This window comes from Pantherophis guttatus, chromosome 1 (genome assembly GCF_059756535.1).
Source record: "Pantherophis guttatus breed Tessera chromosome 1, ASM5975653v1, whole genome shotgun sequence".
Taxonomy (NCBI): Eukaryota; Metazoa; Chordata; class Lepidosauria; order Squamata; family Colubridae; genus Pantherophis; species Pantherophis guttatus.
Genome location: NC_142063.1, coordinates 32,872,329 through 32,944,417, shown reverse-complemented (window position 1 = coordinate 32,944,417; position 72,089 = coordinate 32,872,329). Strand labels below are relative to the sequence as shown.

Here is a 72,089-nt window from a genome sequence, read left to right as displayed (position 1 = left end):
TATTAAAATGTAATATTTTAATTCCCATTCAAACTACAATCCCATACAATGTCATGGTCATCAAAAATTACTTGGAAGAAGTGTTTCACAGCTCACATGAGAATAGTGGATCTCGGCTATTCATTAAAGCAGTCTTCTTTTCCAACCTTCCAAGTAAGGCTGAATAAAAGATGACACTTTTTAAGGAGTGAAAACTTACTGGGACACCTAAATAGTCACAACATTTTGTCAGGCTTGTATTGACAGCAAAAATAGTTGAGTTACTTTATTATGTAATTTATTTTCTGTGTTATATTTTGCCCAAATGAAAAAGAAAAATTGAAAAATTTTAGAATTCTGCAACAATAGAGTTAGAAGGAGCCATTTGGGTCATCAATTCCAATCCTATGTTTAGTACAGAGACCTAGATTAAAATATCCCTAATGTCTATTCAACTTCTGCTTTAACTAATCCTTCCTTGATAATGGGAATCAACATTTTTCCTACTATGAAAACGGAATGCAAGTTTAATATGTTCAGTAAATTGCTCCTTCCCTGATCTTCCTTAGTGCCTTTCTCTAAATCTGTTCCAGTTTATCTAAATCCTTTATAAAGTGTGGTGCCCAGAACTGGAGAACATTATTCAAGATGTAGCTTGACCAATGCAAAATAAAGAAAAACTGTCAGTTCTTAATTTGGAAACTTTCTTCTTTTGATTCAGCCTACAAGGGCCTTTTGTCTTCTTTGCAGTAATATCAGACAATTGTCTCATAGTGTTTCTTATTAATTGTAATTCCATGGTTTTTTCCCCACAAATAATATTGCCAATACTAGACATTTGAATTCTGCTTTGTCTTTGCTTCTGTTACATTTCATTCTTTGTTTTCAGCCCATTTCTCTAACTTCTTCAGATTATTTTGAAATTTAGGGGTTTTTTTGGAGGATGTTAGCTTTTTTCTACAACCTACTGTTGTGTCATCTACAAATTTAACAAGCACCACCATCTCATCATCCAAGTCATTCATAAAAGTATTGAACAGTTGTGGGCCCAGTGTGAAGCCTATGGAATCCTACACAGCTCCCTTCAGTTTAGTGTGGTTTGCTAGTGAAGAATGTTAAGTTATCCTTTGATCATTACGTATATCTCATAGTAACCAGCCTTCAGTAAATGGCTATTGTCCAACTAAATACAAGTAAGCAAGAATCTGTTCGTGGGAGGAATAAAACAGTCTTTCTTTCCTGTTATCAGGGGAATGCATGTTACTAGAGGTAGTGAAGGTTTTGAACTATGCCTAAGCTGCTTCTGCAGTTCATCACTCAGCAGTCATATCTTAAAAGGATAGATTGACATGTTTTCTAAATTTCTTGTAATATTTTAATAACTTAATTTTATACTTCTCAACTTAATGAAGAAAGAAAAGCATGTGAATATTTCAATCAGCTTGGACCGTGTCCATTTGTTGCCCACAATTTTACACCTGGAACAAAACTTATTTTGGTAAATCAATATGGTTTTGATTGTGCCTTATGACAAAAGAAGAAAATTACATGGAATGTAGATGTTAGGAGGCAAACATGTTGCTGCACTGTTAAAGAAGGATGCATTGCATTTCTGGAGAGATTGTTGTGCTTTGCTCCCAAACCAAAGAGATTGGAAAATATGTATGTATGTTGTACTGAATAGAGCAGTGTGTCTCAACCTTTGCAACTTTTAAGATGTGGCTAAGCATTGAAGAACACATATCTTCAAGTTGTCACAGTTGAGAAACATTGATGTAGAGGTTTGTGCCTGGAAAATTGTGTTTTTGTTTGTTTGTATTCTGAAATGTGAACTTATTTTTCTAAACAATATATACTGAATAAACTTTATATTTATAAAGGGCTTGTGTTACTATTTTCCATGGTAAACCAGAACATCTACTTTCTCAAACAAGCTCTTTGCGAAATCAACTCTTATACAGCAGTTTCTTCTGAGAAAAATGAGCAAGAGAAATTGTTCACCAAAACTGTTTTTATTTGTCCACTGCAGAAGAACAATAGTATAATCTGGTGGGTATCAAATTATTAGATTATTTATTGCAGCATTTTTAACTGTTCTTATAGAAACATTTCTCACAGCAGTTATCTACTACAAAACTCTGACATATTCTCCTGAGTTCCAATCTATACATATCTAAAACCAGGCAACTTCAACAAAGAAATCAAAGATCTTGTAAGTTTGAAAAACAATTCATTTTCTCTGAGAAATATACAAAGTACTAATGTAATACAAAGCAATCTGACAGGAAAAATTTCCAGCATTTTTTAAAAATTAAAAAATCTCTTTTTAAGAAATCATGGAGCACTCTAGTCTGGATCACAGATTGAAAGCTGCCATTATCATTTAAGTTGAGTGACAAGTAAAATCTCATACAAATCTCCCATAACTACCCGTATTTCTTCTCTGTTTATCAAACATGAAGGGGTTTGGGGTTTTTTTACAGAATGGAACGGTTGTGCAGAACCTCGTGGGTGATTTAGTCCAGTCTCTTCATTGGCTGGGATTGACTAAATCATTCCTGACAAAAGGCTATCAGACTTCTCTTTGAAAGCCTCCAGATACCTAGTGGATATATCATTGTTCTAGCCAATCTGTTTAATTACTTTACAGTTTATGCCTCTTTAAACTCAGGTTGATCTTTTAAATTTTAACTTGATCTCAGCTGTCCCATTTCATCTAAGGTGGGGTAATATATATTCCGTCTTTCCGAGGTGGGTAAAATGAGGACCCAGATTGTTGGGGGCAATAGGCTGACTCTGTAAACCACTTAGAGAGGGCTGTAAAGCACTGTAAAGCGATATAGAAGTGCTATTGCTATCTTAGGTAGGATAATAATATATATACATGTATACATTATGGTTATAACTCCCCTTAGTCTTCATCTGCAAGCAAAATGTGTCCAGCTTTAACTGTTTCTCAATGGAAAGTAACTTCCAGTCCTCTTACTCATGATAGTTCTCTGAATCTGTTCCAATTTCTCCATTTCTCTTTTAAATTGCAATTCCCCAAACTGGGTAGAGTATTCCTACTGTCTAATCAGTGAAATACGTAATGGAATTAATACCTCCTGCAATCTGGAAGTAATGCTTTTGTGAATATAGTGCCTAGACTGGATTTTCCTTTTTAGTTGCTGCTGGATTGCATTCAGTAGTACGCTGGAGCCTGCTCATATCCACTCACAGGAGGAGCTAATTGTTAAATTTTCAGGAATTGAGACCAGAGCTGCAATTGGTTGTTGGTAGTTTGCAGTGCTGCAGCAGTGAAGCTGGAGGAGCTGTTGTTACAAATTCATTATTTTACTCTACATTTATTTTACAGCACTGATTACAATGCCCATATTCATCTGATTGGTCAATACTATTCCATGATCTTTGTTACCTAAAAACATAAAATTGCTTTGCTGGATTAAGTCCCTAGCCCAGTAGCCCCCAACCTTTTGGGCACCAGGGACTGGTTCAAAGTAACTACTTCCTCTCACTTGCTGAAGTCTGAAATGCAGAGGTGCTTTGCTTATACAAAAACTTCTTCCAAATCATTTGCAAAGTGGGCATGTCTTACACAAAAGAAATCCTCTATGAACTCTTCTATCACATGTAAACCAAGGAGAACTACAGAATGGCTTGAGAAGATTGCTCTAAAGCATAGTTCTTTAAATCAGGCCTAATGCTTCAGTATCAGTATTCTTAGTTGGGTCAGAAATGGACAGGAAGCAAGTATCGTGCAGCGGTCAAAACACTGTAAAAATGTGCTCATATTTGTTACACCCATTTAAGTCAAGTATTCTTGCCCAGGCTTGTGAATAATCTCTTAACCTCTCACTTATGGTATCAATTCAGCTGTAGGCAACGAAGAGAGGAAGAAAACTTTTGAAACTGGCAGATTTTTTTTTTCAAAAAATCAATGCACCAAAATAAAAGATGGAGATTTGTGAGGGCAGGCGGATTTAGAACAATCTGTAGTCTTATTTGCACGTGTGTTGTAGATTTTTGTCCTATTCCTTCTAGTTTACAGGTACAGTACCTGATTCCTGCCTTCAATATGGTCTACCAAAACAAACACCTCTGAGAAACTAGAACAACATTTGATTTAGTGTTCAGGGCGTAGCAGGAAGAATTGAGCAAACCATTAATCAATAAAAAGCCTTTAAAAGCAACCACAGTAGCAAGCCAGCATTTGTGCCTCTTCTTTAGTGACTATAAATAATCTATAGTTTTCCAAAGGAGTAAACTCCATTTAACTGCAAGTTACAAGAAAATGAAAGCAAAAGGTTGGCTCTGTAATAGCACTTAGCTTACTGATGCTGATGGGGAGAAATCTATTAAAGTACATAAAGTGGATCACAATGGAATAGGTTTTAAACCACAAAGTTTGACCTATATTGAGCTTTCTAAAAGCATTCAAGGCCTTCCTTTAAGAGAAAGCGATGCAAAAATTAGATCAGCCTATGAATTTAAGTATACTCCAGATTCTACCAAAGAAGATACTGTACCACATGAGGAAGGTTCCCGGAAAGTGGGCCTATGATTATAAATTGAGGATTTTGATACTCAATCTCTTGACGATTGGGAAACTCCGGGGGAAAATTCATTTTTTTATAGAAGGGTTTACAGTAACAATAAAAATAATAGTACAGTAATAATATAACATTTTTTCCTGAAGACATGAAGTAGTAGGACCATATCCAAATTCACATGATACAGATCTTTGTTTTAAAGCCTCATTTTAATATGGCTATTACCAAATCCTTGTTATCAGTAATTGATTGATTAATTGGTTCTCCCCAATCCAGTGGATTAGCAAGAATTCTATGTCAGCCTTGACAGCTGGATGTTCTCCACATGTGTTGAACTGAAAAATCCAGAATTCCTAGACATGTAGGAATATTGGAAACTGCAGGTGAAAGGCACCAGTTGGGGAAAATTATTACATTAATTTTTTGGCAAAAGGGATAATGGTGCTATGAGGTTGCAAGGGGAATCAACTGAGGCTAATTGGTGGTAAGGAAATGCCTGTTTTCTAGTAGCCATGAAGAGTAGATACTTTGCCCTGGAAGCAAATGAAGCCAACCAAACAAATTCTACTTCGGAGTCTTCTAATACTGGTAAGTTCAGGGAACTAAGAGAAAACTATTTTATGTATATTCTGCTTGGGCAATCCTCAATCTGATCTTCCTCCAGCAAGTGCGGCTATTAATTGCTGAAGCTGTGCATCTGTGCATGTCTGAAGCTGTGTCATAAATACTCTGATAGCAGAAAGTACTCTAAGCTACAATCTTGAAACCTGACAAGTGCGTGCCAACCTTTTAGCTTAGCAAGCATCAAAAAAACCTCTTGGTTTGATTGGGCAATCTTACTATAAATATTAGCCTTTTGGTATTCTGTACCCAACAGAGAAGTATATGTCCTCTATATATACAGCTGTGACCTCTAGCTCAATATTCATGTCCCACTTCCATGAATAGAGAATATATTGGAAACCTAAATTCAGAAATACTAATTCCATGTGTCTACATTAAATTCCTGACAAAGTTCAATCAAATACTTTTTGATTAGTTGGTAGGATACACATGTTTCAAATAAGTTCAAACAATTCTCAATAGAAATTCCATGGAGCTTTGGCATCCACATAATTTTGACATGTTCTGAAGAAAAATGATGGACTTTTTATAAGTAAAAAGTTATTGTCATCTCATTTGGAGTAACTCCAAATTGGTTCTATCTGATCTTATGAGTTGCACCCTGGTTTTGTTTTTTTTCCCCAACATCACATGTTATAGACTGAGAATAGTCCTGTGGGCAATTGTAGCATTTAATGTATCCCTTACAGCATCAGACTGGCTTTGTAAGAAGGGGTGGAATGTACTTACAAACAGGTGCCAATAATGCCATTCTGGTCTGCAAGAGGGGAAGAAGTAAAGGTCAGGAGGGATTACATCAAAAGAGAGTTCTAAACCAGGATTTGCTGAAGGCTGTAACTTGGCAAGCTGAAGGCCTGATAGGAAGCCAGAACAAAAATAAAGTCTGTCTCAATCAAAATGGTATTGACAATTTTACTGCTATGAGCCATCAGTATTATTCACTGCTTGAAAAAAGAACCCTTCCTCTATATTTGACAAACAAACATTTGTTTTATTTTTCTAAATCATTAAGGCTATAAAGAACATGCAATTTTCCCCCGTTTGATCACCCCCATACTCACTGGGACAACAACATTCAGGTTTTATGAAAGTATAATCCAGTAGTGAAATCCAATTTTTTTTACAACAGGTTCTGTGGGCGTGGCTTGGTGGGTGTGGTGTGGCTTGGTGGGCGTGGCTTGATGGGCATGGCAGGGAAAGGATACTGCAAAATCTCCATTCCCACCCTACTCCAGGGGAAGGATACTGCAAAATCTCCATTCCCTCCCCACTCCTGGGGGAAGGATACTGCAAAATCTCCATTCCCACCCCACTCCAGGGGAAGGATACTGCAAAATCCCCATTCCCTCCCCACTCCTGGGGGAAGGATATTGCTACCAGTTCTCCGAACTACTCAAAATTTATGCTACCGGTTCTCCAGAACCTGCTGGATTTCACCGCTGGTGCTCATGGATGTCATTCTGGGGACCCCTGAAATATGATATTGAAAAGTTGCAAACACTGAAAAAAATTGCAAACAATGTGTAGAAAGTATTAAAATTTGTCTTCTGTTACTGGAAAATAATACATACTGGAGGAGAGTTGACTTTTCCCAAGAATATTCCAAGAGTCTTATTTGTTTTCTAGCTTTTATTCATTTTTAAATGCACATTTATTTATTTTTTAATTTTACTACTTACTTACTTACTTGACTTGTTTGTTGCCTATCTCATCTAGAGGCAACTTTGGGTGGCTCACAAACAAGTTATAAATAATAATAGTAATAATTTGCAATTAAAAGGTGGGGAGAAGGATGCATATGGGGGGGATCTTGTTTTAATTCATCAACCACCTCCACTGTGATGCATCCCCCTTGGGCCCCAGGCCAACAGGCAGAGCCAGGTCATCAGGTTCTTATGGAAGGTCAGAAGGGGTGTGTGGATCTCTCCTTAGAGGCACAATGTTCTAAAGGACAGAAGTCATGGCGGAAAAGACTCTTTTTGGGGATAAACCCCACCCCCCAGCCAAAATTCCTTGACTGACAGCATTCACACATGCCCCTTCTGCCAGCACAGGAGGGGTGAGCCAATCCCAATGGGGTGAGATGACTCCTCGGATAACCTGGGCCCAAACCATGAAGGGGTTAAAGATGATAACAAACATCTTGAACTGTACTCAGAAGTAAGCCAGCAGCCAATGCAACTTGTGGGACAGCAGTGTAACATGAGCCACTCTAGAGACCCTAAGAACTGCCCTCATCACCACATTCTGCACCAGTTGTAGCTTCTGAATACTGTTAAAAGATAACTCCATGTACAGCGCATTGCAATAGTCCAAGCATGAGATGATCAGGGCTTGAGTGACTGAGTGCTGGAGCTCCAGAACCAGGAAAGACACAGCTGGTGCACAACACGTCCATCACCTGTTCTTTGTGCAAGAGTTGCACACGTTGGAGACCCCTCCAAGTTGCTCACTGAGTCTGGAGTAGTGCAAACCTACCCAGAATTACAGATGTTTTGGATTTTGAAGCACAATGCAACCAAAGCCATTCCCTCTTACAAGAAGCCTGTTGTCCCCCTCATTCAGATCCCCCCCCCACAACCAACTCGCTATGGGACAATTCTCCATGGCCAACTCACCATGGGACCACTCACTGCAGGACAAGAGCTACACTAATATCAAAGAAATAGCAGAATAGAATAATTAAAGAAAGGATGCCAAAGGAGGGACAAAATGAAATTATTTTTTAGCTATTTTAAATAATTAAATTGAATTGTTGAATTGTCCTGTGGCTAGTTGACCATGGTGAGTTGTCCTGTAGTGAGTTGGCCGTGGTGTGTTGACCTCAGCAAGTTGGCTGTGGCAAGTTGGCTGCAGTGAGTTATTTCATTCCGCTGTGAGAAGGTTACAACAGCATCACTTGGACCACCAGGGCTGGAGATGTAAAGTTGAATATCATCAGCATACTGAAGATACCTCATCCCATGGGGGCACATGATCTCACCCTGCAGTTTCATGTAACTATTAAAAAGTAATGGAGGAAACACTGAGCCTGGATGCATGACCTAAAGGGAGTGATGGATCTCTCACTCTCTATCAGCACCAATTGGGACAGACTTTGGAGAAAGAAGCCAAACCAGTACAAGACTCTGCCACCCAGCCCCAAACTCCATAGCCAACACAAAAACATACCATAGTTCTGTGATGGCAAACCTATGGCACGCATGCCAGAGGTGGCGTGCAGCGCCCTCTCTGATGGCACGCAAGCCGTTGCCCCAGTTCAGCTCCGCTGTGCATGCACGTGCGCCTCCTGCCAGCCAGCTGGTCTTTGGGTCTCTGCCACGAATGCATGGGGGGCGGAGTGTATGCGGGGGAGGCCATGCGTACATGCACGGAGGGTGGGGCACATGCGGGGGGCTGTGCATGCATGCGTTGGGGTGGGGCGCATGCAGCGGGCCGCTCATGCATTGCATTTGGGGGGTTCGCGCACTTTGGGCACTCAGTCCAGAAAAGGTTAGCCATCACTGCCATAGTTGATGGTATCAAAAGCCATTGAGAGGTCAAGGAGAACACGGATGATTGCTCTACCCCCATCCCACTCTCACCAGAAATCATCCACAAGTCTGACCAATGCTCTTTCTATCCCATACCTGGGCCTGAATTCTGAATGGAAGGGATCAAAATAATCCGTTTCATCCAAAACCCTCTGAAGCTGCCAAGTAACCTCCTGGAAATTGGACAAAAATGTCTAGACATTTGAGATCAAGCAATGGCTTTCTAAAGAGGGGGTGAATCAGGGCCTCCTTAAAACGTCCCGGGAATGTTCCCTCCTGCAGTGAAGAATTTATCATTGCCTGAGTCCACCTGGCAGTCACCATCCTGACTGCTTTCACCAGCCAGTGGGGGGACAAAGATCTAATTCAGGGGTGAAATCCAGCAGGTTCTGACAGGTTCTGGAGAACCGGTAGAGGAAATTTTGAGCAGTTTGAAGAACCAGCAAATACCACCTCTGGCTGGCCCCCAGTGGGGTGGAAATGGAGATTTTGCAGTATTCTTCCTCTGGAGTGGGGTGGGAATGGAGATTTTGCAGTATCCTTCCCTTGCCACGCCCACCAAGACACCACGCCTACCAAGCCACAGAACTGGTAGTAAAAGAAATTGGATTTCACCACTGACCTAATTGACAGGTGGTTGCACTGACAGCACCATGAACCCTGCCCAATTCATCAGGTCCAACAGGATCAAACTGTTCCCAGATAACCGGGCAAGACCTTTCTCCACCCATCTCACATGGACCTGCATCACACAGAGAATTTACTTTCCTATCTGACTCCCTAAAAAGTGGAGGTCAAAATCTGCAGTAAGCATCTTATGGTCATCCAAGAATATTCAAGAGCAGAATGTTCAAAACAATCTGAGATTCCCTTCAGTGTAAACAATCCTGAATTAGTGTCTGAAACAATCTGGAATATTTCTGATCATGTCAAGCTATAAACACTGGTAGAAATCACACATGCAATAGGAACCTAAGTATAAAGTACATTTTTTGAGGTATTTGTGCAGAGGTTTTTTTTAAAAAAACTCTGCTATAAGTGTGTCTGCTTTTCATTTCCCTGCTGCTCTTTCAGTGTCTGGGGGCAGAATAGGAGGCTGCAGGAGTTTGCTAGAGGAAAAATAAATATTGTCATTTCAAACAAAGGGGGCTGTTTGTTAAACACCATCAGCGGTTGCATGCTACCATTGCTCCCTTCCTTGAGACTACATTAAGCTCCCAGGAGACAGCAGCCAAGCAGTTGCCTACAAGTCCATGTATCCAGACTGGAATGGGATTTGAACCCAAATTAGATCTTTCACATTGGGGTTCAAGAGGACAGAGAAGCTATTCTGAACAAGGAGGTTATGAACTGAATGTGTCTTTTGCATCCATAAATAGTTCTCTGCTTAAGCGATGGCTTATATTTCTGCATCCTGGCACAAAGCCCATTTCTAGCCTTAGTTGAGGGTTGCCCCAACAATATTGGTGTCTGGGTGGAAAATTCAACTTGTATGTCAACTTTCTCTCCACTAATTCCTCTGGAACGTGTGCCCTTACTCTGTTTTTACCAAATGGAGTTTGCACAGAAATAGGATCTTTTTTTTCTCTGCTGTATATGGTGATAAAAGGTTGGTATCCACCAATATACATAGGAACTACATTCACTACCAAATGTATGAGATGCCCCCTCCCCATGCGAGCTTCAGCGTATTTTCAACCATTGGATAAAAGGCCTTCATTTTTTACCTATATCATTATTTACAGCTCTATTTGCTGTAATTTTCATTAAAAATATACATTCAAGTTGCCTGAAAAATCAGTCCAAGAGCTGAGTTCACAAATTGGTCTAACGCAATTGGCTTTAATTATGGTTTCTTGAGTCTCAACTACAATCGGCTGGATGCAAACAACATACAAAGCCATAAACTAAGAGATTCCCAGATGTCAGCTGAAATTTTGAAAGAATGCTCAGATGGTTCAAAGTAAAGAGTTGCCTCAAGGGCGTGTCTATGCGATATGGTTCAAAAAAGTCAAGGTGACAGTGCAATCAAAGCTTTGACTGCTCTTTTTTGGCTGTGATCTTGACTTCGTTTTGCCATATCTGATAGATAACCTAAGCTTGTCCATTCAGAAATTGGCTACCATGGTGACTGTAGCCAGGCATAGCCAAACAATGTACCAACAAGCAAATTTGTGATGCTTATCCTTGTCCCCTCCCCCATTTACCCACATAATGAACTCCTAGCTTTTTTTTTTTTTTCCTTAGCAGGCAGCTACCTTTACAACAAAAGCATTGGCTGCAGCTGAAACCACTTGTTAGTTTTATTTTCTAAATACACAGAGAGAGCTTAACTATTCTGACGTCATTCTTGACAATAATGATAATTCTGGAGACTAATACTTGCATTGTTGCATGCCAGCTACCTTTTTGTTTTAGTTCTTTATTCCTCAAAGAGGGGCAAGGAGTCTAATGGGCACCAAGGGATCTGAATATATTGGGGATTCTACCAATATTCCGTGTAATTTCTTGGGTCCACTCAACATGCTACTGAGGGTTTGCAGATCTTTAAGAGCAGTGGTTTCAAAGTTGTTTCCCAGGCAGCCTTGGAATTTGCCTGGCCTTTTTTCAGGAAGATTTCAATAAAAGTATCCAGGGGTAAAATTAATTTGTTATTGCCATACACAGACATCCTCCTCTGGCATCTTCCAGATGTGTTAGGAATGCAACACCCACTCCAAATATATATGGAAGGCTCTGCTTAGAGAAACTGAATCCTAACTGTGAAGCACCAGTATGTGTCAAGAGATGCTCAGGAGCAAGGATTGGGACAGTGTTGGCAGAGACTAGTCTACAGGTTTCCTTCTTCAACAACCCTGCCAGAATCATTTTTGATGTGCTATGAGTAGTCTCTATTTAAATATTCATTTCATTGTTTTGGATTGGATCTACTAAATTTGTTTTATTTTGGAACTCAGTAAGTTAGCCAAGTTCTTAATGTGCTGCATTCCATCTGCTTCTTCAGACACTCTACTAATGCAAACTATTGATTATTTTGGAGCTTCACCAGTCTGTTTTGTAAAGGCATCAAGGAGCTTTCCCACTTGGATGGCAACCTGGATAAAGTAAGAAGAATCTGGACCTTGGTGCCAAACCGCAATCCCAATCTAGATTGGAGCTCAGAGCTATTTGTGGCAACAGGGAAAACTAATTTCTACAACAGCAAAAATGTTATCCCATGGCTAATTCCAACTCCGTTGTGGAAATCCAGACTATCTAGAGCTCATTAGGGATAATTAAACCACAGCACCGTAACATGAATTAAAATTGCACAATTCTTAAAATGCATTTTGCAAAATACTATAGCAGCAACAGCCCATATAACTTCTGTATCTGGGATTGGTTAACAGGGGTGCAGTGATGAATTCTCATATAGGCCACATACAGTATATTGTCAATATGAGCAACTGATAAAGCCATGAAAACATCCCAGAATACTGCAGAAGTCAGTAAAGAGACACCACATGATACTCACAAGACAGAAAAGTTTGCAAACTTCACTCTCCTTCAGATAAAACCAGATATAACAGATAATAATTCTCCAGAGGAGTGGAGAAGAGGGAAGGACGACTCAGAAGGACTGAATTTGCCAAATACAATACATGCTGAACGAACAAAAAAATACTTTGGCTGTCATACAACCCTAATAGGCTTCAGTCATGCTGCCCCACCCAAACAAATTTCCCACTCAGAAGAATGCTGAATAGGAATGCTTTGTGGATATAAGAGCCAAAGAGGGAGGGGGACAGAAAGTACATTGGCAACTGGCCAGCCAAAGAAACTTGCAAAGGGTTGAAATGTGTTCAGAATCAAGAATTGGGCATTCCTGTCCTTTATCTCTCCATAAACAAATTTACCTCCAACAGGGGGAGCTGCAGTGAATATCTGAAACAGCTTTCTACAATGTAATCCAGTTTTGTATATGTTGGACTTTATATCGCATAAAGTCATGGTAGCCCCTGATGAAAATACAACACATGTTGGAAGATGCCACGAGGCAGATTTGCACAGTATCTACATAAAGTCTACTCTTACAATCAATCTACACCCATTCCTACCCTGCCTTTCTAACCAACCTTTCCTATTTAAAAAGAAGCTAAACGAGATTGCATACTAATTTGAATAGTTTACATTTTTAAAATTGCTTTTCTATTTATTTTTTAGGATCTGTAAGTCGCCCTGAGTCACCCTATCGGGAAGATTTGCGCCATATAAATTTAATAAATAAAAAATAAATAACATTGGGTTAGTACCCAAGTTACTTAAATGGGAGACGCCAATAAATTCCAGGGCTGTAGACAGATTGGAAAATAGGGAGGGGGCAAACCCAAAGAGGAAAATTGCAAACCACTTTCATAATACTGCCAAGAAAACTACATGGACGTGTTCATGAGGTTACCAGGAGCTGAGCTTCATTTGAATACTTTATCTTTGCCACTCTTCTCTATTCCAAAACATATGGGACAGTATTCCTTCTTCTTCTTCTTTGGGTAGTAGACTACAGCTCCTCGCTTATCCCACTGCTTGGCCTCCCCTTTAAAATTTATTTTTCTCTCCAGGTCAATTACGGTACTGCTTTTAGTTTCTCTTCCATTTTATGATTTTTATTCATAACATTATTTTGTAGGATCCCTCCACTATCTGGAAATTATACCCTCTCAAGGTTTCAGCCATGCTTTTAAAAAGCATTAAAAACTATAAAGACCAGAGTCTTCAGAAGCAGGGGATTGTGGACTATTTATTTATTTATTATTTAAATTTTTATACCGCCCTTCTCCCGAGGGACTCAGGGCGGTGCACAGCCACAATAAAACAACATATATCCATAAAATTTAAAAACAGTTTAAAACATATTAAATAATTTGGCCCTTACATTAAAATTAAAAAACTAAAACACCCATTAAAATTTGTTATTTAAGCCAGCCCAGCCTGTTGGAACAGTAAAGTCTTAAAGGCACGGCGAAAGGTACGTAGGTCGGGGATCATACGTATCTCTCCCTGGGGGTCGCCAGTCAACATTTTTTGACCGACGGCACCCTGAGGAGTCCCTCTCTGTGGGAGCGTATTGGCCAGTGGGAGGCTATCAGTGGCAGAAGGCGATCTCGTAAGTACCCAGATCCTAAGCCATGGAGCACTTTAAAGATGGTAATCAGCACCTTGAATCACACCTGGAAGACCACCGGGAGCCAGTGCAGCTCGCCCAGGAGAGGTGTTACATGAGTGCGCCGTGTCATTCCCATAATCACCCACGTGGCCGCATTCTGGACCAGTTGGAGCCTCCAAGTGCTCTTCAAGGGGAGCCCCATGTAGAGAGCATTACAGTAGTCCAGACAGGAAGTGACGAGGGCATGAGTGACCGTGCGCAAGGCGTCCCAGTCCAGAAAGGGACGCAACTGGTAAATCAGGCGAACCTGATAAAAAGCCCCCCTGGCCACAGCCGTCATATGATCTTCTAAAGACAGCCGTGCATCCAGGAGGACACCCAAGTTGCGAACCCTCTCTGAGGGGGCCAAGATCTCATCCCCAATAGTCAGCGATGGAGCCAGCTGGCTATACCGGGACACCGGAAACCACAGCCACTCGGTCTTGGAGGGGTTGTGTCTGAGCTTGTTTCTCCCCATCCAGATCCGCACGGCCTCCGGGACATCACATCAAGGGCATCATTGGGGTGGTCCGGGGTGGAGATGTACAGCTGAGTATTATCAGTGTACTGATGGAACTTCACCCGAAAACCGCAGATGATCTCACCCAGTGGCTTCACATAAATGTTGAACAGGAGGGGCGAGAGGACCGACCCTTGCAGCACCCCACAAACAAGGCGCCTCGAGGTCGACCTCTGTCCCCCTGCCAACACAGACTGCGTGCGGTCACAGAGGAAGGAGAACCACCGCAACACAGTGCCCCCCATGCCTAACCCCTCCAACCGGCGCAGCATGATACCATGGTCGATGGTATCAAAAGCCACTGAGAGGTCTAATAGGACCAGGACAGAGGAACAACCCCTGTCCCGAGCCCTCCAGAGATCATCAACCAATGCAACCAATGCCGTTTCCGTGCTATACCCCAGCCTGAAACCCGACTGGAATGGATCCAGATAGACAGCTTCATCCAGGTACTGGGGAAGTTGTCGCACCATCACACTCTAAAAAGCTAACAAAACAATGTTTCAGTTATTTCAATAGCAATTGATAAGGGCTTTGTTTCTGGATCCAATTCAAGGTGCTGGTGTTGTTTTAAAACCTTACATGACATAGGTTCAGGTTATTTGAAAGACTGCCTTTCCCCATTTTCATGTGCCCCTCCCATTAGATTCAACAGAATGGGCATTTTATGGATCCCATTGTCTAGGGCCGTGATGGTGAACCTATGGCACGTGTGCCACTGTGGGCACGCAAGCGTTGTCCTAGCTCAGCTCCAGCATGCATGCGTGCGCTGGCCAGCTGATTTTCAGGCCTTCTGGGCCCACCGGAAGTTGTGAAAGGGCTATTTCCGGCCTCCAGAGGGCCTCTGGGAGAGTGGGGGAGGCAGTTTTCGCCCTCCCCAGGCTCCAAGAAAGCCTCTGGAGCTTGGGGAGGGCAAAAAACAGGCCTACCGGGCCAACTGCTAACCTTTTTGCCATTGCGTGCCAAAAGCAGAGGGAGCGCGGGGGGGTCGCACGCACATGCGTGGGGGGGCATTGAATTATGGGTGTGGGCACATGTATATGCGACCCTCCCCGGCTCCCCCTGCTTTTGGCACGTGACAGCAAAAAGGTTAGCCATCACTGGTCTAGGGAGCTACATTTGGCAGGCAGGACCTAAATAGCTGGCTTTTTCTGCTATGGTTCCTGCATTGTAGCATCTTCTCCCCCTGGACGGCAACCTCACCACTAGGCTTCTTAAGGTCTGTTAAGACCTATTTATGGCAGCAGGCCTGTGGGAACGGTGAACTGGTAGGTGGCTCCATTGCTGTTAACATTTCTTCTATTAATTTTGTTTTAGCTATTTTATAATGTTTCATGTTTTACTTTTTGTTATTGGATATTTATTGTTTTAGTCTAATTGTATGCTGCCCAGTGTCACTTGCTTTTGAGATGGGGGCTATATAAATTAAGTAAATAAATAAATAAATAAAATTGACAGTCTTTATTCAAACTAGTAAGAAAGTGACAGCAACTCAAAGACGTAATTCAGTAGACCCCAAAGCGGGCAAGTTTAGGCCTGGCTTACTTGAACCCAGTGCCCTCCAGATGTGTTTATTATAATTCCTATAATTCTGCAGCCAAATTCAAGAAAAGTAGCTGATGCTGTATATCCTGGGACTCTGCTAACTTTATTGCAAGTTCAAGAAAGGAATAGAAGGATTTTGCTTCCTTGCAGACGGTTCAGTCCAATGCACTGTTGGTGGCAATTGTGGCAGATGGGACACCCACCATGTTTGTGTGGAAAGAACTGATAACCTCCCCCCTTCCTTGATGCTTGCTTATTAAAGATGACCTTTCCCCTCTCTAAAATTTCAAAGCTGATGTTCTGAGCACTGAACAGACTGTGTGCCATATGTAACATGACCTCCGCTCTGTTCTGCTGGAGCGCTGATGGCACCACTAAGGGGGGTGGGTGAAAGGTCTCCTCTCTCTCTCTCTCTCTTCTCTCTCTCAGCTTTCTTAGACTTACCAGTCCTGCATTAGGGTATCCCCCAGCGTTCCCCATGCGTTCCTTACACAGAAACATCATTTAATAATGGAAAAGTCTATCTCAAAAAGCTTAAAAATAAAATACAACATGCTGGTAACTTTGCTTACAAGGGACAGAACATGTTTCTTTGCAGAATGCAAAAACAGAGTAGAGAAACAGGATCATGATGCAAATCTCAAATGCCATTCAATCACATAGCCCTAGGAGTAGTTTGTCCTTAAGAGAATACACCAATTGCAAAACGCAGGTGTATTGCTATATTATTTTGCTGTCTTTTACTCACTTCCCCCTCCCCTTTAAAGCAGGGATTTAGAAGTCTGAGTATATGCAAACTGACTCACTGTCCTTCAGTTTAAATACCTCAAAATGTTGGAAAGAACCAAGAAATGAGAGCACAGAAAGAATTCAACTTGGCCAGTTCATCTGGCACATTAAAATGTAGATTTTAAAATTACTTTAATTTGTGAATTCCTTGATGCTCTCCAAGCTTGGTTGCTTGATTTCATTCTCCTTTATTGAGACTTTTCATTATCCAACTAGGTAACATCATCATATTTTTAAATTATTAAATTAAATTAGTAAATTGTTAGATTTGAATTATAACAGCAAAATAGACTTTATATTGCAGACTTCAAACATTATCTCAAGGATTTCTAAAGCTGTCCTATCAGGTAAATCACTATTACTTCTTTAACACATGAACATATTGAAGACAGTTCTAAATCTGTTTATTTGGAAGAACCAGACTTTTCTGAGGGTGAGACTGGAGGCATATAATTTATTTGTTTGTTTATCACATTTCTGAACTGCCCATTTCCCTCAAAGAGGGACAATAAAACACCAGAATATAAGATCAGTATGTAAAAATTAAAATATTAGAATTAAAATTTCAAAAGTATTTTTTTAGAAGCAAGAATAATTAAGCCCTGTTAAAAATTAATTTAAAAAGCAAAGGAAGGGCGCTCAGGACACCAACCAGCCTCGTGGCTACATTCTCCTTTGGGCTCCCCAAAGATGCTAAACATGCCACAGAGTCATGTTTAATATAAATGAAATAAATAAGAATTCTTGAGTTCATAGAATCATAAGGCTGGAAGGGACTTCAGAGGTCTTCTGGTCCAACTCCCAGCTCAAGGCAAGAGCTTTATACCATCCCAGTCAAATGGCTATCCAGTCTATTTTTGAAAATGTCCAGTGATGGAGCACTCACAACTCTGGGAGGCAAGCTATTCCATTGATTAACTGTTCTCACTGTCAGAAGATTTCCCCTTACTTCTAGATTGGATCTGTGTTTTATAAGCTTCCACCCATTACTTCTTGTCCCACCCTCTGGCGCCTTAGATAATAAGTCAATCCTCACTACTTTGTGACAGATCAATTTACCTGTTATATACAGAGCCCTGATTGCAACCTAATAGTGCTCTCCCAATAATGGAGTGCCACTGTTTTAATTAACAGTCAGTGCAAGTAAGAGAGATTTTGGGAGGTTTGCTCCCAGGACATTGGTGCCAATGGTGAAGAATGGGCTACCTTGTATATTTATTGGCAATACAGGATTTGAAGAATCAGAAATCTGAGACTTGCAGTTCATAATTGAGAACATATAACAATTTTACAAGCCAAAATATAGATGAAATTTTCTGGTTTTGCAACTCAGACCCCTCATTCTTGCCATGATGTCAGTCTGAATAAGTCATGAAGCCTTCCACTAACCAGCGATTCCAATTTTATCTAAATGGAGAAATTATGTTTAGCATCTTTGGATACAGAGCCAGTTTCAAAATGTGCTATAAAATACCTATTTTATCCATATAGTAAGCAATATAAATGATGTCAAATGGGAACCATTCCGTGTATCATTTAACACCCAAACTTGTCCAAATAGGAAGACAAATTTTGCATTTATGAAGGAATATCTCTATAGCCTTGTAGAAGATCTGCAAAATGAGCAAGAAGGAAAGCTTAAGGCTTCCTTATGTAAAAATAATCTTTCCTTCCATATACTGGTATTGGAAAAAGGTATGTTTATTGTGCAATAGGGATTACATCCTTGATTTATGATCATGATGGTGCTGAGAATTTCTGTTGTAAATCATGATGGCTGTAGGTTAAGATACCCACATGATAAGACCTGGTTTTACAACCTTTGTGGTGGCTATTAAGTCCAGGCCACCCCAGTTTTTGGGGTGTGTCCATCATAAGTCACTGAGCAACAAGTCATTAAGTGAGGACTACCTGTATAGCAGCTTTCCCTAATCTGAAATGTTTAATATCTTGGATCTTAACTGCTAGCTAGAATGTCTGGCAACAGATCAGCAGTGGGTTTCACATGTTCTTACCATCAGTTTGCCCCACACGCGCACGCTTTGCTCGTGTGCACCTTCCACGCATGCACTCAACCTTTTGCTCATGCACTTTGCTCGCACGCATGCCTTCCGCACATGTGTCCAGCCACGAAAATGAGGCTAAGTAGGACGGCATTATGCCCAGGGCAGGTGGGCTGGCCTAGACACAGTCGCCGCTACTGGTTCGCCCGAACTGGTACGAACTGCAACAGATGCCACGTGGAAAGGTTACATTAGGTGAGACAGGTGTGTGACAAGAGGCAATCTGTTTTCCTAACTCAAAGCTATACAGTAACCAATCTGAGGCTTAACTTCCCTTGGAAAGAGGACGAGACAAAGAAACCGAGACAATAGAAAAGATCATCCTGACATCAAATATGTAATAAACCAGTGTTTCTCAGTGTTGGGCATTTTAAGATACGTGGACTTCAACTCCCAAAATTCCTCAGCCACCATGCTGGCTGTGGAATTCTGGGAGTTGGCTCACACATCTTAAAGTTGTCAAAGTTTGAAAACACTATATAAAGATGATGATGCTCATTCACCATCTGAAAACATTAAAAAGGTCAGGAGTTAAGGTTTCATTAGTAAGATCTAGGAAAGCCAGTGTTTCTCAACCTCAACAACCTTAAGACATGAGAACTTCAACTCCCAGGATTCCCCAGACGGCATACTGGCTGAAGAATTCTACACATCTTCAAGTTGTGGAGTGGAAAAACACTGACCTAACCTTTAGAGCAGCACCGCGCATGAGTGGGCCTCCAGAAATCTAGATCAGCAGCCTCAGTTGCCCCTCTCAGGCAATTCTCAAGCTTTGAAGAACTCTGGTGGGTTGAGGCCAAAAGCTTTTACAGCAGGGGTCTCCAACCTTGGCAACTTTAAGCCTGGCGGACTTCAACACCCAGAATTCCCCAGCCAGCTTTACTTTGCTGGCTGGGGAATTCTGGGAGTTGAAGTCCGCCAGGCTTAAAGTTGCCAAGGTTGGAGACCCCTGTTTTACAGCATTACCGGATGGCTTTCCCCATGGATTGTGCATCTGAATTCTCCACTTCAGTTCCCACTTCTCTTGCGGACATGTCGTTTTCCATCCCTTCCTTCAGTGTCTGCCCACGAACCAAACCGTCTTATATTTTTTTGAACCCTGAAATAAGCCCTTGGCCTTATTGCCATGCATTCAAAATCCCAATTGGGCTTATTATCAAGGGGTGTCTTATTTTGGGGGAAACAGGGTATATATATCAAAAACTCGGGCGCACAAGTTCCTTGAGGAAATGAAAGGAGTCGAATGAATGCAAACGCGCAAAGCAGGAGCCCTCAGGCTGGTTTCCTTTGTTCGGCCTGAAAGTGCGAAATCTTTCTTTCGGCAAAAGGGAACGGCGCTCGTACCCTTTTCGTGGCAAGCGTGCTTTTGTCTCTCTCCCCACCCTCAAACTCTTAAAAAAGGGTCTTCGTATCTTTTCCTGGGTGGGTGTGGACTCCTCCCCAAACGATCAATTGGCCAGGCCCTCGTTGCCCAATTTGTCTGCAGCACTTGCTCAAACCTAATTCGAAATGCATTATCTTGTTTTGAAAAGTAGAAGGGGGAAGGGGGAGCTCGTAAGGAAGTCGCAATTATCCCGGGCTCGGATTACTGCAAATTCCATTATGCTGAGAAATCGGAGGGGAGAAAATGCCCCGTGAAAATGCGGATTGCTTTGCTAATAACTATGCGCAGTTTAAAAAAAAAAAAGGCTGCTCTGTCTGCGGGCTCCGGCCTCTAATTTTTCCTTGCCGAGAGCTCGAGACAGTTTCCCCCTCTTCCCGTTTGTAATTCGTGGGGGAGAGGGGGGGACGCAATGCTGGAAGCGGCAGATGCCTCGTTTTACCTTAAGGAATCGTTCGATGCTGAAGCCCGAGTTGAGCCCGAGCCGTCGGTCCGATCCGGAGTTCTTTTCTATGGTTGAATAGATCTATGGCGTCTGCTCAAGGGGACCGTACAAGAAATGTAGAAATAATTCATATTTTTTTGTACTCCCCTGCCTTGTTCAGCTTTATTCCGAAAAGAATAAAAGAAACGCTGTATTTAAACCGAGAATAAGTTTTGTTGAACTTTTGGGGGGGCGGGGTACGATTGCTTCTTCTAGGTGCCCCTGGAAAGGTTGACACTCGAGAAGATTTTTTTTTTTCTTGAACTCGACAGTGGTCACCAGAGCAGGACCTGGGGCAAAAGTCAAGGCTTTCACCCCGGAGAGGAGGCGGTGAAAGCAACATAACTGCCTCCTCTCGTTTTAAAGTAAGCGAAATCAAACGCATTCCTGTCTAAAGGGGGGAGGGGGCGCAAAAGGGTTGCCCTAACAGCTGTAGGCAGCTTGACAAAACATCCCTTGTTGGGGGCAAAAAAAAAAAGAGGCCCCTTTTTGTAGGAGGGGGCTGTTCTGAGGGGGCAGAGCAGCTCTTGAAACCTTCTCCCAACTAGGGTCTTGCCCACTTAGGGCGTGTGTGGCTCTTGACTAGGTGAATGGAAGTCCTTTTGTTTCTAAGCGGAATCTTTGGAGTTGAGCCTTTGGAAAGGAGCTCAACTGCCCCCAGCCCAGGGTGAATTAAAAAGGTAAAATGAGGTGATCCAAGATATCCTGGTGTTTTGATTTCTGAACACTTTGGTATTTCTCACAATGGTCAGACCAGTGTTTCCCAACCATGACAGCTTGAAGATGGGTGGACTTCAACTTTGTGAATTGGCTGGGAATTCTGGGAGTTGAAGTTCACACTTCTTAAAGTTGCCAAGCCTAAACCCTGGTTTAGGCTTTCAGAGCAAAAACATGCAAATATTACATTATACTATGACCCAATCCACCTTTACCAATTAAAAATATTTCCATTTATTTCAACAAATACAACATGCAAACCACTTTAGTTTTGTTGGAAGAAAACAATAGAATATTCAATACAGAAGCTGTATGCTATTATTTAAATAATTTATAGTAACCTTGTTTGCATCCTGCATTAAACCATAGTTTGGTTAATTGCGGTTTGACTAACAATTGGCAGATTTTTTGCAATTTGTTAAGCCATAAACTAGGTTTGCAGACTACAGTGTCTGGGTAGGCACAATAGGCTAAGGCCAAACAAAGTTATGCATTGTTTACAATTTTTAAAGACCTATATAGACTGTTTGGGAAATGAATGACCTGAAAGGCTGCCTTCAGTTCCTATTCCTTGCTCATTATATGAAATTAGTTTCATAGACCATTTTATCATACTTGAAAGTAACTAGGCTGAAGGACAGAAAAAATGTATTTTTGTTATATCCTTTGGAGCCAATCTGAAATTTTGGAAGATGACTGATGTTTCTCTGTATGTTTGTTATTTTAAGGTTTTATATTGTGTTGTCCTTTGCACATATTTATTTAAACTTAGTTAATAAAACCTTTTTTGAGTTGTTTAATAACTTCATTTACAGCACATCCTAGGCTGAAAAAGGCTGTATTCTAGTCATGCACAATGAAAATATTCTTCTGTCCCAAAAGAGTCTAAATTTACATCTCCTGTGGCACAGAATGTGTCTAATCAACCACCATTCTTCCATTTCGAGTTTCTAAAACACAGGGGGAAAACCAAGGCCCAAAAAGTTGCTCAACAACTCTCAATCTGTATGTTTACTTTCTTTCCCCTTCACTTGAGCTGAATCATTCTGGTGTGGAGGAAAAGGAAGCAAAAGGAAGAAAATACAATGAAACTTATTCCCAAGAAACTGTACTTAGAATGGTAACCTACCAAACCTAATCAGCTCATATCAGATCTTCTGTCGTAATGTTAAAATTGCAGCCCTGTGTAATAACATGCTTGTATAGAAGAGAAGCAGAGGCCAAAAAAAGACTTTTATGCCCAAGGCAACCAGCGAGTGAATGGATTAGGTTCAAACAGCCTGACAGAACTTGAAATGAAGTTCCTTAGGCTTTGTGTATGCAGGGTCAAAATATATGGATGTGGCTAAGACAAGCAGATAGCATAAAATAGCTCCACCAAATTGGAACCAAATTGTGTTAACAATAGATTAGTCTTTGAGAATACAAAAATCAGTCCTCCTTGCCCTAGAATCAAGCTTCCTGTTACTCCTGAACTCCATAATCAAGGGATTATACAACCTTAACCTATTAGTTGGAAAATCTGCTGTTTCCTGCTTAGAATTTCTCTCTAGCCTAAATTCAACTTGCATCATGTTGTTAATATACTGTATAGAGATATTTATCTTTTCTTAGTGTATTTTAGAAGCAAACCTCCCACTATTCACCATTCATTTAGACAGGTATGGGGAATTCATACCTTTCTCTACATATGCATTCCATAATTAGGGTTTTACTGTGTCTGCAGATACAATTATTTCAAATTATAATTAGGATTGTTACCTAGTGTAAATAAATATTAGTTACCTAATGAACCATTGCAGGTCTATTGGCAGCTATAGAAAACAGTATTCATGGGTCTTTGGTCTGATTCAAAATACCTGTTCCCATGATTGCCTAAATGTCTAGACATATAGAAACAATTGTTAAGGAAAAAGAGTCTGATTTTTGTTTTTAGAAACTTTATGTATGTTTTATAAAAATGCACCATCTTATAGGAAGCATCCCTTTTAAGAAAAGGAGCTTGACTCTTACAAGATGGTGCATGCCATCTGCAGTTTTGTATGAAAATCAGTGTTTTTAGCACAAAAAATATGCTTAATCAAGATATTTTTAAATAGTAAAATTATTTCAGCCAATTAAACAGATTAAACTAGATTGCTATCTTGGTTATGCCTTATTTCTTAAACTGTTGTCCTATTTGTTTTGGAATTCCTCAATATTTTTTACGCTACATCCTAGTTTTGGATACAATCCTATGCATTCTGGGGATGGATGTGTATTGAATTTAATGGATTTTGCTTCCAAACATATTTGCATAGCAGTATTGCATAGATGTTACATTGTGTATTTTGTTTGATACAAACAAAGGATGCAATTTAATACCCATTTACTTATGAATAAATCCTACTAAATTCAAGAGCATTTAATTCTGAGCTTATGTGTATAAAATTGCACCATCAGTACTGAAATTCCAAAACCAATTCTGAGCTAAACAAGATCCTGACTAGCTTAAATCAATACCAAAGGTTTTTACTTAATTGATCACAGTCTTAAACAGTTTGAAAAGAGATATCCACCTCTCAATGGCTGGAATCAGTGTGATTTTCCTGGACTGATATATTCATTCATATAGGTACATTCATATTCATTCATATATTCATTCATACGGGTTCATTCTATCTAGAAATGCTGTCATTTGAGGCTTTGGTAGTTTAGAGAATTTTGTTTCCTTGATCTGAGAGGCAAATAAGAGGAACAAAGAACTGGCTGAAATGTAATGTGGGTGCTAAGGGCAGCATATTCCACAGAGGGCACTGTTTTACTGCCTACCAATATCAATTTAAAGAGTGTGTTTATGTAAATAAATCAATGCTTGAACCCTAAAATAGGTGTACAATTTTGCTCTCTTGATCATTATTCCCAGGTACAATATAAACAACTTTTGGTTCCCCTTGTTCAGTGCGGTACTACCCAGTAGTGTCAATTTCAGCTAAATTCACATAAATATTCTAAAACAAAATTGCTTGGCAGAACGTGTCAACCTTTGTGATTTGTAACTTGTGTTTATGGTTTAGAATTTTTTATGAGTTCAGCCATACAGTATGCCAAAACAAAATCATAGTCGTGGATTATATTAAAACCCAGATGATCTTTTAGGCCCTACCCAAGAATAAAAATTGAGTCCTATATGTTCCAACTGAGTATAAGGTCACAGAGTATATATGGGGTTTTTCAGTATTGGTGTGTTGTCATTGTGAAATTTTCTCTCTAATTTATTCTCTTCCTGTTTATCCAGATACTGAAATTCTTTTTGTACTGGCTAGCATTTTTTTTTCCTTCAGCTCTCTTCTTGAATGTTGATATCAGTATATATTTGATTTAGGGAGGAGGGAAAACCTCTAAAAAACAGGATACTTATAATTACAATGAGCAAATGGTAAAAATGTGGGCAATGAAAAGGTATTGCAGTGAACTGCTAGATAATTTGGGTGAAGGGTGGGACAGAAATCAAAATAAATACATGCTTAGTTGTAAACTCCCAATGTTGGTGGTTGTAAAAGAAAAAAAAAAGGTGTCAGGATACTACTTGAGTGCTTTTCTGGCAGCAGAGGGGAGAGGCATTCGTGTAGAGGGCTGAAAAACTGCCCTGAAACAGGATCTGGTTCACAAGTTGCACTAAACTATAATGTGATCTGTTTGGTTTGTGTTTAGTTATCTTATATTAACTCAAGCATTTGCTTTATGAATAGTGCTGTCCTGTATTTATTCTGCAAACTACAATTAAGCAACATCAGGGTTTATCAGTGTGAACTCAGTGTCTTATGGCAGAGTCTGAAAGGTTTGCACTCATCATGTCTGTGGACTTGGTGCTCATGCCTCCACCCCCAAATTAAGAATGAAATCATGCAGTCTGGCAGAACTGGAAAAAAGGCACTGGGCCCACTTTTACATCCTTTCATGCACATGTATTTAAAATCAATATATATCTTCCTTGCAGCTAAAATATCTAAACCTGCAATTATTTGGAAATAAAGCAACTCAAAATTAATGAGGCTTATTTCTGCATTGACAAACATGGACTTGTGTGATAAGGCAGCCAATTTGAAAATTACTCTGCACATGCTCAGCCACTGGATAGATTCATCAATTTGGGGTAGGAACCCTGGTTTTTTGCATATTAATTAGGTCCAGTCTGGAATGTCATCCTCACCTTTTCCAAGTAATGTGTGTTAACCAGTTTGCAGAACCTAATAGCCCAGATCTGCTTGCTTTACTATGGGCAGGAGCTAGAGCTCAAAATGCTGAATGGAAAGGAGGGAACAGATAAAAGGAAGCCCCCATAGAAAAGGGGCAAGCTATAACTTTGCTGTGATTAAATAAAGGGTTTAGAATAACAACAAACAGTTTTGAGATATTTAAAGGCTTTCTCCACCTCCTCCCCCCAAAGCCCAAGTCCCCACATCTTGAAGTAATCAGCAGCTGAGAAGAGCGCGTCCCCTTGGCATCTCAGGTTAAAGGAGGAGGTCCAGGAAAATGTGGTGGAGCCATTACACGAAACCTGAGAGGCATTCATCAGGGACTCCAATTGCCATCGCATTAGGATTGATTGGAGAGCAGCAATACCGTAATGACCCGGAAAGAAGGGCAACCCAGCGCCTTTCCCTTCGCAGCTTCTTCTGGCGGCGCCCCCACCCACCCCCACTCCCAATTTTCTCATTTCCCCCACCCCCTCAAAGGAGCGATTTTTCTGTTCTCCCTACCACTCTTTTCTTGTGGAAATTTGCTTGGAGAGAAGAAAAATACTGGTATAAAGCACTGTTATTACCATGAGAGGCAGGGTTTTTTGAGGATATCTTTTAAAATTCCTACGGGGATAACATAGTAAGGCAAGTATAAATGAGCTGGGGAATGAGTCAAAGGGGAGGTGATGGTAAGATTAACTGCCCACTGAAGTTGCCCAACACGCCCTAATCCCAAACTATTTTGCCTTAGTTAGGTGATTTCCTGTCCGAGTGAGGTGGGCTTGTGTGCTGTGAATGGAGAATGGGATAAATTCAGTAAGCAACCCATCAATAAGTGTGCCCTAAGAATACAACTTGGTGGGTTCAAGCACTCTAAATTATAGTTGCTGACATAAATCACATTCATGATTGGGAAGCCCCATTGAGTGCTATAGTTACAAGACTGCAGCCTCATTTCTACAAAGGAAAACCTGCATAGAATAAACGTGCATAGCAGTAACTGATGCCAGGCACCCAATTCTGGAACCCTCAGCGTGGAATAAATAAAATAAGGCTTTAGCATAAGCTGAGAAACGAGACAGAAAGTGAAAGCACCTTTTTAAATGACTCATTTGGTCAATCGACCCAGGAGTTTTTCCTCCTGCAGAACAGTTTTGGTTCGGCATCCCTTTCCTATATACCTGGATCTGGGTCAGCTTGGATTTTTGGAATAAAGGACCACGATTCAAGACTTTTGAAATCCTGGGCTTAGCAGCACCCTGAGCCAATTTCTTCACCAAGAAGCGTCTGCTGAATCTGAAGGGAGCCCACCAGAATAAAAGCTAAGAGGATCTCCTGGAGAGTAAATCCCACTTGAAATTTACCTCAGAGAGTGAGTTTCTTTCCCGGCAGAGGTGCAGCGAAGAAGGTACAACATCTGCACCTGCGCGGCTCGGGGCCCCTTGCCTGAAAAGCGAACGGCGGTACATCCCCTGCCCAGTGGTGGGATTCAAGTAATTTAACAACCGGTTCTCTGCCCTAATGATTTCTTCCAACAACCAATTTGCCAAACTGCTCAGAAAGTTAACAACCGCTTCTCCCAAAGTGGTGCGAACTGGTTGAATCCCACCACTGCCCCTACCCCACCCCGGGAAAAACTCTCCCCACACCACCACTGCTCGGATTGCCTGGAGCTTCCTCCGCCGCTTCGGTTCGTTCCCACCGCAGGCGAGAGTCGCTCTTCGGCGGATCTCCTTTTCCAGGGTGCCAGCCGCTGCTTCCCTCGCCCTGGCTCTCTAGAGAAATAAAAGAACAGGTCCAAGGTTGTTAATATCCCCGTTTCAGAATTAAACCTAAACATGGATTTTAAAGGATTTTGAAGCTTCATTCCCCCCCCCCCGCCCGCCCTCCCTTCTGCGCTCTCCTTAAGGGCTGGGGCGAAGGGGGAGAACGAAAGGGCGGCGGCGGCAGCCGGCAGGGGCGGTGAGGGGGTGGAAGCGGAGAGGAACCTGGATAAACAGAGCAGCTGCAGCCTCGCTCGGCGTTTTGCGCCAAAACAAACCGGCCCCTCCTGGTCTGGCTTTAACTGCCGCTCACCGGGTAATGAACTCCATCTTTCCAAGGCGAACTTAACTGTTTATTTAGTGTCACCCCACATTACCGTCACTGGCACTTTCCTCTGAACAGAAGGAGCTGGAGGCTTTCTCCTCCAAAAAGGAAATTCTTTCCCGCTTAGACAGACTTCAGCATCCAGAAAGGACCCGGCAGGGGAGGGAGGGAGCGGGAGCCCTGCGTCCTCTGTTTACGAAGCAGCTCCAAACGGCGCAAGGAAAAAAAAAAAAGGCGGGCAGAGGGTACAACGCGTACAACGGCCTCGGTTGCAATTCGCCTCTCCTTTTCGGAGCCCTCCGTCGGCCGCCCCGCGACGCTGAGGGGCTCCGAAGGGCTGCCTCGTTCCCACTCCCGCGCAAGGACCCGCCCGAGGTCCACGTGCCTTTTAGGCCGCAGCCCGACCGGCGTCGCTCCCCGGAAGTGGATGCGCCTCATTTCGGCATTAAAGCGCCGGGCCTGTTGCAGGACACGCTTTGAAGGCCCTTCAGTGGCGGGAACCGGAGAAGCGTGTCTTTGCTGGGGACGTTGGGAGGGGGAGAGAGCCGCGTTATGGTGGCAAAAAAAAAAAAAAGAGAAAAGCAGGAATCAAGGCCGCCGCTTTTCCGACTACGTATATTATTATGGCTCTGATGCTTCTGATAAAGTGAGCCCGCAGCTCGGGAAAGCTTTGGAGGTCGTGAACGTTATGCCTTTTCATAACGTTTATTCGTGGAAAAGGCGCGACCAGATTCCTGATTCTTTGCTAGGTTGGGAGCCTCAGTTGGGGCCTGGATAAAGAAGGCTGGCGGGGTCACTGGGCTAACCTTGCTTTGGAAAACTTCAAAACACCAGGAAGATTGGCCTTTCGGCTGCAGTCCCCTCTGTTCAGGCAGAAAAGAAGCTGCCTCCCTTTCATAGGAATGGGATCCTCCTTATTGACTTATATTGCCTCCTTGCATCGCCCAAATTGCATAAAGCCTGCCCTTACGACTGATAGGCGAATATTGTGTGGCAGAAACACATTCCAACAACTTTACCTCTCTGTGGTGTCCCCACAATGCCTTACACGTATACCAAGCTGCCAAGTGAAAGAGGTTCAGATTCTTATTGTTAAAGGAGTACATTTCTGCTTCTTCAGATACCCTCAAAGCTTAGTCATCCACTGCCCCAAAAGGAACCAGGAATAACTAGAAATTGGAGTTGATAATGTAGACACCAACTCTCATGCCAGTGTTGTTTTCTTGTCAATTGAGTGGAGATCTGTCAAAAGAGCACAGATGTAGGTGCAGGAGTTTACTTTGCTATAGCAAAGAGATGAGCAAATGGGAATCTTCTTACTGATTTAAGCCAGACAAGGAAAGAGATGGAAGATTCCCCCAGTAGAGGATTCCTGCATGGATTATTGGAAGGAAAACAATCACCCACTAAGCTTCCTAACAGTAGAGAGTGGAAATAGGAAGATATAGGTGCTTGGGACAGCAGATTTAGCTACCTGTTAAATTGATCAATTTATAGGTCCTGCCAAGATTTGTGGAGAGTGGTATTGCGGCACAAACAGAAAGATCCACACATGAAAGATCCAAGTCAGCCACTTTATTGTATTCTACCTACATTGCAAAAATCTCCCCAGACTCTTTACCTACTCTTGGGAACAATCAGATAAGGTTCCATGGAATGGGGAGGCAGGAGGGGTTATGCTTATACCTCTTGCTACTGCATAAGGACTCAAGGCTAGTTCCCTGCTTGACCGTACCCCCTTACTTGGCTGTGAGTTTCCCAACAGATGGTGACTAAGGCAGGGGTGAAATCCAGCAGGTTCTGACAAGTTCTGGAGAATCGGTAGTGGAAATTTTGAGCACTTCGGGCAAATACCACCTCTGGCTGGCCACAGAGTGGAGTGGGAATGGAGATTTTGCAGTATCCTTCCCTTGCCATGCCCACCAAGCCACACCACGCTCACAGAACAGGTAGTAAAAAAAATTGGATTTCACCTCTGGACTAAGGCATGAATCATCTGAGCAAGGCCTCCTGATCTAAGGATGGATGCAATTGATCCATACCCGCCACCTGTTCTTCAAGCAGGAGAGTTCAGGAGAGTCCCTTAATTGCACACCAACTCTGACTTCAGAAAAGCACCTCCAGCAGAGTTAAAGATGGAAAATCCTCAGTAACCCAGAGATACCCAAGCTTGTCGAAGTTGGGTCAAAGCCTATTCTGAGTGCATAAACTCAGCTCTGGAATAGAAAAGGTTTTAATGTGGGGTGGTCACGCATATAAATCATATGATTGCCTGTAATTGGGGAGATATCATGATGGCAGTTAACATTTCTCAGGCTTTTTTCATGTTCTGAGTTGAAAAACTCTCTACTCTTGTGTTGGTAGAACGTACTGTATAGTATACCAGCATGAAATGTGCTATCCCTATTGCTCATCTCTGTCTCAATCACCTGACTTCCCTCTAAGACAAATCCTTACAGATTTCATACATCCCGAGACTTCCTGGGGTAATACAGAGATGAAAGGGAAGATATTGTTTTAACTTTAGTTTAGCTGAGGAGGATTGACTGGGGATGAACTGAAGGGAATGTTCTGAAGACAGAACAGAAAAAAATATCACAATATGCTTGGATAGGTGCAACTGGGAAAAGGCCCCACATTTTTCTATGTGGATTCTTGCTTTCTCACTTTTTTATTTGAATTTATTAGCCACCTAACTCCAATGGATCTGTTATATATTCCCTTACAGATGCAGTGGGACAGCGGTTTTGAGTGCATCTCTTTTATGGGAATGTTGGCCCATTTGCAGTTTTCTAAAGCATCTAGCCAAGCATATTTCAGCGGAATATTATTTAATTCTTACTTCCTGAATGGAAGGCAGGCCAATTGGTAGAAAATATGGCCAACCAAAACCTTTTCTGAAGAAATGTTCACCTTCAGAAGGAATGTGAAACATTTATGCAGAAATCAGTCTCATGTTTGAAATCAGTCCTTGGAACAGATCACTGTCAGCCACAGGCAGCACCCTGAGCAGTTCTGTGAGACAGATCTCTTGAGTTCACCTGAAAGTTGGAGCTCTAGTTTGTCCCATTGAAGAGTAGGATCAATGACCCTGAAGCCTTAGGCTAATTCTTACTGGGTTCACCCTATACACTAAGTCACAAAACTGAAAATTCCCATTTACTGACTGGTTGAAATCTAGAGTTTTGTAAGCCTTGGTTTAAGATTTAAAGTGTTGTATGACCCCAACCAAGTGTATATTATTAAACCACTATTACGCAAACATTGGTTTAGGCCAGGGGTGTCAAACCCAATTTCATTGAGGGCCACATCAGGGTTGTGTTTGACCTGGGGGGGGGGGTTGGGCGTGGGCATAGCCAGCTTGACATCACTAGTGTGGGGGGGGTGCCTATGGTGGCCTGAGCACTCTGCCAGCGAAAATGGGCTCCCGATCTTTGTTTTTGGCTGTGATGGCCTCTTCCAACTCTCTGCCAGCAAAAATGGAGCTCGTAAGGGCTGCATGTAGCCCACCTGACTCTGTTTTCGCTGGCAGAAGCATCGCAGGCCAGTCCTTTGCTGTTGCCAGGGCGGCCCCATGGGCCAGATCTAAGCACTCCATGGGCCGGATCCAGCCCCCTGGCCTTGAGTTTGATACCTTGGCTTAGGCCTTTCCCCATTACCCATTCTTGAGTCCAAAGGAAGGTCAAAATGTGCTGTCTCCATTGCCATTTTATATTCTGCCTCTATTGCTTCTATTTCCAGTCCCTGCTCTCCCTTGACCTCCTTCCAAGGTAGCAGATGACAAAGCTGAACATTTTTTGCCCACCTTCAGGTGTCCTTGCATGGTGGAAAAATACTACTTTAATATAAGCAACAATTAAGAAGACTTAAGGATATCTCCCTCATGACCTGGGATAAGGTGAAGACAAGGTCACAAAGGCACAAAGATAATGCCGAGGCATGTTTTAGCTTGGTTACATGCAAATGTGAAAATGACCAAATTAATTTTTAATGATACACACATAAGAATAGTTTTGATTTCACTTTCACAACTTCCATTTTGACTTTTTTTTTAAAAGTCAAACCTGTAGATACTTTTGCAACATCCATTTTCTTGAGCCAATATGCAGATGATTTTGCTGCCAATTGTATCTAGAAAAGAAAAATAGAGTGCATCCTGTATTAAAAACTTAATTATCACTATTTATGTTCCAAATGAATTGGTTTAGGGGTTGTACTCTTCTTAAGGGTTATTAAGAGTAATGATCCAATGGCATATTGGTGTGGTACTTAAGAGAGACTGGGAAAAGTGGGAAGACCCCACAATGAGGTGTCCACAGGGGAGGAGGAAAAGGGAGGCAGGTGACAAACATGAATTATGAGGCTGTGATGCAAACTCTGCCTGGCATGTGATGTCACAATTAACATTACAAGTAGTCCTCAACTTACGACCACAGTTGAGCCTAAAATTTCTATTGCTAAATGAAATATTTGTTAAGTGAATTTTTGTCCCATTTTATGACCTTTCTTGCTGCACTTCTTAAGGGAATCACTGCAGTTGTTAAATTAGTAACACAGTTGTTAAGTGATTCTGGCTTCCCCATTGACTTTGCTTGTCAGAAGGCCACAAAAGGTGATCACGTGACCCCAGGATACTGCAACTGTCATAAATACCTTATGAGTCATTTGCCAAGCATCTGAATTTTGATCATGTGATCATAGGAATGCTGCAAAGTAAGTGTGAAAAATGGTCCTAAGTCACTTTTTTCAGTCACTAAATGAACTGTTGTAAATTGAAGACCACCTGTACATCATTTTGGTGTCATAGAGATAAGAAACAGATGCCTGTATCTCCAGAGTTCAAACTACACAACTGCCCTGATCTTGTTATATTGTTCTCAGCCAATTTTAACTCTCTCCTCTGCAGTAGACAAATCCTGGTCTACTAGGAGGAACATTGTGTGATAGGCATGGTGTGTGCAAAGTGTCTTGAATATGCAAAACTCTAGGGGAGAAACTCTACAATGGTTATGATTGCCACCATGATCTCAGATCAGAATGGTCACAGTCTACCCTACTCACAATCACGTGGCCCAGTCCCACCCAGCTTCAAGAGATATCTTGCACTGATTTTATTGGGTCCTGGTTTGTTCCTATTCAGATTCCCTGGAACAGCCTTTGATGTGCCTTTTTGTGCTTTCTCCTCCCTCAGCTATTGATGTCCATGTAATCCAAGGATTTCGGCTGAACATTTTGGCGGGAAGGGAAGATTATGCAGAATGAGTGAAGCTGCAAGATGGGCACCCTGAGACCATTTTAATCAGCATCTTCAAGGAAATGTCCATGAGATGTTCATTTGTGCTGTACTACAGATCCCATCATCCCCAGTCAACCACTGAGGATCTTTTACCTGTCTTAATTCAGAGTGTAAGTCACATTGATTTCCATGAGTTCATGCCTCAAATGGCAGCCCCACTTAGATGAAGGAGAAGACACTGCAGCCCACAGATAATGGTAAGATCAGAAACATGCATACTCACCTACTCTTTCACTTAATGTTTTCCCTGGTGTGTGAATGGGAGAGAGAGAAGGTAGGGTGAAGACTGTGCACCCAGGAATCTTTCACACATTCATATGGAAGGAAAGACTACCCTTCTGGAAGGGCTTCTGGATATCCCTGGCACTTTCTTACTGAGCTGAATAAATGTCCATAAACAACTTTACAACTTTATTTTTTCCTCCTCCTCCTCCTCCTCCTCCTCCTCCTCCTCCTCCTCCTCCTCCTCCTCCTCCTCCTCCTCCTCCTCCTCTTTCACTAATACCCGCTTTGTTTTTACAGGTGTCTGGATGGCCACGGCTGCCCAACCAGTCCATTCAAAGCCTCGTTCGGGTTTTTAAAAATTATTTCCAGCCGCTTTGGGCGGAAATGCTTTTAAAGGATGGCACTAAACAAGATGGGAAATGCCTCGCGCTCCCTCGCTTTTTCTCTCTGGCTTTTTAATTTTTATGGAGGAGGAGGAGGAGGAGGAGGAGGAGGAGGAGGAGGAGGAGGAGGAAAAAGAACAAAATACAAGCCCTTTATTGTTTAGAAATCAACCAAGCAACTGGCCCTCGCTCCCTCTCGTTTCCCCGCGCTTAGCAGCCAGGGCGGGTGAGATCCGGTATCACGTTTCAGATTCCCACTAAAGATAACGAAATGTGATCTATTTTTCAGAACAGCAAGTGGATGGGAAAGAAGCACAACACAAAACTCATTTGCTAATGGCCCGGTTTTGTATTTCCTCTTCTTCTCCAGGGTCGGAAATCGCTGGAGTTTTGAGTTACTTGCTGCAGTTCGCTGGCCGCATTTTGCAAATCCCTTCATTTTTAATTAATAAACGAAGAGAAGGGAGGGCAGTCCCGTCTGGAGCTTTTCTTTCCTTCTTCCCCAAGCCCCACCTCGAGTCTGCGTTTTTAATTGTAAAGAAACAGGGCGGGAAAGCGGATCTAGCTCAAAGATTAGACACACGCACCCTCTCTCTCTCTCTCTCTCTCTCTCTCTCTCTCTCTCTCTCTCTCACACACACACACACACACACACACACACATACACAAAACACAAGGTACAGATTTAAGCTTTCTGTTTATTAGGTCTAGATGTTTATCCCGCCTGGTGTTCAGAAGCTGAAGGCGATGTCCACATTCCCCCCCCCCTTTCTTCTATTCTCTCCCATAACACCAACACTGTGGGGAAGGTTGGGCTAAGTCTGGCCCAAAGACACCCATGGACCCTCCGTAGCGGGTGGTGGGATGGACTTGAGACAGGGCATCTCCTCTCTCTCCCTCCCTCCCCCCCCCCGCGTTCATTCTAAGGGCAAATCAATTTGAGAAGTGCCAAGAAGCCTGCCAATTCTGCTCACCGAATTCTGCCACTTCTGTGTTTGAAATGCGCACTAATCACCCACTTGTCCAGATGTAAACTCAGCCGAAGTCCAGGAGGTCAGAGGGTATTGGATGGAAGTGGCATTGGGTTTAAGCGGGCCTGCCCCCTAGGCCTAGGTCAACTTGCCTGGGACTTCAGCCTCCGGCAAAGCTGTGAGTTCTCTTGGGGGGAATTTCGGAGCAGGCAGCCCAGGGTTGCTTCAAGTTGCAGCCTTAGGTTACTTACAAGGGAAAGACGTATTCATTTCTTGGGTAGGGTTTTTCTCAATCCATTGGTCTCCAGATATGCTCAGACTACATTTCCCAGCATTCCCAGTTAGCCGAAGACGGCTGACGAAGCAGTCTGCTATAGTACCCTTGTGGAAATATAAAACGGCTTCGATCCAAAAACTTCCCTTGACCAAAGAGAATTGCAGCTAAAATTACTTTAAAATTAACCAAGAGGTGTAATTGGTTCGGTTGTAATGATAAAATGCACTAGATTTCCCTCATCCACACCGTTGCCAAGTAATGGCCTTCAGTAAAAGGGTTCTGATTTTATGGGATATTGTCTAAGCTTTCCAGGCAATAACCACCTACCTACTCCATGAAAACGGCAATTGGTACTTCTCTCGGGAAAAGATCCTCTGGAATTCAGGGCCATTCTGAATAAGGATTTAAGGGCATTTTAATTAGGCTTGATTTCAGGCGAAGATGCTTATGTAGGAAGCCACAGGCAGTGACAGGCAATCGGCTTTATTTGTGAGTAAAGGATAATAAAGGAGTTATTTTATTGTGCTTGAGGCACTTTCGCCCATTTGGTATAGTAGCCATTTCGGCTGTCCTCTAGATACGCTAATGGCCACGTAAACTTCGGCTTCATACCTGAGGGTAGATCATACCTCTCCTTATTGCGGGTCAGTCAGCCTGGCCAGGGATTGTGGGAGTTGTAGTCCAGACTATTTGGCATGTGGTTGGCTATCTGCACGAAACACAGGGCCGGACTTACAAGTTTTTAAACTCGGGTCTTGCTGACTAAACCACAATTTATTCACTTCACACCTCAATGCACAAGCATAAGAGAGATTGCTTTTGCAGATTCATCTGGAGCGCCTGCCACGTTTGAAAATGAGCTAGGAAAAAAAAATAAAATGCATTTGATAATTGAATTAATTTTGCATTAGATTTATTAAATGTAGTGAATATGATTAGTTCCCATAGATTTATCATTTCCTCCTTTTTTACAATTTACAGCAAAGTGCCATGGGAAGCCTTGAGACTCCAGTAGTGCACCCCAACTGTAAACCGTGGATTACAAACCACAATGGCTGATTTCAATCTAAGCCCAAACAACCAAATTACGTTTTAGTGCAATGCTGGATGCCATCCTTTTAAAGAAATGTGGCCAGAATTAGTGTGAAAATGCTCAGTCCAAGTTTATGCCTGAAAACAGATCGAAATTAAATTAGAACTTCTGGATAAGCGAGATTAACTGCCAGTTGCAAGAAGAGTAAGAAGCCTGGCCGTTCTCTTGCTCATCTGCGGAACCGTAAAATAACGTGAACTAAGATTTGTGATTTTTTTAAAAAAAAAATTAGGGATACTGTAAAGCCTCTCCCAACCTTGTGCTATACATCTCAGTTTGACTCTAATCATGGTCTGTATAGATAGGTTGTGTGTGTGTCTGTGTGATCCCCACCACCAACCGATTTGCAGGCTACAACAGCGACCCAATCTCCTTGGAAGCTTATAAACACAGCCCCGTCGCCCATGGATTGGAAGAAGACAAAATAATGGTTTTAATTAAAGCGAGCGAAGAGAATTTGCAGGTAGAGACCCCTGGCGGTGTAGCAAATGGAGCCTATATTCCCCTTCCCCTTATTTTTTTCACAAGGAATCATTGGAGCCGCCTCGCCCCAAAAGAAGAAAAGAAACCAACCCCCCCCCCGAAACGGAATCCCTTCGCTGCAAACCGAGTTACTTGCAAATTGCCGGTTGGTTGCTCTGAGAAACGGCCGCTCGTTATTCCTAACAACATTCCTGCCCTAAATCGCGACTGGACTCAACCGAGACCTTCCTCCGTTGCTGAGAAAGGGCGCTTGGTGCGGCGGTGCCAGCCTGCAACCCGAATTCTCGAGGAGGCTGTTGCGGAGTTCCTTATTCGGGGCTTGCGCGGTTTTGAGTTCCAAGTTTAGGCAGACCCTTGGAGGAAGAGACCTTGGGGAAGAGACCCGGCGCAGGGCGCCAAGCAGCGTTTTTGGAAGCGGACGGGAGACCGAGAGCGGGCAGGCGGGAGAGTATTTGCCCCGATTTCGCCTGGGTCTGTCTTTCTGCCGGGCCTGCAGGCATAATGTGCCAGCCCTTTCGCCCTTCGAGTCCTTATTGGAGAGCCGTAAACATCCCTTGCAGCAAAAGCGGCGGCGGCGGCGGCGGCGACAGCAGCGGTCCCCGTTGCAAGGAGGAACCTGGGCGCGCGGGGCGTCGGAGTTTTTTTTCTCCCGGGGCTAGGAAAGAAAAAGGTGCTGCGCGATTGTTCGAAGATTTAGGGTGGGGTGGGGGCTCCTCCTGCAAGTTTTGCGGGGGGGGGAGGACTTTAAAAGACTCCCGTTCCGGTCCCCTCGCAGCTGCCTTGTCAATAAGCATCCCGTCCAGGCGGAGACATTCTTTCTGGCACAAGGCTGGGACAGCGTCCCTCAAACATCATAAGGACCAAAATAAAACGGGCTGGGGAAAATTACCAGACACCCGGTCAGGGGCCGTCCGAGAGAGGAATTCTTCCAGTCCCCATTGGTTAGGGCAGCCTATCGACAGACGAGCTGGACCCGACGCCCACCGTCCTTCCAACCAGCCAAGCTTTGTTCGCTGAGAAACTTGTGTTCCCCCTCTCTGGGTGGAAGGTCGGGCTCGGGCACATGGTTTTGAACAGCCTGGCAGAGGGAGCCCCAATATTTGCTTCTGAAAAAAAAATTCTATTATTATGGCTAATCTTCAGTTCGATTCACAGTCTGGAACTGGTAAAAACTTAATAGTTCAAATCCTAACCATGGACCTAAGAGCTGTTAAGGTAGCGTCTGAGTATATAGGCAGTTCCGATTGGAGTGGTTTTTTGCGAAGTCCGGATATTCAGGTCTAATCAGTTCAACATTTCCATGTATATAGGCAGCCCTTTGAGTATTGCTCCAAGGGCTCTTATTACTGTTGGTACAACCATTGATTCTTCTTCTTCTTCTTCTTCTTCTTCTTCTTCTTCTTCTTCTTCTTCTTCTTCTTCTTCTTCTTCTTCTTCTTCTTCTTCTTCTTCTTCTTCTTCTTCTTCTTCTCCTCCTCCTCCTCCTCCTCCTCCTCCTCCTCCTCCTCCTCCTCCTCCTCTTCCTCCTCCTCCTCCTCCTCCTCCTCCTTATTATTCTTATTCTTATTTTCATGGCATTAGGTTCCCAAGGGATCCCTTTTGGGTACCGTGTGCCCAATAATGCCAGGCATCATGACATACTTTTGAAAGATTGACAGGGGAAGGAAAATCTGTTATTATTCCTCTGGATCTCAAAGTGCTTAGATTACATAAAATTCTCCCTTCCTGTTATCCTCACAATAACTCGCCCTTACGCTGAGAGAGAAAAGTCTGGCTCAAAGTCACCTAGTGACCTTCTGTAGCTGTTTGGGGTGTCATCATTACACCAAACTGGCTCCCACTAGGCTGCTGTGAAGAAAAACATCATCCTCTTTATGGTGCCTGGTTGCCAAAGCAAGCTGATTCACAGACATGTGTAGTGGGAATGTGGTCTCCAATTTCAGCACAAAACTGAATTGGAATAGTACACAGTACCACCACATCTGTTACAGCATAGGCTTTCCCTATGAGATCCCTTCCAAGTATGCTGGGCTATGAGTCCCATAGGCAGTTTAGGGAAGACTAATTTCAAACTATAAAAATTAGATGGGGATGCAAAAGGCCAATAAATATTTTGTTCTGACTTTATGGTGTGTGTGTGTTTGTGGTGGGTGGGGAGAGGGGTTATTAAGGCAAGTGGCCCAAACAGGGTTTAAACTTTATTTTTACATCATTAATTAATTAATCCTTCATATTTATATGGCTGCCCATCTCACAAATAGTCACATGGGAGGCTTACAGCCATTAACTTAGAAGGAAGCCCAACTTCCTCCAAGAAAGTTTTCTTCCACATAAATATACCTATGATTGAATTAACAAGCTACATTCTTATGCTTAGCCAAGTTTTGCTGATCTCCAAATACTAAATGAATGGGACACCAGCTAGAAGTCTCAAGGCTGTAGGTTAGACTGGGAGGGAAGGCAGGAAGGAAGAAAAAAGGAAAGATCCCAGAAAAGAAAAAAAAAAGATACTGTTAACCGATTTTGATACTGTTGCCAAGCAAACCACATGACCCCTCGATGAAGTTCCCAAGAGCTGGACTTCAAGAGAATGTTTTAACTATTCAGCTTTCCTTGAAGTAATGGGGTTGGCTCCAAAGTAAACCTATGAATTTGTATCATTCTTTTTTTTTTTAGCAAAGCTGCCTATTTCTTATTGCTCTGCAGGAGGGATATCCAGAGTCTTTTAGGAAAGAAGATAAGATGCATGGAGTCTCTCCAAACATTTCTGAGCAAAGTAGGGCCTAAGCAGTCATCACTTCTGCTCCACTCCCAGCTCTTCTTTGCCAATTGGTGTGTTCCCATCCCACAACCAACCACAAACTAGCTGAACACCTGTAACTCAAGGTTAAAAATGCAGCCAAGTGTGCTTGGTTTATGATTTTATGTGCAGCAATGAGAAAACGATAGCAACATTAATCCTGAGCAAATATAGTGGTTCAATCCTCTCCTATATTTTCTAGAAGAGAAGCCAAAAGATACTGGATGGCCTTTCACAGCAACAGGGGAGATGCACACCGACCAGATCCATAAATTAAGAATAAAGCTAAACCTCTAATCCAGTCTTCCAAACAAGTAAACTGTAGCTCTGGGATTGAAGCCAAAGATTGCAGCCCCAAACATTTCTGCCACTGTGAAGGAAGATGGTTGGACAGAGCACATTTACCTGCATTCATAGAACAGGGGAAAACTGAAGGGTGTCATATACAAAATATAAAAATGCTCAAACAGTGTAGCTGGAAATAAATGCCCCTGGGAAATTTCCAGCTAAAGAGACATGAGTCTGGGGTGGAAGTCTGAAACATGATAGTGATTTTATTTTCTGGGTATGCTTGCTTGGGCCCCACTACAAAGGATCGACCACCCCGTCTCCTTAAGGGGGCCAATTTCAAAACTAAGCACCACATTTGCTTGACTTTGCTGCAGCAGATTCCCTCTGGCCATCGGCTTTACATTCTGCAGTGAATTTGAACAATTCTTTCTAAGAACTAGAAAGGCATTGGCTTGCAGTATTTGTTGGCACTTTTTCCACTTATCTCACCCCTATTGTTCTTATCGCTGGTTCTCCTGACACAGATTAACTTTATTTGGATGGGCTTTAATTGTTTGGTTTACTCTCCCAGGCAAGTTAACTTCCTCCAGTCTATAATTGCTTCTTAAACCAGTCATCTAAAAGAAAAGCTGGGAGAACCTACAGTACTAGGTGGAAATGCAAGGAAAAAGAAAGAAGTATAATTCAGAATTGTTTAATCCCCTTAGGGCCACTCAGAGTAGAAACTGAAGTTCTACTTAATTAAAGTTAAAATTAAAGTTAAACTCTAGCTATGTCTGCTCAGAAGAAAAGTGTATTGAGTTCTATATGAATTGGTTCCAGGGAATGTAGAGTTACATCACAGGCTTCTTATATTGCTTTTACATGCTATGTGTTAGTTTATCCAGAAAGGTAGCATCACTAGCTGATTTTGGTTGAATTCAAGAACACACAAGCACAGCAATTGGATGACAAGTGATCAGGTAATCCTGGGGCTGCTGGCTTGACTGTGAAGTAAAACCAAAAATTTTTTTTTTGAAAAAAACAACAACTATTGGGCCAGTGGGAAAATATTTCCCTATATGGGGGTTAAAAAACAGAGTTGTGTGTGAGAGAGTTGAGCTGGACTCAGAACAGTGTTTCTTTTTTCTGCCACCTTTTCACCAGTGTGCATAATCTTGATTCCTAATTTCATCCTTTTCATCTGCCTATAGAGAGAAAATGACCTTAATGGAAACATGCAGGAACCATCAGCTCCTACCTAGGCAAAAAGGGCTGAAACATTTTTGAAGTCCAAAACAATGAAATAATGTTTGAAATAATCAGCTTCTGATTCACTGGAATATAAGGAGGAGGTGGAGACAGACACAACGCAATCAGATTCTGTTATTACAGCCAATCTCAATAAAAAATAGTTTTCATTTCCTGGTCTGATTTAGCTAGTGAAGCTGATATCACAAACAATATCTGGCTAATTATCCCTGCTTAGGCATATCACAACTACGTCATCTAGCCATAGTTAATACACCCAAGGCTGAGTTCACACAACAGGGTAAGTCAAAACCAAAGAAGTGTGATAGTGAAGCCAGTTGATGACTGACTCCAAACTTCCTGAATTTAAGAATTTGACCTGAGTCTGGATTCTTGTTCAGTTCCTCCTGCTTGCTCTGCCCATTAACATTGCTGGAAGCCCAAAGTGTTATTCAGAGGGGCCAATCTTCCAACTTCTATGGATTCACTTTCCCAGATAAACCTGGGAAAGCTACAACTTCATTGGAAGGACATACCCTAAAAAGCACCTGATGATGAGGTTTCTTCCCAGGCCTAAGGAACAAATTGGATCTGGCTACGAGAAGGCAGGCAGCACCATGATCCGAGCAACCTTCTGTTCCCTGATACCTATCTGCTGGAGAACACCTCAAGGACGTTAATTCCGGAGCGCCTCTGCCTTTCTGCTTGTGTTATTGCCAGAGCAACCAGCACCTTGAGTCCTTGACTCTTTCAAAGCCCACCAGTTTGCATCCGAAGGACTGTGGGAGTTGGATGCTCCACACACCCCTTGGCTTGGTGCTAGCCACAGAGCCCATATTTAAAGGGTTGGAATCAAAAGGTTTCAATCCATCAGTCCTTTGGTTCTTGATGATTATTAATTTTATGATTAGGAAAATCTCCACCTCCAATCCTCTGAGGGCAAAGTTATGAGGCTCTTTTAATTATTTAGCGCATACCATAAGCTATTCATCTGGGGCATCATTTATTCATTCCCAACATTAAGGTAATTAAATATGAGCTCACCGGGAACGAGGGAATCTTGAAAAGGAGAAGGAGGGCCAGTTGGTTGGCTGGAGGGTGAGATGGATGGGAAGCCAGCGAAGTGATGGGCCGAGGAAAGGAGGAGGAGGAGGAAGAAGAAGAGGGGGGGGATTTGGTGAGCTGGCTCGGCTGACGGTGGGTGTTGGCTTCTTCATCTTCTTCTTCTTTTAAAGTCTGCAATAATTGATTTGCACAGAATTTCGTTCCCCTCAGCTGACACTTGAGAAGCGGCTCATCTTGCAAGCTCCTGACGTGTCTCCCTTCTGGGGGCAGAGAGAGAGAGAGAGGAGGGGGGGAGGGGGAGGAGGAAAAACAAAAACCAAAAAAAAAACCTCGAGCCGCTCGCTTTCCTTCTGCCCGCCAGTCAGTCAGTCGTTCGGCTTCCAAGCAGAGCGTCCGCGCCTCAGAGCGCCGAGCGAGCCCGCAAAAAAAAACTCCCCTTCCAGCGCCAGGCTGAGGCCAGACTGCCTCGGGGCGGCCGCCTCCGCGCCCGCTCGCTCGCTGCCTCCCGCTGCCGCCGCCGCTTGGACTGGGCGCGCGCTCCGATAGGCGCTGGAAGCGTCCAATCAGAAGAGCCCGGACACCGAGGCGGCTTTAAGCCTGGCTGCGGGAGGACCCCAAGCAAAACTTTGCCCGGCAGCAGGAACTCGCCCAGAGCATCCATTTCCTCGCCGCCGCCGCCGCCGCCGCCGCCGCCCTCTGCAGCGCGGGGCTAACGCTCCTTCTCCCGGCTCCAATCTCCCGGCTGACTGGAGCCGCCTCACCCTCCGCCCGTTCTTTCGGGGCGCTCGGACGCGGCTCCCGCTCCCGCCGGCCCTGGATAGAGCAGCCGGGTGGGGTGGGGAGGGGCGGGGGACGGCGCCGCGACTTTCCTCCGGCTCTTCTTCGGGAAAGTCTCTCTCCACCGCCACCGCTCCCCGCCCCGCGCTTCCTTCGGCCAGCTAAGCCCGCGGCAGTTGGGCTGAGGGGTGGCGGCGGCGGCGGCGGCGCAGGAGCAGCAGCAGCCTGAGGAGCAGCCCGGCGCCGGAGCCATGTCGATGCTGCCGTCCTTCGGCTTCACGCAGGAGCAAGTGGCGTGCGTCTGCGAGGTCCTGCAGCAGGGCGGCAACCTGGAGCGGCTGGGCAGGTTCCTCTGGTCGCTGCCCGCCTGCGACCACTTGCACAAGAACGAGAGCGTCCTGAAAGCCAAGGCGGTGGTGGCCTTTCACCGGGGCAACTTCCGCGAGCTCTACAAGATCCTGGAGAGCCACCAGTTCTCGCCGCACAACCACCCCAAACTCCAGCAGCTCTGGCTGAAGGCGCACTACGTGGAGGCCGAGAAGCTGCGGGGCCGGCCGCTGGGGGCCGTCGGCAAGTACCGCGTGCGGCGGAAATTCCCTTTGCCCAGGACCATCTGGGACGGGGAGGAGACCAGCTACTGCTTCAAGGAGAAGTCCCGGGGCGTCCTGCGGGAGTGGTACGCGCACAACCCTTACCCGTCGCCCCGGGAGAAGAGGGAGTTGGCCGAAGCCACGGGCCTCACCACCACCCAGGTTAGCAACTGGTTTAAAAACCGGAGGCAGCGCGACCGAGCGGCGGAGGCGAAAGAGAGGTGGGTTCTGCTTGTGCTTCGGGCTCTTCTGGGGGACAAAGGTCTCGGCGGCCCCCAGAGCAGCAGCTCTCTCGGGGAAAGGGGGCTTTGGGGCAGGTCCCACCCAACTCCCGGAGGGGGGGGTTGTTTCCTTCAGGCGAAGAACCTGAAGCTCCTCCGCCGAGGTAGGGAAGGGGCAAGGAAGGGTTACCCGGTTACCCGAAGGTGGAACAGTAACTATAATAAGACGAGGTGCTGATGATCTGGACTGGCGTGGCGTCTCAGGACCGTAGGGCTACTGTAGCAGAATTGGGTCGCTTGGGGCTTTGGGTTCTGGGAACCCAATCCTTGCGCTCATCTGGGGGATGGGGGGGTGGGGGGGCTGCGCTGTACAAAACTAAGCAACTGGGCGAATTAAGTAGGCCCTGCTCCGGTTGACCCTGGTCAGCGCCTTGAGCCACGCCAGTTGGAAGGACCGAGCCTTCTCTAAAGTTTCTGTGTTGTTCTTCCCCCTTGGCCGGTTTTGCTAAGCAACGATTTCACCGCGCCCTCCTTGCACCATTGACTTCCAAAGGATTAAGACACGATCCTGCACGTTACTTACTCAGGCGCAAGTGTCCCATGAAGGGACACTTAAATTTAATAGCGGTGCCCGTAAGGAGGCAGATCAATTGCGTAGTTAACCCTCGTGCCTTAAAAAACCAGCGGGCCCTGAGCTTTAATCGGATGGAACCGCTAGAGCTCCATCTGGTGCTCTCCAGATGTGTGGAACTGTAGCTTCCAAAACCCTCCGCTGGCCGGGAATGATGGGAATCATAATCCAGTAAATTTCTTTGTTTCTAAATACGGAGCAGCCCTAAAGAGGTGTCAGTTAATAGAATTTGCATTTGTATCTCCACCGCCACCATCCCTGCCTTGCCTGGGTACCCTAAAGAGAAGGTATTATGTCTTTTGAAATGCACTGGAATTGATGGATTCGGGAATGGGTGCTCAGACTTCCATGCAGGGAGAAAAGAGGAATGACACCCACCCACCCAGACACCCATATTTTCTTTACACCAACTCATAACAGAATATAAACCTTTTCTTAAAGTTCATTAGTGCTTCCCCTCTGCCCAGGTACTGCTCCAACAGACAGCGCCAACGGAAGAGTGTTGTTAGGCTTGTTCTGGGAGGATCCAGCCAAGCAAAGCAGCCCCCTCAAAGGCCACCACTTCATGTCTTTGTGGCCCCCCCCATAGTCTTCACATCCCCCAACCCCCACTAGTGATTCCTTCCTCTTTCCTAATTTTTCGGTTTGTGCCACCTGCCCCCCCCCTCCATGCTGCCCATGGCTTTTCCAACTCCATCTATTCTGCTGAGAATATACTGAATGCCTGCCTCCTAGTCTTGAATGGAAATCTTCCCTTGGCAGCCAGAAATAATGGCCTCCAGTAGGATTCGCCTCTTCATAGCCCTGGGTGTTTTTACTACCATCTCCAGCCTGGCTTGTGCTTCCAGTAGGCATGATTTGAAAGTCAAATGTAAAAGACAGAAAGTGAGTGTGCAAGCTAACATTTCCCTGATGGCAATGGTGGTGATGATCACCATCCATCAAGCAGAAAGAAAAGAGGGGGGGGGGCTCTCTTAACTGCATGTCCAGTTTTAGATTTTGTGATTTTAAAACTCAGCAAAGAAGGGATGTTCGCCTCCCTTCTCAGGGGCGAACTGCAGGCACTGCAACCTCCGGAGGAAGGGTGCCTTAGAAGAAAGGCCATAAGATTTGAAGGGGCTGCTTTGTGTTTCTGGCTTTTTAAGGCAGCTAAAGGTTAGGTTGGGGAGGTCATCTCCAGAAAAGGCCCAGAGGCTTTTCTGGGGATACTTCCAGTCTGCACTCCTAAGCCTGCTTTTGCGTCACTCCTGGAACTCGGAGGAACTCAGCTGACCTCCCTCTACGCCTGAGCCTCCTCAGGCCGCCTGTCACCTGGAAGGCAAGAGTGGGGACGTGGTCACCATGGTGGTCGCTGTTTAGGGTGTTGAGAAAAAGAAGCCAGTCGGGAAGAGCAGCGGGAAGCTGGCTCTCTTCTCCTTATCCGTCAGACCCAGCCAGAGCTACACCCCCCCACCCCCCCAGTTAAATGGAAGTGCTTAACTTTAAGATGGTTTACATGTGTTTAGGATTAGGGTGTCAGTCGCACTGATGGGTCCCAGGCCTTCCCCACCCAAGATTCGTTCCAAGATCTCTTGGCTAAATCCAGGGACCTCTATTTCCAGATATTACCTCTCTGAGGCTGGGCCCCAGTTTTGTTCAATATGATATCAACCGGCCCAGGCAGGCAGGAACAAGTGTGTGTGGAAAGGTAGGGGAGTGGTGGGTAGGTAGAGGGGCACACACACACCCAACAACCTTTATCAACTTGATGTCCTCCAGATGTGTTCGGGCTACCGCTCCAGGGGTTCCCAGGCAGCCCTACCTGGGAATTCTGGAGATTATAGTCCCTGCACATCTGGCCAAGACCAGGTTGAAGGAAGGCCACAGCGCCAATTGCAGCAGGAACAATGGCAAGGGGTGGGGGAAGGGAAGCGCAGTGCCCCAAAGATGCAGGACTGGCAGGATTGTTCACCTCGTTCCCTTGGAGGTTTCAAGTTGCTGAAATTGCCAAGTGCAGCCTGGAAACGAAAACCGAGAACCAGGGGATCTGCCTTATACCACCAGGATCAGCCATCAAGTTACGGTGGCAGCGGTAACGGCGGCAAGAGAGGAAGGGACCTTAGGCTCTTTCGGATCTTTTATCTCCGAATCTCTGCGGACTGGATCATTTGGGGGAAACAATCTCACGCCCTTCTCCTGGTCTGGAAAGCAGCCCCCTCTCGCCCGGCTTTCTCTACAACTGTGACCGCGGATTCCACAAAGGCGATTTCCCGAGGGGGAGGCGGATGGCTTCAGAGGCGACGACGCTCCACGCCTTACATTTCGGAATCGTTGCCGAAGCCTCTTCCTTTCGACACTACCTACTACCCGTCTGAAGAAGGAATTCAGATCGTCGATATGGTTCGGATGCAGCTGGAAAGCTCTGGACAAAACCAAAGTAGAGGCGAAGTTCTTGAGCAGGAAAATACGAAACGTTTAGAAGCGGAGAGGAAAGGCGGCAGAGTGTCGCGTGTTGGGCCCGAGATCCTTCCGTGGGCGCACACCGTGGTGAAAAGTTTCCGCGAACTCACAATAAACGCAAGGCGTGCTCGGGCTACGGCCAGAGACAATTTTACACGTAAAATTCTACCATTGTCAGGGGTAAGTCGGTTCAGCCGGAGTAGACCTTAATTTCGGAGTAAATACAGCGAAGTCTGATACTCCACTTTCCGTGTTTGGAAACATCGCGTTGGGGAGGTGAGCTACTTTTCACCAAGAACGTACATTTTAATTCATTGATAAAAGACGTTTTCACAGGCTCCGATGCACACAACTCATCCCACGCATTGCTATGCTCCTATGAACGGGAGAGGTAGGGAACGGAATCGTAGAAACGAGGTGATTCCATCATCTGACAGCGTCTTCAGACGTGCTGTCAAGCTCAGTCTATTTTAAACCTAGATAAACTGCCAGTTCAGTGTTAGCCTTTCGGAAGCCGCCCCCCCCCTCCTCGAAACCGGATAAATGCGTTATTTGAGATAACAGCCTTAAAATTAGTTTTGTTTTGTTTTTAAATCCCATGATTAAAAAAATTGTTGCATTTCTCCTGAGCTCTGTAGACTGTAGTTTTGCTTTGTTCTGGACAATTTAACATCTAAAGGCGAAGCAGCTCGTTGCTAATGCCAGCCCCATTCGGACTGCCACAACTCAGTGCAGCCCTCTAAACAGGCAGCCAAATGGTGAAGTCCTGAAGTGGGGGAGGGAGTCAATTTCTCTGCAGAAGTCCCAGGAAAGGGTTTGTTTTCTTTCTTTGTTTGCTTTCCTTTTTTTCCCCCCTTCGAGAAGCTTCTGGGTTCCCGCTGGAGCCGTGGACACGATCCATCCAGCCTCCCCACTCAAGCGCCTTAGGCGATGGCGCTTTGACAGCAAGATCGCTGGGCTTCGCACCACTTTGCAAGATTCGGATCCCCTCTGGGGATGTTGCAATCGATGCGGCGCAAAAAAATGGCAGCGCAGCCTTGGGGAAGAATGGAGGCAGAGGCGGAGCGGGATCTTAGGCTGCCTTATCCCCATCCAAGAGGCAGATTGTATTGCCTTAAAAAGCCAAGGTTAGCCCTCAACTTCTGCGCTTCTTTTTTTTTTAAATAACTCACACCTGCAAAGGTGACATTGGCCGACGAGGAAGCTCCGCCGTGCAGAATGTGCCCCCAAAGGGAGAAGAATTGAGAGCCGCGGCTGACGCCTCTGAGATTCGTTCCCTGCCTTTTCAATCCCTCTTTTGGGGAGCTCGGTTTAATCGGGTACGCACAGCGTCCCCCGGGTACAAAGTTTGGCAGCCCGTCTTCAAGGGCACAAGCTGGGAAGGGAGGACCACCAAAGTCTGTGGTCTCAAAAGGAGCAACCGGCCAGCCTTCCACCTCATTGCCCAAAGACCCTCCCGCAGCTGGGGCGACTCCGCCATATTTCCAAATGCGCTCCCGCGGCAGATCTGCATCTTCGCCTGGATTCAAAAGTCGTTAAAATGGAGATGGTACACATCTGCCGGGAAATCAGGGGGTTTGGGGTTAACCCGAAGAATGCAACGGGACTGCCTTCCAGCTAAACGCTCTTGAGCAAGATGGTATAAACCCAGAATGTCTATTGCGACCTGGATTATAAAGGGCTGTTTCCTCCCCCCCCCCGCCTTCACCGCAATTAACTTTCCCAAAGTTGTAAGATCAAGTTTTCAGGACCCCTGACACCACCCGTGCCGTTTGGAGGGCGCCGACTTCAGCTCCCCAAGTCCTTCCTCCTCCCGCCAAGATATGTGTCAAAATGAGAGTGTTGTGGCACCCGAAGGCATAATTAGATCTCAGATCTAAGCTCCTTCAGATTCCCGAATCCGGTTAGTTCAGGCCACGAGACTTTCTTCTTCTTGGTCGGCTTGGTCGAAAGAAAGAAAGAAAGAGGGAGAGTTTTCCATCCCTGATTTAGACTTCGGGATGGAGAACAGTTGCCCTTCTGAGACGTTTTCTTGGAAGTAACTTCTTAACCTGGAAGAGGGATTTTTTTTTCCCCTAAGAAAATTTTAGGGGATTCAAAATATAATGGCAGGGATGACTCTAAACTTTCTTTCTTTCCTAGCATTCTATTTAAAAAAAATGTTAATGGCATTTTTAAAAAAATATTTTTGTAAGTTATTTAACATTATTATATAATAGAACACAGTACATGGGTTACACCTTCATAAAAGCCTTCTTAATCGAGGAGTTTACTAGTTGTCTCATAGTGATTTCAACTCTGTGATCAATTATCTGGAAATAAGGTATCAGCAGGATTTATTTCTAGGCCCCCAATGCCCTGCCAGGGGCTGAGGCTGGAGCCATCCGTGGATTTTCAATTTTGTTTTTTGAAAGATGATTATTTCCTAGATTGGTTTCATATATTTTTTTCTGTTTGCTTCGGTTGCCCTTGTTTTTAATCCAACTGCAAATAATTTTGAAGAGATTCCTTTTCCCTCAGTAGGGCTCCCCTCCAAGACAGCTGCTTTTAGGATCTCAGCAAGTGGCTCAAGGCTTTAGCAAGTTTGGCTTGGTGTACAAGACAAGTTTTGTGTTTTCATCTTGCAGACTGAAGCCATTTCCTCTTCCCATCCCCAAGATAACGAAATAATTGATGTAATCATACTAAACACTAATTAGGGCTAATAGCAATATGGCAATTAGATTAATTAAATGATAAATTCTATCATTAAAATTCTCCAATTTCAGGCTCATTTCCCAATAGAAGAATTAAAGAGAGACCTGGGATTTTAGGGACATTTTCAAAATACACCATAGGCTCATATTAATTTTCTAAACAAATTTGTGCAGTGTTCCTGTGTGACAGCAAGCCCCACTGAACACAATATAACTTTATTTGGTGTGAATCACAGAAGGAACCACTCAATTCCTGACAGTTAGAACAATTAATCAGTGGAACAAGTTGCCCCCAGAAGTTGTGGGGGCTCCAACACTGGAAGTTTTAAAGAAGAGATTGGACAACCATTTGTCTGAAAGGTTTCCTGCTTGAGCAGGGAGGTGGACTAGAAGACCTCCAAGGTCCCCTCCAACTCTGTTATTCTGTTATATGTTCTGCAATAATTCTATGTATTTTTCTTTGCAAGTAAGCAGGGTGGGGGAGAGTGGGGAGAGAAGTGTCTTGGAGGAAATAAAAATGTATTGTGATACCTAATGTTATCCTATCTAAAGTTGGTGGGGTTTCTATGTATAAAATATATTTTTGAGGAAAGAGACTTTTTAAAAGTATAGCCAGAAAGTTGCATCCAAAGGGTTTATTTCCTAAGACTGAAATTTCGCAGGGATCTGAGAATTACATTTACATTAGTGGATTTTCCCCCCTTGTTCTATGGATAAGATGCCAACATGCATTTAGACCAGTCTTCCCTAATCTGTGACCCTCCAGATGTGTTGGGACATTGCCAGGAATTTTGGGATGTGTAGCACCCAACTATCTAGAGAGTTTGAGGTTGGGAAAGGCTTTTCTAGGATTACTATTCCTCCTCCCCACTCCATTTTGTAACCAGTTTGGCATATGACTAATTTCTCCTTTCTCCCCTCCCTTCCCAGAGAAAACACTGAAAACAACAATACATCTACCAACAAACAGAACCAGCTGTCTCCTCTGGATGGGGCCAAGCCACTCATCTCCAGTTCCGAAGAGGAGTTTTCGCCTCCCCAAAGTCCGGATCAGAACTCCATTCTCCTGCTCCAGGGCAACCTGAGCCATGCCAGAAACTCCAGCTATTCCTTGACAGGCTTAACTGCCTCACAGCCAGCCCACGGCCTCCAGCCTCACCAACATCAGCTGCAGGAATCCCTCCTAGGCCCTCTCACTTCCAGCTTGGTGGACCTGGGCTCATGAGTTTGCCCCCCCCCACGGAAGGTGGGGCTTGTAAATAAGGGAACTGTGTCATATATTTTTTTCCTCCCCCTCCCCACAACCCTCGTTTTTTTTGTTTGTTTTTTTCAGAATGTTCCTGGTGATTTTTAAAATGCCTTTTAAAAATTGCTTCTAAATCATCCCGGTTTCCATTTCTCTTTATGCAACACCTCTCTCGTGAAACCATCTTATGGGTAGCCAAACAAAGAGAGAACATCCACCCTTCAACGCATTTGTGGGGCAACCCTGGGTGTCATCCCTCCATTGCATCCTTTTCCATTTACTTAATCTTTCCTGAGTTGGAATGACAGGTTGTTGCATTTTGTTTAAAAGGACGGAGAGCATCACCAAGCCAGGTTAAGCACTTAGACTCCATCAGTTTCAAAGAGAGATTTAAGCACTGTGGATTTTAACTTGGACCGTGTCCTCTCTTTTGTTTCGTTTCCGTAGAGGAGGAAAAGAAGACAAATATTTTATAGCAGAATCCTAAGCATCCTTACTCAAAAATAAGGCCCATTAAAGGAAGTGAAGCTGACAAAGCAAATCCAGGCATGCTCACTCAGAGGTTTGCTAAATGGGGCTTGTAAGGCAGCTCATATAGGAAGGGGCCCTTACTTTCCACTAAGGACTTAGTGATATATTTTAATAGGTGGTGGTGGGTAGTTATCTTGGCTTGAATTTGGGGGGAATAAAGAGAGGGTGTAAAGTACCAAAAATTAATTCTAAAAGAGAGATTTGGAGAGGGCAAATTAAGTTTACATTTTTTTCCTTTTTGGTCAGGTTTAGATTTCTGAAAAGATTTTGAAGTAGCTTTTTAAAAAAAAACAGGAAAAATGATGCAGTATTAGCTGAAGAATGTTAAGTGCCTATGTCTTAATGCAGAGGTGTGAGCCCTTTGTTAGATTAAAATTTTATGAGAGTAATTTCATGTCAGTGATTTTTCTGTTTACGGTGAATTTTGGAAATGAATCTGTGTGATTTTTTTTTTATAATAGCAACAACAAAAGTTGTTCCACTTACCTGGACATCTTTCATAATCCAGACTCTTTTTCTAGGTTTTATTTCCGTCTGTCTCTCTTCGTCCTTTTCCCATATAGTTTGGCTTGAAAAATCAACTGGCAATTTGATTACCGCTAGTAGCATGTGCTTTCATTTCCAGGTTTCTTGTACCCACAGAAATCTAAATTAAACTTGATAAGACTGATAAAGACTCTTAATGTTATTTATAACTGGATAATAGTCGATGTGTATTCTCTGCTCTCCCCTGCCCCCTCCTGCTACTCTTTCCATGCCTAAAAGACATTCAAGTTGGGGGCTAAATTTATTTACTCCAGAGGAATTTACTCCATGTTTCAGTGAAAGCCTTGTACAGATAAGACCTTCTAAGTCAGGGGTGTCAAACTCGATTTCATTGAGGGCTGCATCAGGGTTGTTTTTGACCTGGAGGGGCAGGGTGTGTGTGGTCAGGATGGACGTGACTCACTCATGTGGGGGGGGGCTGTGGTGGCCCAAGCGCTCTGCCAGCAAAAATGGGCTCCCAACCTCTGTTTTCGGCTGCCAGGGCCGCCTGCAACCCTCTGCCAGTGAAAACGGAGCTTGGGAGGGTCATGTGGGGCCTTGAGTTTGACACCCCTGTGCTAAGTAGTCAGTCTCTTCTCCAAGCAAAAGAGTCCAGGATATTTTTGAGAACTTCTTTCTTTTTCTTCCTTACTTTTAAGACAAATTAACCTTTATTTAGAGAGAATAAACATACCCCCTCTTTTGGGGTGGGTGGGCAGGTAGAGCTTACAAAACATGCAAGTTTTTGGATTTCCTGTTTATTAGGCAGTATACTTTAAAAGGTGGAGCAGAGGAAATGAGGTTGGTGTTTGGTCCACGTCTGTGGCAGGTTACAGTCTTAGCTGCAGCTGGAATTCATGGTGATTTCTTCTGTTTGTTTATCCTGTTTTGAAATGGTCTTGTTTTATGAAGAGGGTTCTGAAATATGAGCACCATTTTGTAAACCTCCAGTTGGCCTAATAATGGCGCTGACTTAATATGGAATTCATATTACACATAGTAACTGGAATATTGTGCGCATTGACATTTTTGCTGGTCTTAATTGGGGCAGTGGGGGGGAGAAAATTAGAATATTTTATTTGGCCAAGCAGAAGCTCTCATTGTGCATGCAAAAGCAATTGGCCATTTAGCAGGAGGGCAGTTCAGACACTGCATAACAAGCCCCACCCCCACCCCAGTCGTTATGCACATTTAAGTCAACAAACTAAGGCACTGAACAGACCCATTCTCACACTCTGCTGAGCTATGTGTTTGCTTAGGATAATATTCTATACTTCGAATGTAGCTACCATTTGGTATTGTGGGAATTCACATAGTAGTGATTTATTTTCCAAACCTCGGTTTAGCATGTTGATACATTCTTCCTAGTAAGCATACACTAGAGCAGTGATGGCTAAACTTTTTGCCGTCGCGTGCCAAAAGCGGGCGGAGTGGGGGGGATTGCGCGTGCGTGTACCCACACCCATAATTCAATGTACCCCATCCCCCCACACATGCACACGTGACCCCCTCCCCGCTCTCCCCCTGCTTTTGGCACGTGATGACCGGTGGGCCTGGTAGGCCCATTTTTTGCCCTCCCCAGGCTCCAGAGGCTTTCTAGGAGCCTGGGGAGGGTGAAAATGGCCTTCCCCACCCCCCCCCAGAGGCCTGGAAATAGCCCATTTCCCAACTTCCAGTGGGCCCGGAAGGCCTGAAAATCAGCTGGCCAGCGCGCACATGTGCTCACGTGCCCACAGATATGGCTCCGTGTGCCACCTGTGGCACCCGTGCCATAGATTCGCCATCACGGCACTAGAGGAACAAGTCTTTTTTTAAAAAATGAATGAAAATAAAGGTCAAGGGTGGGCTGTAGCTTCATAGCTCCCCTGTCCCCGAGATTTCCTTGGCTGACACAGATAAGTCAGGCTCCTGGGTAGAACTCCTCACCTGGATGGAGGGAGTGGCTTTTCTTTTGCCCAGATCCTCAGAAAGGCCTTGTTTCCTCTTCCCCACCACACAGCCCTGCCAGGAATGCTCCCAACAGAGCAGTGAGCTTGTCTATCAGAAAGGTCAGCAGTTCCGGTGGTTTGAATCCCTAGTACAGGTCTCTTGTGTGAGCAGGGGGTTGGACTAGATGACCTCCAAGGTCCCTTCCAACTCTATTCTTGTTAAACTCGTGTGCTTAGTTTGTTTTTGGCTGTGCAACCCAGCGATTTCTAGAGCAGAGCATGATGGCTTGAAGAACAAACTAGTATGGAGCATCTTCAGGGGAGACTTTGCCCCTTCACTTGGAGACGCATTTCTCATTTGAGCCCTTCACATTTCTCCCCGCAAGCAAGTTAGAGGAATGGAAACTCCAACGATGCCCTCTTCAAAATGCAAGCTGAACTCTTCGGCCAGAGGAGGAGCTCTACATCTGGTAGGCTCTTCTTCCAAAAGGGGTTGCTGGAGAGCTTGAGACCTACAGTAGCTGCAGCCTGGCCCAGGGAGAGCCCTAAGGGGCTCCATCTCTTGTGGAGCAGCACTCAACTGAACCGAAGGCCCTGCAGTGGGGCCAGATGCAATTTGTGTTTGTGTGTGCATGTGGGAGGGAGGGGATAATTTTGCAGCATAAACTAAGCCATGTTTTTACTCCAGAGTAAATGCTCTGAAATGACTTTAACGCCTAAATTATCTTGAGAAGTGATGGAGTTTTTATTTAGGACCTGGAAAGCCCCAGGGGGAGGGATCTTTTGAACAGCCCCTCTTCCTTTCTCCTTTCCCTGCATCAGTGCAATTTTTCTTCTCTCTCTCTCTCTCCCTCTCCCCCTCCCCCCCTTCTCTCGGCCTTGGGAATCCCTGGCCTCGTAGAGAAGGAGTAGAAAGACTCCCAAACTTCATGGCGTTATCTATTGGTCTTTCTTTAATAGGATTGTTTTTTGGGGGGGAGGGGGGCTTCCCTGCCTCTACAGTTGCGATCCTGGTTATCCCACCGCCTCTCTGCACAGGTAAAACTCCAGCAATCGCCTCCCGCAAAGCCTGAAACACGTGCAAACGCCCGGATCTGGAGAATCCTGGAGAGGGGCTCTGGACCCCGGGTTAGAAATAAATTCTCTTCCTAGGTGGAGCTTCCTTTCTTCTTGGTGCCTTAATAATAGGGTCGCCGCCTCGCTGCCCAGAGTACACACACCTCCGCCACTCCCCGTCCTTTTCATACCAGGACTCCGGACGGCCAAGGAAGAGCGCTGGGACTGGCAGCCTCTTGGCTTCGCTCGCCAGCATCCCTTCCGCTCAGATTCCGCCCAAAAGCGTCTTTTTCTTTTCCAAGCCCTCCGGTCACCTTTCCCTCCGGCCGGGGTTCGCGCTGTCCCGGGGAGCCCCGAGTTTATTCTAAAAACCCTGTGAGAGAGAGGGAGGGAGAGGGGGAGAGAGAGGGAGGGAGGGAGGGAGGGAGGTTCTAAAAACCCTGTTAGAGAAAGAGAGAGAGAGAGAAATCCTGTTAGAGAGAGAGAGAGAGAGAGAGAGAGAGAGAGATAGAGATGGAGGGAGGGAGGGAGGGGGAGGGGGAGAGAGAGAGGGAGGGAGGTTCTAAAAACCCTGTGTGTGTGTGTGTGTGTGTGTGTGTGTGTGTGTGAGAGAGAGAGAGAGAGAGAGAGAGAAACCCTGTTAGAAAGAGAGGGAGGGAGGGAGGGGAGAGAGAGAGAGAGAGAGAAACCCTGTTAGAAAGAGAGGGAGGGAGGGAGGGGAGAGAGAGAGAGAGAGAAACCCTGTTAGAAAGAGAGGGAGGGAGGGAGGGGAGAGAGAGAGAGAGAGAGAAACCCTGTTAGAAAGAGAGGGAGGGAGGGAGGGGAGAGAGAGAGAGAGAGAGAAACCCTGTTAGAAAGAGAGGGAGGGAGGGAGGGGGGAGAGAGAGAGAGAGAGAGAGAGAGAGAGAGAGAGAGAGAGAGAGAGAGAGAGAGAGAGAGAGAGAGAGAGAGACGCGATTCCCCAGCCAGTTTGCCTTTCCAGCCCGGCTCCAGATCTGCCCCGCCTCCGTTTCTGCTCGGGGCTAATGACCCGCGTCTCCCCTGTTATCGTTTTGCATCATTAAGTCCTTGTTGATCTAGTGGCTGCTCTGCTTGCTCTTCTCGGGCTCCACTGCGGAAGGACGACCCGCTGCGGGGAAAGAGGCGGATTTGGGGTCTTTAATCTGGCGCCTTCTTTAGGGCTTTCTTGCCTGGAAGAAACACCGGGGCCATCAATAGGCCGCCGGAATGTAGCCTCCGAGCATCCAAGCGAAGCACAACGGACACACACAAAAACGAAGAAGTGAGTGTAAACTCAGTTGTAGGGTTGTACTTCGAAGCAAGCCACAGAAATTAAAACCAACCCTTTAACCCAGTGATGAAATCCAATTTCTTTTACTACCGGTTCTGTGGGCGTGGCTTGGTGGGCGTGGCAGGGGAAGGATACTGCAAAATCCCCATTCCCACACCACTCCAGGGGAAGGATACTGCAAAATCTCCATTCCCACCCCACTGGGGCCAGCCAGAGGTGGTATTTGCCGGTTCTCCGAAGTACTCAAAATTTCCGCTACCGGTTCTCCAGAACCGGTCAGAACCTGCTGGATTTCACCCCTGCTTTAATCCCCTTAAAAAACACCACCACCATATCGAAAACTTGTCTCTTCTCTCCCCCCCCCCACCCCCATAAAGGAACCACGTCCCGGCTTTGGCTTTTTCCACAAGTGACTCGTCAATCCGTTTTCACACCTTGTCTCCACGCGAAGAGCTGGATGGACCCTTCGCAAAGCAGCACCACTTGGTTCTCCCCCAGGGATGGACGTAGCTGGCCAGAGGGGCCGGAAGGAGGATTAGATGAGATCGCCTTCTTCGCTGAGAGTCGGAGTGAAGTTTTTTTGTGTTTGGGGGTGGGGGAAGGAGGAAGGGAGGAGGAAGGGAGGGAGGGGGGTAATTACAGCCGTGTTGAATTTCTCCCAAAGGCAGCGGGGCGAATATTCTCGCCTCTCGGGAGGCGGAAGAAATGGTGAGGAACGGATGAAGAAATTAAGGAGGACTTCTCAGAATCTCAAACTTCTTTGCCAGGGTTCTACAGCATGATAAAACCCGTTCCTTCATGTGGATGTTATCTCTTCACTTTTCCCGTTTCAAATGTATATTAATTTCTTCCATTTGAAAATATTAAATGTTTTCATAGTTTGCCTTTGGAATTTGTGGAAAATATGAAATGCTTAACTTTGGTTGGATCAAGCCCATCAAAAACAATTTCGTGATAAAACATTTCCACCGTTATAAACATTAATGATGAATGAACCATTTAGATCTAATGTTCCATTCTTTTTTTAAAAAAAGAAGAAAAAAAAAGTCAATCCAGGCAACTACAGACCAATCAGCTTGAGAGCAGCACTTTGGGGGAATCCTACAAAACATCATCATAGAATAGGTTTGCAAGTATTTAAAAAGTAATAAGGTATTAGAGAAACAAGCATGGGTTTGTAAAAACTGATCATGCCAAACAAATCTTATTATTTTTTCCTCTCTCCCTTCCTTCTGATAAAATGACTAGATTAGTAGAACAAATAATGCTGATGGGATAGTGCACTTTATAAGTAAAATGCTATCACTATACCTTTTGATAAAGTCAAACAATATGAAATAATTGGTCACAATACCGAATATTTAAATTCACAACAAACTGTAGCTGCCACATGATTCTTGTCTTCTATGATTACATGGAGACAAGAAGCCAGTAGAGTACTTCAGGGTTCTATCCTGGGCCCAGTGCTCCTCAACATTTTCATAAAAGATGGAGTTGAAGGAATGCTAATCAAACCTGAAGATGATTCAAAGCTATGGTGGATTACTGACTCATCAAAAGACAAGCTCAAGATTCAAAAGGACCTTGATAGATTTCAACATTGGGCCCTATCCAACAAAACAGATGCACAAAACAAACAGATGTATAAGGTAAGTGGCATCTGTCTTGTCAGTAGGACTTGTGCAAAGGATCTGGTGTCCTAGTAGACCAAGCATGAGCCAGCAGCTGCCCTAAGAGTTGATGCAATCATGGGCTGCATCAATAGAGGTCTAATCCTGGATTCATGGGATGTGGGTTCTACTTTATGCTGCCTTAGTCAGACCACACCTGGAATAAACCCAACTCCCTTTTAGCAGTGATGATGCTACCTAATTGGCTTATGATATATTTGCAAGAAAACAACCAAGCCCAGACACTACCAAAGACCCCACAGTTCAGCCCTGAACCACAATATTCTCTTCTATTGATAGATCTGGAATAATTGTCTAGTTGTGGTTGCCACAATAATAGCAGCCTTCAAATATATGAAGGGTTGTCACAGGGAGGAGCATATGGACCTAGCCTTCATAACTCCTGAGGATAGGACAAGACCTAACAGATGAAAGCTTTAGAGGGGGAGACCTGTTCCCTGAGAATTATTAAGCTGTGGAACAGCCTAAATCCAGAACTGTAAATGGTCCAGCCCCTGTTCAAGCAAAAGTTGAACAGCATTTGTCTAGGATGGTATGAGGATTTACCATGGGAGATTGGCACCCTTTCAGCTATGATTCTATACTGTCATGTCAATCGCATAGAATGTGTCTGCATCCTTGTTTCCACAGGAAAACAGCCAGAGCTGGCAAAGGTATGCAAGAACTGTTAGCAGAGAAACGAGACAGTAAATGACATCTCAACCCTAGGAAATGAGGGAGCATGGGAAAGAGACTGAAAATAACCCTGAGCAGATTCTTTATGGTATAAAAGGAGATACAGGAAGGTTCTGGTGAGGCTTTGAAAATTCTGTTATTAGATTCTCCAACAATTGATTCATGGTAGGATAGTCTTTGCAGTGTCTAATTCCTAATCAAGCCTACCTTGAGGAGATGACCCTGATTTACACTGGAAATTGCTTTGGGTGCAAATGTATTTATCTACTGTCAAATAGTAGATGGCATCCGAGACCATTTCATTTCCATTCAAAGTGAAATCAAAGTTTAGTCTGAGGGATGGCAATGGAGTTAACTGGCTGTGTTCATAGAATACATTTAATCCAGGTCATTTAAAAACCTAGCAGTTGAATTAACAATCAAAGGCTGGTTAATATCAATATTGGCTAGTGAGTTTCATGTGTGTGAGAGAGTTGGTGTCTTATGTGTTAACTCAGAAACCAAATTCTACATATTATGTGAATGAAAGAGGCGTACTTAGTGGGGAAGAGGTTTTTTAAACTCAAAGATGGTGTTGCCTCCTGACTAGACGTAGGGTGTAATGCACTGTGAGAATCTGAAGAAATGGAAAGAAGAGCCTCAACCAATAAGAGAAATCTAAGTCAGAAGCAATAATGTAATTTGAGAAAACATCTCAGATTTGACCTTTTCTAGGTATCTGCCATCTTACACTGGCTTGTGTGTTTTGCTACTATGGTGACAATCTGCCATGAACTCTGGGGAGGGGGGAGGAGAGATGCTTCTGGGGAAAGCGAAAGTACCTCTGTGTCTTTCCAAGGCATCGCTTCAAGGTCACCTGGGAGAAGAAGACATCTGCATACCAATTATTCACCATTCTGAAGTATTCACCGTTCTGAAAACATCTTGCTTGAACCTGATTGGTCATGGGGGGGGGGTAAGTGATGAGAGACAGTTAGGGGAGGGAAAAGGTGAAGTTAGGGATTTTGGCATGTGATTCTCAGTTCTGGCTATGCATTGCACTTGACCTTCTCAAAAAATGGAGCCAAGGATCATTTCTTTTTAGAGATGTAAGTGCTGGCAGGTCTGACACGTATCTTTAGGATAAAAGTAGGGAGGGGTCTTGAACAGTGGTGAAATGCTATCGATTCGCACCGGTTCGGGCGAACCAGTAGTGATAAAAACTACTGGTTCAAGTGAACTGGGAGTAAAAAAAAGGTTCTGGTTCCTCCAAACCGGTATTTCTGAGGATCAGCTCTGCCGTGCGATTTAAAATCGCTAGAAAGCAGGAAATCCTGCTTTCTAGTGAATCTAAATCGTGCGGCACAGCTGATCCCTCCCCACTCACTGCTCTACTTACCTTCCCAAGGCTCCTTTTGGCACGCAGCACGTACCACCGGTCTTGCACCTTAGACTGGCAAGATTCTGTTCCTGTAACTCTATAATAAAATTAGCATTCATAACTTGGGTTTCCTTGTCTGGTCTACCTCAGAGGTTTGCCATGGGCTGGGAGTAACAGATTGCCAGGTGTATGGCCCATATGTTGTTTTTTTTTTGAGAAAATGTCTTTACTTCCATTAAACATGAAAAACTACAATGTAGTTTGCTTACTTAGAGCTAACTTATTCTTGTTGCTGCACACACCCAGCTATGGGTCATTTAACAAAGCATGTAGTGTGAACATAACATCTATTAATACGTAATTATTCCAGGTGTGATCTGACTAATGCAGCAGAAAATAGAATGTGAGATAGTACATTCTGAAATGGCAGCTTGGCATATGGTCTGGCACTGGGCATCTACCTCTTAAAATAAGTGGTTTGATGAATGCTTTTCTTTACAGAACATCCTGTATCTTCATACCCGCAGATGAGGTCCCATTAAATCAAGATTTCATTTTCACATTTAAGATATAATAATGACCACATCGGGGATGGTGCATTGGATTCTTAGAAAAGGCATGTTGTCATTTAAAGCTGGCCCAAGACAATTCCTTACTTGGATGGGACAGCAAATGCCACTCCCACTGATTAGAAGAGTCACCTGACCTGTCCAGAAATTGGTATTTCAAAATAGTTAAATTGTTTTGGTACAGAAGGCAGGAAAATCCACTGGCATCTCTCCCTCCTCTTTGGTATTAAAACTACAACTAGTCCCTGTTTTTTTGCCCTGAAGACTTGGTTGCAATAAGTCTTGTATACTTACTTGTGTGTAAATGATAAATAATTTTGTTGCTTTACGTTGTTGTGCTGCTGGAGGATGACGAAAGATGTAATCCAAGACACATAGAGGTCACCAGCCCAGACATAGTTGGATCTATGTTGGTAATATTTATATATATACTTAGGAGTTCAGTGGGACTTTTCTCTAAATATCACAAGCCTGTAGATCTTATCCTACAGTTTTCCCCAGTTACTTAAGAAAAGAGAATTGAATCGCCTCAATTAAACTGTTTGGCAGCAGATTTGAAACAGGCAACCAAAATACATCAGTAAAGAGAAAGATTCCCTCGATTTGACTGTGTGATCATCTCTATGTATTTTTCTTGGCAACAATATGGAAATGGTTGGCTAATGCCTTCTTCCGGGAAGTGCTTTGGAAATAATTGGAAAGTGTAAATATAGCGCCTGTCTGCAACTCTTTAAACCAGCTAGAGCTTATCCTGGGATCACGAGGCTGTTCTTTTCAGCTGTCACATGATCCCAGAAAATGTGGGACTGTGTTTAACAGTTGTGAACAAGACAAGTCCTATGTTTGCAGACCTGTGTATTTCAATGTGTTTATTTGGAAAAGAAAACAAAACACTACACAGGCCTACTCCCCAAGGTAGATGCATTTTATAAATAACAAAGGCTCCAACGTCTATCACAAGTTTTTTTATGAATTATAAAAGACATCAGTTCAGATGGATGGAATCTTCACTGCAGTATCCTTTTGAATTCAGGGAATGAAAATATTCCTTGCTCGAGGGCCTCCTGGCAACTAAAGGATGGAGGATTAACAGATTAACAGAGATGGAAGGGCGTTCAAGGGACCTTGCAGGTCATCTAGTCCAGGGGTCTCCAACCATGGCAACTTTAAGACTTGTAGACTTCAACTTCCAGAATTCAACTCTGGGAGTTGAAGTCCACAAGTCTTAAAGTTGCCATGGTTGGAGACCCCTGATCTAGTTCAACCCCCTGCCCAAGCAGGAGACCCTAGAACAGTGATGGCTAACCTTTTTGCCATCGCGTGCCAAAAGCGGGGGGAGTGCGGTGGGGTCACACGCACGCATGCCCACATCCATAATTCTATGAGCCCCCCCCCGTGCTCCCCCCCACTTTTGGCACGTGATGGCACAGTGGGCACGGTAGGCCCATTTTTTGCTCTCCCCAGGCTCCAGAGCCTTTCTAGAAGCCTGGGGAGGGCAAAAACGGCCTTCCCCCCCCCCCGAGGCCCTCCGGAGGCCAGAAACAGTGTGTTTCCTGACTTCTGGTGGCCCCGGAAGGCCCGAAAATCAGCTGCCTGGCGCACGCATGCGTGCCGGAGCTGAGCTCGCATGCCCACCAATATGATTCCGTGTGCCACCTGTGGCACCCATGCCATAGATTCGCCATCACGGCCCTAGAACTTATACAAATTATCACACATGTGTTCTCCAAATAACTCCAGGGAGGGAGGCTTTTTTCATTAAGTCCTTGAAGGTAGGACCCTCCCTTAATCGTGATTGCTGGTGAAAAAGCCCAATGGGAAATTGTTCCTTTATGTATCTTCTTTTCGGTTATAATCAAAGTGTGGGAAGTGAGGGAGGATGCAGATCAGTGAAGAGAGAATTACACAGTGAAAGCCCAGACATTCTCAGGCACCTCAAATTAACCAGTTCTATCCATGTGAATTTCACTGAAATATGCTTCTCTTTGGAAATAATTTGCAAAGCAACATATCTTTTGTCATATTGGATCAGAACCATTATAAAAAATTGCAAGAGCATTTCTCTGCCTGGTTGAAGATGCCACCAACTCCTCTCCCCCACGTCAACATTATTGGCTTCCAAATTTCTACCCAGCAATTTAAATTTGGTTCCAAAATTTCACAACTGCCAACTTGTACATTTTCTAGTACTGATGCAACTCACAAGTGCTGACTGCTCTAGAAGTGTCTAGTAATCCGTCTAATAGACAAAGTTATACCAGAGACTAGAGGTAGGTTATCATGTAGTTTACATGCCCCCAAGAAGCCTAAAGGTCCATTTCAGTTGTCCATGTGGATAAGTCTAATTCTCCATGGAGATGTAAGTATTCAACCCTTCCAAGATATTCTTCTAATGACTGCCTGCTTCCTCAACAATGGACATTCCAATGACAGTGGAGGAATTGTCATCTTAGGAATGGGAAACTATCATATCATCAAGATTGTATCCCTGGGTTGTGGTTTCCAATTCACAAGGCTATACTGTCCCCCTACAGGAGTTTACAAAAGCAATTGAGGCCTTAAAGCCCTCAATATTTTGTGGGATTAAACAAAATGGCCTTGGGAACTCCAGTGGTGCCATGATGATGTTATTGCTTATCCTGTAGTGACTCTTAGGAGACCAGAAATATACTACTATCATCTACTACTGGAATCCAAGGATACAAACTACTGTTATTTTTTGGAGTGTAAGGCGCACCAGACTCTAAGACGCACCAACCTTTTTTGGTGAGGAAAACAAGAAAAAGAAATCTGCCTGTCTCCCAGCAATTTTGCCTCTTACAGCAAACAGCAAATAGCCTGCTTTACTTTCATTTTCGTTTTCAGCATAGCTTGATTAGCACAAGAAAAAAAAAATCTGCTTCCAGCAATAACCTCCTTGCAGCAAGCAGCAGAGGCCCGCGCAGCAATAGGCAATGGCAATCTCTGCAGCCTGAAACAGCTGAAAGTCAGGAGGCTGATCCAATGGACAATAAACTTGTGTAATTAGGCTGTGTTGAAGCTGAAACGGGCTGTTTCTTCTTGCTGCTTGCTGCAAGGAGGTAAATTGCAGGGAGGCAGAGGCCAAAGGGTGGGGGCCAGCGGGGCTACATTTGGTGTATAAGACGCACCCAAATTTTAGGGGGGGGAAAGGTGCGTCTTATACTCCGAAAAATATGGTACTTTTTAGAGAGCAGGTAAGTGTGACAGTTCACATTCCTGTTGGCTTTCTACTTTTAACCCTTTTTAAATAAGGATTTTTACAGTTGTTTATCTCAATAGCTTAGTTAATAGCTTAGCCGAGTTAATTGCTCTGTGACTCAACCATCTGCCTTTCATTTATTTTTTACTTGTTTGTTTCCTGCCTTTATTTTTACAATTAATTCAAGAAGATGAACATATACTGTACAACACATCTTCTTCCTATTTTTCCCCACAGCAACAACCTTGAGAGGTAAGTTAGGCTGAGAGAGAGAGTGACTGGCCCAAGGTCAACCAGCTGGCTTTCAAGGCTAAGGCAGGACTAGAATTCACTCTCTCTGGCTTTCTAGCCTGGTGTTTTAACTACTAGACCAAATTGGTCCTAATTTACATCCTTGTGTGCTTGAATATTTCTGTCATTGAAAGCCTCCTTGCAACCCGTAAGCTGTTCTGTGCCTGATACTTTTCCTTTCCTACTTTCCTATCTTTGGTTAACTTTCTTCACTCTTGCTGCCATTAATTTGATTAGCTATCCCTGTGTCCTGCTCACACACACCTGCAACTGTGGTTTATTAATATTCCCTCACAACTCCCTTCACCAAAACCCCAAACTGTCCCAATTAAGTCCAGCCACAAGCAGACCAATGCTGGCCCACAGAGCAATGGCCAATGAGTCCATAAGGCACCTGAAAGTTTCCCAATCAAAATAAACCCAGTTTCGTTTAGTTAGGTCAGAAAATCTAGGCGACTGGGGGCTCCTGAGAAGGAGGACTTTTTAAAAAAAACAAAAGCAGGAAATGGGGAGGACTAAGAAGGGTGCAGTTCAATTGCTCCTGAGAAATTCAAAGTTCTGAATCTTCTCATCTCTGCTGAAGTTCTTGGCATATCTTCTGGGCAAGGGTTCAGTTCCATCTATTCTGGTTTTCAGATTTGGAGTGAGTTAGTGGATCTATGTAACAAAAAGTCATTCAGGTTATTAAGAACAGTCCTGATTAAACCAGCTTTGGGTATACTGAAAAATGGGAAGGGAGGCTCAAACAACTGTAATGTAAGTAGCATGCTGAGCAATTTCTTTATTAAAGCAAAAGCAGTTTCATTTTCTTTTGCCATGACAAGGTCTGAAAACAAGACACCAGTAAGGACATTTTTTAAAACCAAGGATAATTTTGAAATGCCCATCTCATTAAATGGGAATAGCTGTCAGTTGAAGCATGCTTCGGATTCTCCAAGGATGTGAATTTATGACATTTAATGCAGTAGTGGGTTTCACTTTCGGCTGCTACCGGTTCGCTCGTGGGCATGCACAGAGATGTCCGGGCAGGTGGGTGGAGCCTCCTGCTGCCACCACTACCGGTTCGCCCAATCCGGGGTGAACCGGTAGTAACCCACCACTGATTTAATGGCATTATTGAGAACAAACCTCATAGAAATCTTACAAACCAGGCTGCAATCTAATATTCTCTTCCTTTCCCTGATATCAGTTCTCTATGCTCTCTTCTGTGGAGTTCATTCCTATTCCTGTAGTATGGAGTTCATTTCTATGCCAGGAGTAAGATTCAGTGGCCAGAGATTCTGCCCAAAGGAAGGGTCGAGCTGGCTTTACAAAGGGTAGGGAGGGTTGATTCTTCTTTTAGTTGTGTTTGCTTTCAGTCTTCAGACTGCGATTTAAAATGCAAAGCTCTGCCGCTTGGGTTCCTGCAACCCTGCCCAAACAGCTGGTCTCCACAAATCAGCGAGGGGAAGGGGCATTGTCCTATGGCTGTTTGGAAAGTAAACATACCATTGCTCATTTTATTCCAAAAACAAAGGGATCGCCTTACACCCTTCCCTCCACCTCCTGCATTTTGTCTGCCCTTCCTTCTCGGATCCCATTCTTTTATTTCCACCCTCCAGGCGAAAAAAAAAATACTAAATAGCCTACTTCCTACATGGCAGAATTGATTCTGGAAACTGTGGCTTAAATAATGGTACCGATGAGCAACTTGTTTTCCTGACTCCCCCCCCCTTTCTGGTAGCTCTGCAGAAGGCCTCATCTCACAGCAGTTTAAAGATAAAATCCGAGTTCAGCTCCTTGCAATAGAGAAACAGAGCCTCCGTGTATTTTTCCTGGCAACAGAAGTAGTTCACCACTGCTGTCTTCTGGGAGCCTTTCCCCAGTTCCTTCCCACAGGTTTGGATTTCCTTGTGGTCTCCTCTTCAGACACTAATCAGGATGACCTGTCTTAATTTTTTGAGACCTGCTCACTGCTGCCACCTAACTGAATATAATGTTTTAAGACAGGGTGGCAACCTGCAGGCTAAAAATTGCAGGCAAAATGTCGTCCCTCCTTCCCCCCACCAGCCCTTTGGATAGGCAGCAATCCTACATTGGCCTTCTTGCATGTGAGTCACCTCAAAATTAATGGATCTTTCCTCCAAGCAGACATATGTAGGACTGCACTACTAAAGTTTGAATCTTCTTTGTAAGAATTCCCAGTCAGCGGGGGAATTCAAACATAAAAAAGAAGTTTTCTCAGAGGAGTAATTTACTCTCAGAATTAGGACTTCAGAGGCAGAAAGGAAAAGAAATGCACACTTATAGTTCTTGTTGGTGTTCTTAAAAAAAAAAAAAGATACGGCTGTTCCCGGTGATAACATGGTTGCAGAATTCCAGGAAAAGGAAGCATTTCATTTAAAAAGGTGCCAAGAAGTGCAGTCTTTCCCCTTCAAATCTAAAATATTGCATAGTCTAAGCAGGATCACAATTTTCCTCAACTTGAAGGAAATGGTCTGATATAAGGCTTGGCAAATGCAACTCAAGAATTAGAAATATGTGGAAACCTGTGATCACTTAAGTACATGATCTAGAGATAATGCCTCAAATGGATAACTCTCCTGGTGGAGGTGTTCAAATAAGCTCTGAATAACAAGCTATTTGGGATGGCTTCACAAATTCTAGTGCTAAACTGGGGTCCCTTCTAACTCACACATTTTATGGTCCTAGATTACAAAACAGATTTCAACGATACCTTTCAGATTGAAGAGCGCTCATTTGCATGTTGATGCAGAATACTCAATTGGTGGTTTCTCTGGAAAGAAGGGGATTTAAAAAAAAAACTTGCTATGTTTCAAAAAACACTTTAATGCTCCTTTGAATAGCAAAAGACAAAGATTTTCCCCATTAAAACTACTACTTGGAACAGTTATTTTTCAAATCTTTAATATTAGATTTTTTTTTAACGGGGACAAAAAGTATTTTTTTCAGCAAAAAAATTTGAACTCTATTCAAATAGAAAAGAAAAGAAGGACTGTAATTTATATGTTCTGGAGTTTAGCAAATATATTTGGCATCTGAAATTTAAAAAGACCTTAGGTAGTTAAGGGTGGCATCTTTCTCCTACCAGACATATTGAAGACAAAGTCTACAGCAAGTAGAAAATACTGGGTTTGTTGTTGTTTTTGTTAGTCACCAGGTCGTGTCCGACCCATTGCGACCCCATGGACAATGTTCCTCCAGGCCTTCCTGTCCTCTACCATCCCCCAGAGACCATTTAAACTCACGCCAACTGCTTCAGTGACTCCATCCAGCCACCTCATTCTCTGTCATCCCTTTCTTCTTTTGCCCTCAATCATTCCCAGCACTAGGCTCTTCTCCAGGGAGGCCTTCCTTCTCATTAGGTGGTCAAAGTATTTGAGTTTCATCTTTAGGATCTGGCCTTCTAAAGAGCAGTCAGGGTTGATCCCTTCTAGGACTGATTGGTTTGATCACCTCGCAATCCAAGGGACTCGCAGGAGTCTTCTCCAGCACCATAGTTCAAAGGCCTCAATTCTTTGGCACTCAGTCTTCCTTATGGTCCAACTTTCATAGTCATACATTGAAACTGGGAAAACCATAGCCTTGACTATACACATTTTGTTGGCAGGGAGATGTCTCTGCTTTTTTAATACTAGGTTACCATCCCATAATGGGAAGTGGTTGTATTTCTTTTTGAGGTTCTCTAAAGCAAATTTGAAATGCAAAATATAAACTAGAATATTCCTGACCAAGGGCCATTCAACCTTTCCAAGGTGGGAGCTTCAAGATGACAGAATATTCTCTGATAAGGTGAATGAAATTGGACCAAAAATAAATTAATACTGACCTAGGAGTCAAACGCATATATTAATGCGTATGCATTATTCAAATGTATTTATTAATCCCAGAACTGAGCTCACATTTCCTGACACATGTAAGTTCTCTCCTTAATTCTCCCCAACTTTCATTTCAAGCAGGCTTATCCGGGGACAGAGGATTCTTTGTTTATTGCTATTTTTGCATGTGCAAAAACTGAATTCAAAGTAAACACAAGGTAAATTTCATTAAACCACTCCATCTATAGCATGGATGTGTTTAAAGATATCTAGAATAAAAACATACTTTATATTACAAATTAATTCCTAGACAAGTTTTTTAACCTGTCATTTTTTCAGATGTTGAGATGGGATTGCTAGAATCCCATTACCATGCTGACTGCAGTTACAACACAAATGGTGTGGGTGGGTGTGCCAGATTGGGCAAGGCCATGCTACTGCCAACCATGGAACTATCACTAGATACTGGTCGTGATGGCTAATTATTATCTCCATTATTGGAAATGGTATGCCTCAGTTGCTGGTCTTGTTTGTCCAGGATGAGATTTTTAACATCATCCATGCAATTTTTCATATATGTAGACATATATTTTCAACCTGCTTCAGAGCAGACTTGATTCAAAATTTAGCTCTGCAATCCCAATAGCACCTGAAATTGAAGACGAAGAATTTGAAAAGTATAGAGACATATTTACAACTCAAATTTTTGCAAAGGAGGTCTGGATAGTGGCTCAGTGGCTAAGAGCTTGTTGATCAAAAAGATCGGCAGTTTGCTGGTTTGAATCCCTAGTGTAGGTCTCCTGCGTGACCAGGGGGTTGGACTAGATGACCTCCAAGGTCCCTTCCGACTCTGTTACTGTTACTGTTTATTCTCTCTACTCTAGTGGTTTCAGCTGTAGGCAATCTTAACATGGTCTCCTTTCAAACATTGTTTCAAATACGAATAGCTTCTTGGAATATTTGTTTGGAAGGGGGACATTCTATGGTGATAAAAGGAACTTACTTGTGCAACGACTGATCATTCTTATGCAAAAGTCTGATGAATTCAGAATGGCTTACCATTCCTCCCTACCCCATTTAATGACCTTAGGATTGTAGCTTTATTAAATTTACTTCAACAGAACCTCAGCTGCGCCTGACATGGAAGATTCAATTGAGGAAGATAAACATAACGAGCGGGACAGAAAAGTGCTGCATATAAAACTCATATAAAACTCGGACCACACCTTTTCTGAATAGTTTTTATCCCAGAGCTATAATTTATTTATTTATTTTATTTATTTTATTTTGTTGCATAACCCAAGGGACTCTGGGCGGCTTACAACAAAGAATAAAACAATGCGAACAATTCCATTAAAAATGTCAAAAAGAAAAACATTAAAACATTAAAAACTTTAAAAGCGTTAAAACACATGCACTCCAATTCGTGGCTGGGTCTCGCAAGATCATTATAATGAGATCAACGGCCCCAGGCCTGCCGGAAGAGCCAGGTCTTCACCTTTTTGCGAAGATCAATAGGGAGCCAGTGCAGCTCACGGAGAATTGGTGTAATGTGGGTGTATCTAGGCGCACCCACTATAACTCGCGCGGCTGCATTTTGGACCAACTGTAGTCTCCGAACACTTTTCAAGGGTAGCCCCTTAATTGCACTCAACAACAAACTAAAGGGCCACCATCAGTGAGCTGTTGGACAGTATTACTTGGTCTGTTGTGTGGATGTTTGGGTGGTTTAGGGGTGGGGAATTGTGCTGGGTGGGAGTGTGTTTGGGGATTGTTGTGTATGTTGGACCTGGTCTTTGGGTGTTAAGTGAATTTTGTTTTATGGGTATACTGTGTATACACATACAATGACAATAAAGTTATTATTATTATATATTTGAGAATATTCAAACCCCAGTCAGGTTCAATTTCCACCCAAGGAGGAGCTGCTTATATTGTGCAATTTCCAGCTCATTTCTTCTCATCACTAAAGACCTCACCTGAAGGATGTAGGTAAGTTACCTTTGGGGATAACTTGAAAGTCACCTGAGAACTTTTCTTTCCCCAGTTTGTTCCCTCTTTAAAAAACTTAATATCTTTCCTCTCCCACAAAGGAGTGGGGGGGAGGACAGAAAGCTTATTTCATTACCTCCCTCCTGCCTTCCTCTCCCTGACAGATTTCACACTGTGTTGTTCATCTGAAGAAGGAGCAAGGGAGGAAACAGAGAACAGCCAAGAGATTAATTCTACCTGCTTCCTCCCCCTCTTCCCAGCAATCACCTGCTTAAAGGGGTCACAAATAGTAGGTAGCCGGCTCTGTCTCCAGCTCTGAGAGGCTCATTTGTTTGGTGACAGCTGAGTGACAAGGCCTGAAACCTAAGCTCCCTGCTTAGCCTGATGGTGTGGATAAAAAAACCCTGAATGTGTGCTTCCCCACCAAACATTTCAGGAAATGAAAGTTGTAACAAGATCCTCGGTCGACATCTCCCAGCAGCCAGTGCACAGAGAGACACAGAAAGCTCAAAGAAATGGATGTAGATTCAATTCAGATGAGAGATGATGGAAAGAAAGAGAAGGGGAGGCTGAGAAATTTGGAAATGGCAGACGCAGAGCCTCCTTGTTTGCTGGACTCCTGGTTCTTAGAAATATCAATTCTGAAGCACTCCATTTGACTCCTTCATGCAGAGATCTTCAAACTTGGCAGCTTTAAGACTTATGGACGTCAACTCCCAGAATTCTCCAGCCAGCATAGCTGGCTGGAGAATTCTGGGAGTTGAAATCCACAAATCTTAAAGCTACCAAGTTTGAAGATTTCTGCCTTAATGTGATAGGCAGAAGGTTCTATAGAAGGATCGGGTGGCTGGGTGTAAAATATTCTATTGTAAGTGGGGGCTAACATTTGAAATAAGATAGGAGGGGGGTTTTTTGTATCTCCTTGCTGCCATCTAGTGATCACCTGGATTTTTGCAATCCAGATATGATAATCTTTATTGAACTTTTTTTTAAAAAAACCATAAAAGAAAATAAAGCTAATAAAAATAGTAAACAGTGAAAAAAGAAAATAGAATAAGAAAGAGAAAAAGAGAAAGAGAAAAAGGACAATTTAAAAAAAGGAAAAGTAAGATAATAAAGGAGTGACTTCTGATCTTGAAACAAATCCATTACAAATCCATTTATTTTTGGCCCTCTCTAATGAGTGACACTAACAACGGTGCTCATAAGATGTTTCAAACAGTGCATGTTGACCGGATTTTGTTGCCCTGTAAATTTCCCACAGTGCTCCTGATATATTGTTGCTGTGAAACAGCTTTCCACAATCCTGGTGAAGATGTGACTTCAACTTCTAAAATTCTTCAGCCAACAGGGACAGAACAATTTTTTAAAAATTGCTTGATAAAAATGGTGAGAAACTTTTTAAAAATTTCCACAACACAACATGGGAAGAATTATGGGCCAAATCCATAAATTTTACCCTAAATTATAATATAAAAGAAAACTGGTATAAAATAAAATACACAACTCAATAATTTCCAAAATAGACAAAGCTTACAGTAAGAAATGTTGGAAATGCCATAATAGAAGGAACATTTTACTACATGTGCTGGACATGTAAACAAGTCAAAAGTATTGGATATTGTATCACCTGGAGCATTTTAGAAATTACATTTGAAATGAAATCACATTTTTACGGGTTTTATCTCAGAATATATTAGCAAGAAACACCATAATTTACTGAGATACATGCTTATGATTGTGAGGATAAACTTTGCACAACATTGGAAGAAAGATACAACACTGACAATTTCTGATTGAAAACTTAAACTTGGAAAATACGCAGCAATGGCAAAACTAACAACATAAATCCACAATACAACTTTAATCAAATTCAAGCAAGAATGGTTTCCATATACACAACACATCATGTAGCAAGGCAAACACAAATACTTACAATATGGTTTTTAAGGAGGTCTAAATGTTTATAAACACTGTGAATCACAGTATAAAGAAGGTGGAGTGAATACCTATTCACTTTTTCCAAGCAGCACCCTTTTTTCTTTTTTTTCTTTTTCTCCTTTTAAACATTTACAAATAATACAATGGAAATTTTAATATTATGCATTAAATGACTAGCTCAAAGACTGAAACATTTCTCCTATTATAAACTAATTAAATGCATTTTGCAACTGTTTATCAATGTCGTACTTAGCATTAGTAGTGCATTTTAAGCAACCTTGTGTTCATTCACATTTTAGATTGTTAGAAATCCTAAGAATGATTTATTAGAAATCATATTTAACATTGATATAAATACTTATATTTAAGAGTTTAGTTCAGGTGTGTCCAGCCCATAGCTCACATGAGGCCCTGGAGAGCTAGTAATGAACCCCCACAAGATTATAATAAAAGTATAAAAAATAAAGAAAGCCTGTTATTTATATACATTAACTATATAATATATTTTATATGGGGCCCAAGACAATTCCTCTATCTCTCTTCACTCAATGAGGCCCAGGCAATAGCAATAGCACTTAGCTTCATAGTGCTTTACAGCCCTCTCTAAAAAGTTTATAGTGTCAGCATCTTGCCCCCAACAATCTGGGTCCTCATTTTACTGACCTCAGAAAGATGGAAGGCTGAGTCAACCTTGAGCCGGTGAGATTCGAACTGCCGAACTGCAGTCAGGAGAAGTAGCCTTTAGTTCTGCATTCTAAACCACTGAGACACTACAGTAAGCCAAAAGGTTTGATACCTATAGTTTA

General features: G+C 43.6%; 1 protein-coding gene and 1 long non-coding RNA gene across 2 annotated transcripts; one reads left to right on the top strand and one right to left on the bottom strand.

Moving 5' to 3' along the window:
• Window positions 1-34,265: 34,265 nt before the first annotated feature.
• Window positions 34,266-41,912, bottom strand: LOC148116378 (uncharacterized). Its single transcript, XR_015728273.1, has 2 exons — window positions 41,775-41,912; window positions 34,266-38,857 (listed from the first exon to the last, which is right to left on the bottom strand). It is a non-coding gene; the product is annotated as an uncharacterized LOC148116378 (long non-coding RNA).
• Window positions 38,636-51,600, top strand: SIX1 (SIX homeobox 1). The gene is made up of 2 exons (XM_034433532.2): window positions 38,636-43,383; window positions 50,080-51,600. Exons 1-2 carry the CDS (start codon window positions 42,824-42,826, stop codon window positions 50,372-50,374), a joined length of 855 nt encoding a protein of 284 aa, XP_034289423.1. The 5' UTR covers window positions 38,636-42,823; the 3' UTR covers window positions 50,375-51,600.
• Window positions 51,601-72,089: the final 20,489 nt, after the last annotated feature.

What these genes read in the sequence shown, in the direction of transcription:
- SIX1 (XM_034433532.2), top strand. Translation starts at nt 42,824, where the DNA reads ATGTCGATGCTGCCGTCCTTCGGCTTCACGCAGGAGCAAGTGGCGTGC. An exon ending in GCGGCGGAGGCGAAAGAGAG is followed by an intron (nt 43,384 to 50,079) that starts GTGGGTTCTGCT and finishes CTCCCTTCCCAG; the next exon opens with AGAAAACACTGAAAACAACA.